Source organism: Protopterus annectens, chromosome 9.part0 (genome assembly GCF_019279795.1).
Source record: "Protopterus annectens isolate FY-2018-M chromosome 9.part0, PAN1.0, whole genome shotgun sequence".
Lineage (NCBI taxonomy): Eukaryota > Metazoa > Chordata > Ceratodontiformes > Protopteridae > Protopterus > Protopterus annectens.
This window is the reverse complement of record NC_056743.1, coordinates 1894157574-1894229662: the sequence shown is the minus strand read 5'-3', so window position 1 is coordinate 1894229662 and position 72089 is coordinate 1894157574.

Sequence of the window (72089 nt, the reverse complement as noted above, 5' to 3'; positions counted from 1 at the left end):
GAGACAGGCACGCCAAACTAATGGGCACAGTACTGTTTCCATATAAGGGGTGGCGACGCAACCAGACTCTGGGCTAGGCTTAGAACTGCCTTGGGGCAGATAGCCTAGTATGAACCTATGAACCTATGAACTTATCTGACCATGTTGCATTATGTTCATATGTGAACTACTTACAACGGCCTCATCCAACATCAGTAGTGTATTCCACAACATGGGTGTACATTGGCAAACACTACCGATGTGCCCAAGGCCATTTCTAATGCTTATTGGATAGTGTGTTTGTCCATCAACACATCGTAAGTGCAGTTTGACATGACATATGTCTTGTTTTGTATACTGTGCCTCTGTCTACCTGTGACACAACATTGATACCCAGGGTATACCTACCATCTCCCATCCACTCGTTAGGATCCCTGTTGAGTAGAATCAATGAGTGACTCTATGGATAACCTGTACTGGTAGTTTACTCATGCATGGGGGTGGCTTCTGTGTTATGGATAATGCAGTACAGCTTGTCCTATGTATGTCAGTGCTGGGGTTCAGGTCCCTCATGTGCATATCTACCTGCCATTCACATTGTACAAGGTACGGCATGTGCATTGCTGCCAGCTTGGACATGGCTTTCTACATCAGGCACAGCTTGTGTTTGGGTGGCCAGCATGGCAGTGTGTGGAGCTGAATTCTGTTTAATCAGGCGACACATTACATGTGTTCCAGCTCTCGATACTCCTGGTGAGGTACTGTTGTGGACTTTACAGTTGCTGAATGTATCTGCTGAGGTACACCCCACAGGCGCTGTTGTGGTCATTTGTAATGCTGCTGAAAGATAACTGCAAAACCACAATGACCTCCCATTAGCTAGATGTCATAACCCTCATGATTAGGTTGGTATACGGATTGTTTCTGTTAACCCTACAGCCACATTTTTGTCCAATGCAGGATATCTATCACCTTGTGTCCCCCATTAGGCATTACATGTTAGGTATGTCATGGGTCGACACCTATGTGGGAATTGGTGGTCACTTACTGGATATCCACAGAGGCTGACTATACTGTTTTCACCATTTAACATGCTGACATGGCTATGGCACCAGTTGTCTGTTTCTATGTGGCCCTTTTATTGGATGCTTGTGTCAGCTGGTGTATCGGATATGTCAGGCGGCTTGTTGTCCTCTACAAACATGTTCCAGCACAGTCCTTACTTGTTGGCCTGTACCTATGGGGCATATATACCAGATGGTTAAAGTCCCAGGACCAAGCTTTGTGGGATGCCTGTTATATGTGGTTTGTAGTCTGACATGGCTGCTGCATGTCTGACCATGTCAGTTCTGTCGTTGGTCTGGTTTGCAACCCCTCTCATGACATTGGGGTGTATATATCAGCTGGTGAGCAAATCTATACGGAACACATAGGGTATTGTACAGAAGGCTTTGCAAGGTCCAGCTACACTGTGTGGACCACATTGCCCTCATCACTGACTTCAAGTACTGTTTCAACTGAGTCACACATGTTTAGGGGTGGGGTCTGCACTTTGTAAACCCACACTGGGTAGGGTCGGGTGTCAATAGATCCACAATATCATTATGTCTGTGGTACATGCTGGTCCTTTCCATAGCTGTGCAGACCAAACCTCTCATGATTCTGTGGTGGTTGTTTTACTATCCATTCAGGAGACACCTTTGTTGAGAACACCCACTGTTGTTGTACACTGCTCTTTGGGTACGTACTGTGGTAAGGGTGACATAATGTCAGGGAGGCGGCAGTCTGCTGGGGAAGGTATTTGGCATTATGGGGGTTTGCACTGCACATGTCAGGATGTATGTTGGCCATACCTGTGTGTGTCTGGTATGTTGTTTGTAATATCTGTGTGATCCGGAGCATATCCAGGAATCAATAACATGCTTACTACCATCATTTGCAACAGCCTTGGGGTTATCTGTAGTGTCCTGTACAATCTGTATCATAATGGGTTCATACTAGGCTACCCCCCTAGGGCATCTGTAAGCCTGCATGTCCATTTTGTTTGATGGATTCTGGGGAATTGTCTACACCTGTGTCAGTGATAGTATGATACCAGGGGTATAGTGACAAACAGCTCAGAAGCTGACTTCACACTTCTTCGGACTGAGATGGTATCCATTAAGCCCACTGGGCCAGTGGAAACCACAACACACAATGGTGACTCCTGCACAGACACTTTCTACGGACATCTCCAAGTAAGCATGGACCATGCAATCACAAATGAGAATGAGACCCTCACCACCAAGGGAAAGTGGCCTGTCTGGTGGACCCCAGCCATAAACGAACTGTATAACAGATGAAGGATACTAATGCAAGACAGAGCTACATCTCCAGAATGTAAGGCAGCTGTGATCAGCAGTAGTAGAAAGCTACATTCTCACATAAAGACACCCAAGTTCAACTTGGGGACATAAATCACCACAGACGATGAAGGTAACCACACTGCTTTCTTCAGTTATGTCTGACGCCTGGGTGGGAACCCTCATATATGCTCAGATTTGGTACACAACAACTTATATTCCAGGGACCTGACAGATATTAGTGACACCCTGGCAGACCAGTTCAGTGCAATGTACCCTCCCTCACCCCCAAAACATGATAGTTATCACAGCTGTATGTAACCTCACTGTCATCCTGGATGTCCATGTGAGAGCCGCAGTCAGCAAAGACGAGTACACAGCATCAATGGGACCTGATGGTATCCCCAGTTGCATGCTATGTGAACTACAGATGGAGCTAAACCTGTATATGCAGATGCTATTTAACCTTAGCCTTGCTACAGGATCTGTACCTGAACACTGGCGTCCGGCAACAGTGGTCCCACTCCACAAAGGAGATGCCTCCACAGACCCTGGCAGCTACCACCACACAAGCTTAAACAGCCTTGTCTGCAAAGCTTTGTGAAGGGTCATTATGGAGCTTCCACACAGAGACATTGGTGTCCTACAGACCCTTGATCCCACCCAATTCAGCTTTGTACAGGGCAGATCCTGCGTTTTGCACCAAGTTGACTACTTTGAAACTGTCAGTAGAGCCGTTGATGAGGGCTACACAGTACACATAACCTACCTGCGCTTGGCTAAGGCCTTTGACACAATACCCCACTCAGGCATCATAGACAAGCTCAACAGCTGAAATATAACACCATATGTCACAGCATAGATTGCAAAATGGCTCAGAAACAGAACCCATAATGTCAACATTGCAGGTGCCTTGTCAGGTTCAAAGCCAGTCACAAGTGGTGTCCCACAAGGTTGTGTCCTGGGACCTCTCTTATTTGGTATTTACTTTTCAGATGTGAAAGCAAACATAGGAGGGTTGTGGCTGACAAAGTTTACAGATGACTGCAACCTGGGCACCATAGTGAATACATCAGCCAGCACACACATCCTACAGACTGCCGTCACACAGACAGATAGCTGGTGCTGGACTCATGGCCTGAAACTGACTGCAACTGATGTGTAGCCATCCCCTTTGGGAGGAACACAGTACCCACAGATCTGTACATAGACAGCAACCCAATGAGTACAGGAAACAAATCAGACAGCTGGGGACACATGTAGATAGTGACATCTCATTTGACACCCATGTTGCCAAAGTTGTTTGACAGACTTTCTATCTTGGCCACCTTATCATGGAGGGTATTCCATCCAGACCATAGGAGGTCATTGTACCACTATACTTCTCCCTTATCAGGCCCATGCTTGAATACAACGCCCCATTTGGTATGTACCTCAACCAGCACTTGCGCAGCTGGAGAGACCCCACAAGTACCTTACCATGAAGATCAGGGATCTACAACACATGTCATATACTTCAAGAATAACTAAAACAAGCTTTTTCAGTGTCATACCACATACGTACAGGTGACCTATGCCTGACATACAAGACCATGTCCAATCAGGATTTGGTAGACATGCTCCACTGCAAGCAATCCACATCCACCAGAAACATGGGAGCTAAAGATTTGAACCTCAGCACATACATGTATAGGACATGCTGAAGGGACAGAGTCATAACTCAGAGGCATCTCAAACTCTAGCAGAGTATCCCAGTTCATGTTAGACAGAGTACCTCACTGACTCTCTTCAAGAGACATCTGGACAGCTGCATGTGGACAGGGGCACAGACTAGACAGAGGCATAGTCACATTATTCAATTATGTAAGGTGGTCATAATGTGTCACTACTAAGTCAGAGGCACAATATTTCGTATCTATGCAGTACACATATTACCACTATGAGGGGTGGCAATAGCAATATTCATCAAGGACACCCTCACCTCATGGTTGGTGGCAACACACGATGCATTGGACACCATCTGGGTGCAATTAACCATAGGCAAGACTGCTCTGCAGTTTGTAGCATGTTACAGGCCATCCTCTGAAACTCAGGTACCTCACAGAGCTTTCATGAAAACAGTGGCGGGGATACATGTACCTGCAAACACCATCACACTGGGTGATCCCAACTATCCAAATATAGACTGGGATCAGTACTACAGCCTCAACACTCTAGCGCACAGGTTCCTAGAGTTCATACACTCACATGCCATGGAAGAACTAGTCACCATCCCCACAAGAGGAGACAACATAGTAGATCTCATCATCACAAACATGGGCTCACAATGTTCAACACCAGAGGTATACCCATCATTGGTGAGATCAGATCATAACCTACTCTCAGTGGAAGTCCACATCCCACCCCCACCGCAGATAGAAAAGACCACAGTGCAGAACTTCTCAGAAGCCGACTACACACTTCTAATGACTGGTGTGGTCTCTTTCAAAGCCCCCAAGCCAGCAGACACCATTACCCAAGCCACTGTATCACTTACAACTGCCTTCTACCAGCACCTTCAGGACTGCATGGATGAGGCAATCCCAAACAAAACACAGACTCGTTGTACCAGAGGCAAGCGTCCAGTGTGGTGGACCTCAGCCATAAACAAACACTACAACACAAGGAAGGAGGTACTACAAGATAGAGCGATATCCGTGGAAGGGTAGACACCCCTGCTCAATATAGGTGAAACACTGAGTTCCCCCATGAAATCATCCAAGGCGAATATTGGGAGTAAACCCACTAAGGACTCACGGGACAACCATGAGGCCTTTTATACATACGTTACACACCTGGGAGGAAACTCCCAGATATGCTCAGAATAGGCTCAGAATGCTGTAAATATCACTGAACCTACAGACATTGCCAACATACTGGCTGACAGGTTCAGTGCAGATTTCTCCCCCCACCCCTCCACCACAACTGGAGAGATATGTATGAAAGAGGATTGTAGCCCCCAAACATCTCAAATGCTCAGGTGGGAACTGCTCTATCCAAGGGAAAGAACGCAGCATCCATGGGACCAGATGGTGTCCCTGGTTTTGTGCTCCATGAACTCACTCAAGAATTAAACCCGCAGTCAGGGCAGCTGTTTGATCTTAGCCTCAACTCAGGATATGTTCCCAAGGAGTGGCATATGTCAATGGTGGACCCACTTCACATGGAGGTGCCTCCACCAACCACGGAAACTACCATCCCATCAGCTTGACAAGCAGGGTCTGCTAAGCTATGGAGAAGATCATAATGGAAGTCATAGATGAGGACATAGGGACTTGCAGACATTAGATCCAACCCAGTTAGGCTTTGTCGAGGGCAGATCATGCCTTTTAAACTTGGTTGACTGTTTCATAACAGACACCAAGGCCATTGACAAGGGCAAGGCACTCCACACAGCCTACCTTGACCTGGCAAAGGCTTTCAACACAATACCCCACTCGGGTATCATTGTAAACATCACCAGCTTAAATGTGAACCCATACATCACAAGATGGGTTGCAAACTGGCTACGTGACAGAACAGACAGGTTCAGACTTGCTGGTGCCATGTCACACTCCACAACTGTCACAAGTGGTGTCCCACAGGGCTCAGTCCTGGGCCCACTATTGCTCAGCATCTACTTTTCAGAAGTACAAGCAAACACAGCAGGATTATGGCTGACAAAGTTTGAACATGACTGCAAACTGGGAACCATAGTTGGACACCCATCTGACACAGACATCCTTCAGAAGGGTGTCATAGACACGGATAACTGGTGCCAGAGCCATGGCCTTACATTAAACACTAAACAATGCATAGCCATACCCTTTGGGAAGAACAAGGTTACCACTAGTTCCCATGTAGGTGGCAATCCTCTAAGCACACAGGAGGTTATCAGGGACCTGGGCACCCAGGTTGACAGTAACCTTTTGTTTGACACTCACGTTGCCAGGGTAGTTAGGTAGAACTTCTACATTGCCCACCTCATCATGCAGGGATTCACATCTAGATCCAGGGAGGTCATTGTTCCCCTGTACTCTTCACTCATCGGACCATTGATTGAGTGCAATGCCCCATTCAGCATGTATATGACCCGACACCTATGGCAATTGGATGGGCCCACAAATTCCTCGACAGGAGGAGAAAGGGTCTCAAACATATTTCTTATGCTGCCCGACTAAAGGAATTCCAGCTTGATTCCGTGACTTACCGTCTGCTCAGAGGTGACCTGTGCCTGACATCCAAGGCCATGTCCAAACCTGAGTAAATGTACACGCTTCACCTCAAGACCTCTACATCCATCAGAACTACAGTGGCAGGAGATTTAAACCTCAACACAGATATTAATAGGATGTGCTGGAGGGACAGATTCTTCAACCAGAGAGTCCCTATGCTGTGGAACAACATCCTGGTACATGTGAGGCTGAGTACCTCACTGGCTTTGTTCAAGTGAGATCTTAATCAATGGACGGGAGATTGCAGGTATGCCCCAGGGATAACCTCAGTATCACTGCTTGTCAGAGGCACAGCAATATAATGGGCAAATTATCCGTCAGAGTGAAGGGACGGCAGACTCCACGGAACTCTGGTCTAGGCTTATAAATGCCCTAGGGCAGTTAGCCTAGTATGAACCTGTGAACCTGTGAACATAGGCCTGGGGCAGTTCCTGCTATTAGGACAGTGGTCTGCAGCAAGCTATATAGTAGTAGTCAGTTTTAGCCATTGGTGTTTGACCATGGCTAATGCATGTTGCTTCTTGTTGTGGTAACAACAGGGGTGTGTGGTTATCCATGCCATTTATTGGTAGTCACCCTCATTTTGTATCTTGTTCCATGTTTTTGCACATGTACATCACTGTATGAGGTGTGACCCTGGTAGTGTCAGGGTGCTGATGTGCGCTTTGACCCTGTTTTCTATTACAGCACTGATATGTGCATTCCCTATACTGTGTGCATTTACACTGCACACATCTTGCTGTTTATACCTTTGGCATTGGGTAGCATTACATCTAGGTTCCTATCCCTTGTGATAGCTATGAGGTGGGTTTGTGTTTTTGTGGTTTATGATTGGTGAGGGTGGATGTTAGTCATGGTCCTCAGGTGTGCATATGATACATGGTGTTACATTACTAAACACATGGCATTCATGCCTCGGGTGGTGCTGCAGGGCTGCCTCTGTCGGATGCACATACTACACTCCTGTGCGTTTGGAAGCAGGTTGTGTCATGTTAGGCATCCCTGTTACTGTATGAGTGAGTCAGAGCGGTATCAGTCCCAGTGTTCCTACTGACCAAGCATATGTGCTATCGTTGCCTCTTTGCCAAGGCCAGGGCATACTGGGCACGCCTCCTTCTGCCTACTGGGACAAGGTCAGGTTGTTCCTCCTCCAAGTCACCCCTGCCTGTGGTGGCCTTGGCAATGGTGGGGATGTTTGGCCCAGCCCTGTGCTGGTCCTGCTGCAGCTGTTTCCGCAGGATCATATTATGTAGCATAGCACATATCATGATCATTTGGGTACATGTAGTTGGTGTGTACTGCAAAGCTCCACCAGATGTGTCCAGACACCGAACCGTGACTTGAGCAGCCCAAACACACGCTCTATGATATTACGTGTTTGTGCGTGTGCCTCATTATGGCGTTCCTGTTCGGGTCTGTGTGCATTTCTGATGGGTGTCATCAGCCACGGCTCAAGTGCATAACCAGCATCCCCCACTAGGTGTCCGTGTGGGAAGTCCCCATTGGCAAATGATTGGTACAGCTGCGTCAGATGCCAGATGTGGGAATCGTGGTAGCTCCCAGGGCAGCCAGCACACACATTCATTATTATGCCCTGGGCATCACACATGACCTGGCAGTTGATGGAGGGGTATCCCTTGCGGTTAATGTAGACTCTACCCCGCTCACCGGCTGGTGCCTTGATGCATATGTGCGTGCAGTCTATTGCACCCAGCACCTCAGGGTATCCCGCTATTTGCTGGAAGAGACGCATATTGCTGGCCACAACCTCACGGTCATTAGGGACATATATATGATCACTGACATGTGGTGACATGGCATCCAGGAACTGGTGCAGTACCCTTGAGGCTGATTCCTGTGATATCCCCATCATATCGCCAGTTGGTCTCTGGAAGGTACCTGTTGCTAGTATTCTTAGGCCAACACATACCTTGGTTTCCACTGGGATGGGTTCCCCTCTGTTGGTTCTGTGTGTGAGGCGTGGCCTGCACAGCTCAACAATCTGCTGCAGGAGCTCTCTGTCCACTCTATAGCGCTCTACTATCTCCAGCTCATGTAACCCATGGTAGGAGACCCTGGGCCTGTATACTCTTCTCCTTCTCCTCACTCTGGGTTGTCTGTCAGCATCTGCATTATCACCACCCTCAGCAATTCGCCTATGTCTGATTATAACAGCTATGGCAGCCCCTAGCATTTCTGCTATGAGTTCAGCTTTTTTTCAGTTTTCAATTCTGATAGCTTAGTTTCTGGCAGTATCTCTTGTGAGAAACAGCCTGCACTGCTCTCTGTTGTGTTTTAAGTGCTGGGTTGGGTTTCTAGTCTGCCTGTGTAATTGCCTGCTTCCAATTGTTTCCACCAATTAACTCCAGCAGTATTCCCTGGCAGTTTCCCTGTACTTTGGTTGTTTCCTGCTTCCTCTCTGTTTCCTGAGGGGGAGCAATGTGCACACCAGCTTAAACACGCTCACAGTCACTTAAACGCACGCACACATCCCTACACAGTGTTACACGCGCGCACACATCCTTACACGGTGTTAGCTAGGCTGATTCATGCTAAAACGCACGCACACTGCCTTACACGCGTGCACGCCCGCGCAAACCGTTGTAAACAGTTTGCAACACGCTCCCACATGTAGAACCTGCCTCACGCGCACGCCAGCATGCACGTATATCAAGAAACTTTGAGTGTAGGGATAGCGTATGCCCTCAATTTCTTCACTTTCCTAGTGTTCTGTTGGGACACACCTCCCTCCCTGATGTCTGTCTGTCATCTCTTACCTTACATTGCCCTCCAATCTGGTACATTTCTTTCTATCCTTCCCCCCCATGATGTCACCTACCTCTTACTCTGTTCCTCCCCCTTCTCTAACTCTTACACTACTCAGAAAGTGCTCATTACCTATGTGGCAGTGTGATTCAGTATTGTAACCCTCATTTACATAGGATTGCCTAGTAATGCTTAGTTACATATCTTACACGGAGCTTCCCCCCCTTGACAACCACTAAACGGAGGCCATATTGTTTTTGCTCTGCAAGTCCCTCCATTGAAATTTCATGTAATACATAAATCCCACAATTGTGGGCTTATAAGCTTCGGTTTTCAGTTTTAGGTAGCGCACCCGCTTTGCTGGTGTGCGCTACAGTTAAACACATAAATCCGTGGGAAAAAAAAGTTATATAACTTTTTTGCAACACTTTCATGCCAATGGCCACATATTTGGCCATTGGCATGCTTACTGTAACAAATGCACCCTTTATTTGGAGCTGACATAGCTCCGTTTTTAATTTTGCAGAAATGTACTCAGTTGTCAGCTGAGTACATTTCTGCAGCTAACACGTCCGTTACACGGACTGGTTTGGGCTTCGTGGATCGCTCACATACCTCATTTGCATATCTTGGAGCTGCAAATGAGGTATTTAGCATTTCCACGCCCACTCCATGTAAGAGACGTGTTAGCTGTCTCTAACACGGAGATTTGGGCTGTTGCTGAATCAGGAGGCTTACACGGAGGCTTACACTACTCTTAAACTCCGTGTAAGCCTTCCTGAATCTGGCCCAATGTCTTTTGATAATTAAATAACTGTAGACCTGGAACCAATATTTCTAGTCTGTTCATTTATACAGATGCCTCTTATAAGTAGACACTTCAGCTGGACTTCATCTGAAGGTATGTTGCTAACTTCTGGCTTCATTTACCCTTTCATATGATTTACTGAACAAGTGTACCTACTTTGCAGGTACATTCCTATTTTTCATGCTTATTTTACATCTTTCACACATATTTTCAAATCATCACCCTATCACATACGATTTTAAAGCGGTATAGGACACACAAATGATTAAAAAGACCTACATGTTATGTCTCACTTTTATAAAAGCAAAAGTAAATGAATTATGAGACAACTTTATGAAGTAGCAATCATTAAAATTCTACAAATTTTACAGTGTGCCTTTGGTAAAATGCTTATATTTTTGCATCATGTTGTCACTCTCAATATTTACTTTTTAAAATCTGAGTAGTATCCCATAATCCTAGCTGAAATAGAAAGCGCTATGTGCTATTCGGAATTTAGATTGCATTCTAATCAGGTGCTAAGGGTTTTAACTGGATGCACCCCCTATTCAAGACCTTTTCTATCTGTTTTCGATGCCTGCACAATAAGAGCTGCGTGCAGAAGGGCTGAACAAAAAGCTATAATAAAAACATCACAGGATGTTTACAACCTATTTTCTTCACTTTAGTGATTTATGCCCTCTGTTCACTGCTGTCAAGTAATAAGATGTAGTCACCTCAACAATGGTCACTTTCAACTTGAAGCAGCTTTCAATGTTTTATCGCCCCCTTGTGGTTGCAAGTAGGAATTATATTTAGTATTATGTTTCCTTCATAATTTTTATAAATGCTTTACAAAAGGAATATTATACATGTTCTGGGTCACCTGTTTTGAAAATGTGCAATTGTATTTGAATTTTGGAAAGTATGATACATATAAGTTACTGAAAGTTACCAAGTTAAATTTTATATTAAGGGAAAGAAAACTTCACCGAATACATTTATTCTACCTAGCACATCAAGACAGAGGCTTAGCTGGTGTTCACACACTTAATTACATCAATGGCAATAATTTCTGTAAATATCTCAACTCTGTGGGCATAATTCTCAGGCCACATTTTAAAGTATGAACAGAACTGATGTGAATATTATGTATCTAGCACGAACAAAATTGATGTGAATATTTTGTATCTAGCTTGAGTAATTAGTTAGATAATGGAATATTTTCTGTTTTAAAAATTAAACACATTCATTGTTTTTATTGTAGCAAATGGAAATCCAGCTTAAGAGTTAGACATTAATGAATGCTGACATTGTTAGGAACAGTTTGAGCTGAACATTCATTCTGCCTTCAAGAAATAAACATGTTTGTACAGCAAATGTATGACTTGCCTCAGGGCTCGTGATGCAGTCATTACTGCTTTGTGAGAAATGCAAAACCTTCCAGACCTTTAGTGAAGGAAATGGTTACTGAAGCACAGAAAGATACTGGTCTATAACATTCAGTATTATCAGGTGTTTTAGATCATTTAGTATAGGACTGAATCCTGATAACCAAATGTCAATAAATCAATCAATAAATAAGATTTATCATCAGTGAATGAAGTTGCTGTAATGTGTAGGTTTGACTAATACAATTAGAGAAATGTGAGTCGACACTTATATAAGACCACCATTTCAGAAATGTGAGTCCACACTTATACAAGACCACCATTTCAGAAATGTGAGTCCACACGTATACAAGACCACCATTTCAGAAATGTGAGTCCACACGTATACAAGACCACCATTTCAGGCATGTACCTCAGCTTTGCTTAATAATGAAGTCTGAAATGTCACAACAGAAAGAAATCTTAACCTGTTAATGCATATTTCTAAATGTAATAATGGATTGCCATCTCTCACTTTTAAAATGAAAATGAGTTTTTTCACCTGTTTGTTCTTATTATGGGAGTTAAAAATATTTTTGTTTCACTTTGTGGTGTTTTAAATTAAATTGTAATTAAAGAAAAGGAAAAAGTAAATTTTTTTCACTGAAACTGTGAATGGCAGCCTGAGCATGATACTTTCTTTTCATCTGTCAAATATTTGCGTAAATTCAAAGTTGTTTTGTGGGTTTGCATTGTAGTGAAGTGTTTCTTTGCCTTCAAAACAGAGAATTACTCAAGTCTTCTCATGTACTTTCATTATATTCTTACCAGATTTTGCAAACAGTATATTCAATGGCAGTTTACAGATACTTGCCTTCAGTTTTCTAGTGTTGAACATTTATCACCTTTTTTATTCATTGTGCTGCATATACAGTGACCACCCAACCACATCCTGTCTCCACTGTAGCAACCTGAGTTGGAGCTTTAGAGGTAGGAAACTAGCATGAGCCTCTGAAGCGGCAGCAGGCTGAAAATATCTTTATGAAATGGAATATACTTTAGAACGATCTAACCAAGTGACAGTGGGAGACAAGAGTGCACACCCACTGTGGTGTATATGTAATACTGTATCTGCATCCAGTGACTAATTTCAGGCACACAAGTTCAGAAACTTTCACTCTACAAACTCTGTCTTGTCATGGAATACCCTTTTCTAGCCACTAAGAAGGAAATACCATGATTAAAATTATGGGAGAAAAAAATATAGATTTATAAAGTGAGTGCACTAAAGTTTTAGAAATGTTGATACAGCACATCTTACAAACTATTTTAGAGTACTTAATAATCATCTCAAGCAATGCAATACGGATCCAGTTACTGAAAGTATTAACCCTGCTAACCCTGCTGATAAAGTTATACGGATATTCTGTAAGCTCAGAGTACGTACTGCTTTTTCATTTTCCTGTAAAACCAACACATTTATTTCTACTAAAATGTATTAACCCAATAAAAGTGCTTGTGACATGGGTATGCAGAGATTTTCTCTCTTAAAACCAGTTTTATGTGGTTATGATTCATCTGAATATGATTCTAATGTTTTTTTTAAATCCTAAATTTAGTTCAACAATTGTGGACTGGCAGTGTCATTGGTAAATGTATATGGCGTGCAATACATAGGTTGCTGCAATGTTCCTTATCTTAGTATTTTTCCATAACTCAGTAGGTAGAAGTTGAGAGATATGCTTATACCTGAAAAAAAGTCCTTATTTACTAAAGATAAGAAGGTTATTACCATCTAGACTTGCGTGAGGAAAGCAGACTGTAAAATCATATATAGTTTTTAGAGGTGAGAATAACACCAAAATAATAAGTCACCAGCAGATACTAAATCTCTTAATGTGGCCACTGTTGACTTGAGACGATGAGCAGTACATGTGAATAAAGTGACTAGGTGAGATAAGTGGCACACAGTGACAGAACAGTGACTTTGGATGTCATTGCAGTGGATACTTCTGCCTGCCCTGTGGGCCAGTGGACTCTGTAGCTGAGTAAGACATGTACACTTTGTTGTGGTTTGCACTGTCTGGGCTGCCTGTAGTGTGTGTGTAACACAGACTACCTTTACTTGTGCTCTGTTGTCCAAACTCATGTTATACTGAGGTGTACATCCCTGTCTGTTGTTTTCCATGGCTTCCGTCTTATTGCATCCTTTATGTTTTATAGTCGTTCGCTTGAACACGCTACTGGGTTTGATTTCCTCTGGTTGACTGTTCATGTTGCAGATCACTTCAGTGAATTTGTTCTTCTGCCGTTGCTTCCTGCCCTGCATATTTAGTGTTCCATGTCCTGATGCTGTACAGCAGGTGCATAATCCCCAGCAGAGCATAACAGGTGTAGAACTTGTTACTTTTATTTTATATAGCTTCAGCAGAGAACTTGTTACTTTTATTTTATATAGCTCCAGCAGAGAACTTGTTACTTTTATTTTATATAGCTCCAGCAGAGAACTTGTTACTTTTATTTTATATAGCTCCAGCAGAGAACTTGTTACTTTTATTTTATATAGCTCCAGCAGAGAACTTGTTACTTTTATTTTATATAGCTCCAGCAGAGAACTTGTTACTTTTATTTTATATAGCTCCTCAGCTCCTGTGGGGTGTTTACTAGTGTTCTGGTTCTTGGATGGACAATGACAATGTGGATCAGCCTGACTTCCCACTTAACAAATAATAAATATTATGATCATTAGTGACAATTAGCATTCACATAGTTAAATGAGAGTAATTTTCTGTCCGAGTCTTGGAAAGGAACATAGTTAGAGCTATGAAGTCCAACAGCCAATCAGATCATTTAATTTAAAGTAATTTAATGTCTAGGAGACAAAGAGGAAGAAGGGACCTAATTTATTATATCAACCAATAAACTGTCAGACACCATACTCACTGTTTGAAACATATGCCACAACAGAGTTTGTAGGCCTGTTTGCATTTCATACTGCAATGTAGGAAGCTTTATACTACCTCTCTCCACACACACATAGTTCAAAGCATGATAATCATGCATTCCCAACACTACCCAATATACATTTGTCTAACATGCTGGTCTGGCACTACAAGGCTTGTAGAAATGATTCCATGACAATAACTGTATCTTAGCATAAACACACAAATAAATGTGCACCCAAGACTCTGAGAATTATCACAAAATGTCTCAGGACAATGGTGTTTACTGGCCGTACATCTGTTCATCAATTTTGCTTACTCTAACAGATTTATTAAGACAATGATACCAAATACACAGCTTAGTTACTAACCAGATGCATAACAAAAGGATTTACCTCTAAATGTTCACATACTCTTATGAACTGGTTAGAGCTTCCCTGAAAGAATCTATGGCAAATATAAAAACTGTCAACATACTCAAACAGGGTGCAGGAACAGATGAGACCAGCAGGGGTCAGGGTATGCTAGTGAAGCAGTACTGTCCCTGCACAGAGACCTTCTTCAGGATATTACATCTAGGTGTTGAACATTTAATGTGCAAGGCTGCAGGGAGGGAACCAGTCACACAGGAGGCTTACAAATGCTGGAGGACATCATCTGCTGAGAATCTCAGAGTTATTCAAATATTTGAAGTCAAAAAAAAATGCACAAGCAAGAGATGTTAGAACTCAGGAAGAATCTGAATATGAAGTAGAGGAAAGTGGAATCTTTCAGAATACATAATATTTAAATATAAGGTAACCTGGGAAGAGACTAAAAAGAATAGGGTGGAAAAGCTATGTGTACACATGGTTTTAATTCAGACCTGTTGCAGAGCTTTTACCTGGCATTGGCATGATGAGAATTCTATCCCACATATGGCTGCTTCTGTCCCAGCTGGATATTCAGTTACAAACTGTACTAGAGGGAAGGGACAGCCGTGGGGCCATGATATGCTGTAACAACAGGCTTAGACTGAACAAAGTGGGCACTAGTGAGAACACTTCCTTTGAACACATCCTAGTTGCAGAAGCAAATTACAGGTTAATCATCAAACATCCACAAGGCTGGATGAGGAATTCCTAAAAGAGTTCACGGGCATCATCATTGCCCCAGTTTTGGGCCATCAGCACATTGTGGTGCTGTGTCAGTGGTGATGATAAAGTGCGTGGATGCCCTCATTGCCCCAGTTTTGGGCCATCAGCGCCTTGGTTGCTGTGTCAGTGATGATGGTACAGTGCATGGACATCCTCATTCACCTCAGTTTTGGGCCATCAGCACATTGTTGTGCTGTGTCAGGTGTGGTGATACCATGCACAAACTTCCGCATTGCTTCAGTTTTGGGCAATCTGCACCTTGCAGGGGTGTGTCAGTGGTGATGATACAGTACACAGACTTCCTCATTGCCTCAGTTTCAGGCAATCAGCACCTTATGGTGCTGTGTCAGTGGTGATGATACAGTACACAGACTTCCTCATTGCCTTAGTTTTAGGCCATCATCACCTTCTGGTGCTGTGTCAGTGGTTATGATATAGTGCACAGACTTCCTTATTGCCTCAGGTTTGGTCCATCAGCATCATGTGGTGCTATGTCAGTGGTGATGATACAGTACAAGAATTTCCTCATTGCCACAGTTTTGGGCCATTAGCACCCTGTGGTGCTGTGTCACTGGTAATGATACAGTACACGGACTTCCTTATTGCCTCAGTTCTGAGCCGTCAGCCCCTTGCGATCCTGTATCAGTGATGATGTTACAGTGTCTCTTGTGCAAGACTTCAGCCGTATTATGAATGGATTTGGGTTTGATCAGGTGGTTTTACCTCTGCAACACACAAGCTACTGGGCATACACTTTCTACTGGACTTGGTTTCCTCAGGCCTAGTGGTAGAGCCAGTCTCACGGTCAGACTGTTTCACTGTTCATTTAGAGTTAGGTCAGCCTAGCTTGAGACTCCCTAAAGCATGAATCAAGAGATGTGTGCAGTTTAAGAAAGAAAACTGCAATTATGTTCTCTGGCACTCTAGCTTTGTTTAAGATGGTGCTGACTCTTTGAGTGTCCTGGCAGAAATGTGAAATAGTGCCATCTGCCATGTCTTGTACCCCTTGACCCCAAGATGGGTTTGCATTGTCTCTACAAAGAGAGGTGAACCTTGGTTTAATTCTTCTTGGCATAGTGTGAGTAGAGCTGGGCACAGGTTGGAGCATCTGTAGTGAAAGGTTGGCTTTTGGAGTGACAAGATTGTGCTGGATGAGCACTATGTTAATTATTAAGGTGATACTTCCCAAAAAAGATCAACAGTGTCTCTTTGGGGACATGTACATAGTGGCTAATTGATCGACTGTGCCTTTTCTGATGTTTGAGAGGCTCTTCAGCCTAGCTTTCCTGGATACCAGAACAGAATTACCCACAGCAGAATGTGAGGCGGTTGTTAATTTTTATGTTGATGAAATTGCTTCCAATTAACTCTGTACTTTGGTTCCCATTGTATTATCTTCTATTGGACAGTGTTGGGTTTATGGGCCTGTACTTTCTAATTTATTTTATTGTATAAACTATACATGAGAATTCAATTTTTATTTATCTACCAAATGATTATTCATCTACGTCTCTTATGTTTTGTTTTCATCTTACCAGTTGATTAGTTTGTTTACTGATACTTCATTCTGTTTTATTATTTGTACAGCTTTTGTCTTTTAATTGCCTGTTATATAACAAAGTTTAACGCTCACTTTTCTAGGACCCTCATCCTGGCTTTCCTCCATTTCATCATTCTGAAGAATACAAGTAGCATTTTCATATTTGTTTGAGGAACCATAGCTTGAAATGGAACAGAGGAAGGTGCCAGAAACTGAGGAGTGGGGCTAACCACATGTTTGGTGTCTGGTCCTTGTTTGCTTACCAGGCATCACCCTGGCATAAAGCTGATCACTGTACCTCATGATATGGTGCTGTTTGAACTTTTCAAACAGTTTTCAGGCAGATGTTCCCCACTGGTTCCTCTTAGGTTACTGTATTCCAACACCAGTTCTATTTCTGAAAAGAACGGCTCACCCCTGAGTTATTTTGAGACATTAACCCGACATGTATCATGGAGATGTGGTTCCTGGTCAAACATCTCATTATGTCCATGTTTGAGAGCTGCTGTGCTCTCCGTGTATTTAGGTATTTTAGGATTTGGCACCACAGAAGTGACGATGCCAAGAATGGAGGCAGTGTATTTTGGACTGACATTACATATAACCTTTGTACAGAGTGGAACCACTAACTCTTTCACTGACTCTTTTACTTTTTTTGGATGTTCTAGGTGCAGGAGGAAGCTGTGGGTTTCTCTTCATATATAATCCACTAACTGGTTTGAGTACTTTTCCAGGAGTTTGTGGAATTCTTTGCCAGCTCAATGTTGCAGTCTCTAAACTAATTAGCGAATGATAGCGTCAACATTTAGTTAAGAAGAAGCCCTTGCTTTTTACATGGACTCCTTTGTTTGATGAAATATTCATCTTTGCTGAGGTAGTTACCTCTACAGTTTATTATTCAGGACCTGTCTCAAATATGGCATTCTAACTCAAAGTATTGACTTCTGACTTAGTGACGTAGCCAGTATCATGGTCTGATGACCACCTGGTTAGTTTTGCAGTTAACTCCCCCCATTTACAGGGAGGAACGCTGAAACTTGTAGATTACAGGAATGTCGATATTGCAACAGATGGTCAGTTTATTTCTTTATTTCACTGGTTTCTTTCCAGTTTCAGAATTAGTAGTTTCTGTAAATTTCATGGTGCCTGTAAGTGAGTTCTGAGATTGTCTTTTAACATGCTTGTCCCAGGTTTTCCTGTTCACTTTGTTTACCTGAAAATTGGTATGAATCTGATCTTTGTAGACTCAGAAGAGAACATCAAACTGGCCTTATGGATGATAAGTGTCAGTTTCATGAATATTACAAGTCTATCAAAGAGAGTGTTCTCCTGAAAAGGCAGGGTTTTTGTTAGAAGAGATCTCTGCTGCAGTCACTTGACTGGCCATACTCTTTGGGTTGGTGGTCATCAAGAGGCTATGTAGTCTAATTCATAGATTCATAGATTAGTACTAAGCTAACTGCCCTTGTGAGACATTTTAAGCCTAGCCAATTATCCCTTGTGGGACTCAAACCCTGCACCTTGTGTTTATAAGACAAACATCTTAACCATTAGGCCACTCTCCCAACCCTCTCTAATTGATTATCAAACTAACCAAAGACCCTTTTCACCTGAGGAATACGAGCTAACTGCAAAACCTTTTTTTCCTTTTAAGCTTGCATCTCTGAGGTTAGTTTTTCCCTTTGTTAAATCTGAGGACAAAGGTAGTGCTCACAATGCCCTTGTACTTTAGCAGAGACCTGACTTTCAGGATCTTGATTACACTAAGCACCTGACTCTCCTTTTAAGGATCTGTTTTGTCACCTGTGATTTGACCCTTGCATAACGTAACTGGCTTTGATTAGTCTTGATGGGACCAAATGCCTTTCAAATTATCCCTACATTCCTTAGGTGTAGGGCCTTTTTCTGCCTCTTATGAAAGAAGCATTTGGGTCCCTAGTCTTAGCTAACTGGAATCTGATAATCTTGTTAAGTATTTCCCTCATCTCTAACCTTTAATTTATTGTTTGCAGAGAAGGTAGTATATAAACCATTGGACTCCATTTTGATGGAGCATGTGGTTGATGCCTCATTTTAATATGCTTTGTATCAGAATTGCACTGCGCTTCCTTTAACTAATGCAGTGAAGGTCTTCTGGTGGGAAGTGATCAGTGTTACTCCTCAGTGGTCTTCCTTCAGCAAGTGATCTGTGTTATTCCTCAGTGGTCTTTCTTCAGCAAGTGATCCGTGTTACTCCTCAGTGGTCTTTCTTCAGCAAGTGATCCGTGTTACTCCTCAGTGGTCTTTCTTCAGCAAGTGATCCATGTTACTCCTCAGTGGTCTTTCTTCAGCAAGTGATCCGTGTTACTCCTCAGTGGTCTTTCTTCAGCATATCACATAGCTGACAGTGATATCATAATGGCCCATCTTAGCAGATGCTGCCAAATTTCTGCCATTGACTGGTTTGCTTTCTACCTCACAGAATGAAATCAGAGAGGTGTGTCATTATTAATATTTCCTCCACCTTGCCTCTAATTTCTGGAGTTACACAGGCTTCATAGTGGGCCCATTGCTGCTTCCAAGTATATAATTTTTATTATGTGATCTTGTTATAATAAGTTTATACTATGACTGCAATGCAGATGATACCAAACTATATACCTTTCCTTTCTTCAGAAGAAATGTCTTTCTTTTAGAGCCTTGAAGATTATCTTGAGTCCAGCATCTGCACTAGCTTCTGTAGACCACAAGTTCCTAAAGCCAATGGTGAGAAAATGTTTTTGTAAAATAGCTCCTGCCAACTTCAACAATTTAACAAAAATATCAGAAGTGAACTATACAACGTATAGCCCCCTGTGCCAGCTCAGTACCTTCACCTGCATGTCCTGTACTATGAAAAGCCCCCATGCCAGCCCAGTACCTTTACCTGCAAATCCTGTACTATGTAAAGTCCCTGTGCCAGCCCAATACCTTCACCTGCAAGTCCTGTACTATGTAAAGCCCTCGTGCCAACCCAGCACCTTCACCTGCAAGTCCTGTATATAAAGGAGTGATGTATGCAGCCCTTTTAAAATCTCACGAAGTTCCTGTTAGGAACAAAACCACTAAATCCTGAAAATTCTGAATAAAGCATCATGAGATTTGTCTGAGAAACAACAGCATTTGTTCTAGGAGGTATAAGTCAGATTCTTTTTCAAGTGACACAGAACAGTCACAATGAGTGCACAACATTTGCAGTAGCAGAACAGAAGGTGTGTGTGAGTGTGTGTGTGTGTGTGTGTGTGTGTGTGTGTGTGTGTGTGTGTGTGTGTGTGTGTGTGTGTGTGTGTGTGTGCGTGTGTGTATGTGTTGGTGTGTAAAATGCCCCATTAAGAGGCACTGCCTAGTTGATTGACTTTGCTCAGTGTCTAACCCTGAACCTTTACTATTAGAAGGCGAGAGCCTTAATCCTCCACACCAACTACCAGCCCTCTTTTATTTATTTATATATGTATTTTTTTTTTTTAATTACTGAAGATTACCATCTACCAGTATCAGTTGTAGAGTTTCATAATTTTTGTGGTTCATAGTCTGTGTCAGCTGTGCAACAGGTAGCAGACTTGCCTTTAGTGCAGAAGTCTGTGAGTTCTCTTCCCACACCAAGTAGATTGATTGTTGACACTCCAGTGTAGCATAACAAATTTAAAGATTGAACAATCACTTGTATTTAAAGTCTCTCTTTCTACCTTTTTTCTGTTTGAAACTGTATGTATTTTCTTTTCTGTCTGTCGAAAAGATTCTTTAATCACATATTCATTCCATGGATTATTATTATGTCTTTTTTCATACTCACACAAAACCTTTTCCATCCCGTATTCAGTTTAAATAAAAAAAAAATCACAACATGCCTCTTTGTTAATCAAAATGAAAGCTCTTTCCTCTTTTGTTTTTACACCCAAGGGTATAATTACATTATCCCATACCTAATTTCTGTTTGGCTCTTGGTTTATTTTACTTTATTTTCTTCCAGTAAAGCTTCTTCTTGAAATGTCCTCTTCTTTCTTTTTCTTTGCATCCTCCATGTAGTCCTTACTTTCTGTACATAGGTTTTCTTTAAATCAGCACTGCCCTCTTTCAGTATCATTTCTACATCCTCCTCCTGGTTTATTTCCGCAATGTCCCTCCATCATACTGTTTCTCTCATTTAATAAATCATTGCACAACCCTCATGATTGGAGTTCGAAAGGAGACAGCAGTCCGAATGGAGAGATAGAGGGGTCCGAATGGAGAGATAAAGGGGTCCGAATGGAGAGATAGAGGGGTCCAAATGGAGAGATAGAGGGGTCCGAATGGAGAGATAGAGGGGTCCGAATGGAGAGATGAAAAGTCAGCAAGCAAAGGAGAGTAGTACTGCTGAAAGTGAATTCATCCTCAAGTCTTGGTGAGAACCTTCACAAGGTGGACCCTGTTTTTACAAAATGTTATCAAGGCGACCACTGATATATAGACTGTATATATCATATATCATATATCATGAACAGAAGTAGGTCAAAAATTAAAAGAGATAGCCAGGTACACAAGACCCATGATAAAAAAGTGTCCAATCCTGGTAGGTGCACTGGTAGCAGGACTGGGAAAAATGACTGTGTAGAATCCTCAAAATACAGAAACAATCCTACAATGGGGCCAGGCAAGGCCAAGGGGCCCTCCTGTTGTAGAAGGAAGTAGCAGTCTACAAAAAACACAAAAACTGATAGGCCAAAGAAGAGCCATAAAGATGATAGAGTGGACTACTGAGGATAAGAAAGACATTATGTATTGTTACTATTATGCAAAAAGCCCAGAATTTCCAGAAACAAGATATACAAAATGATTAAGAGAGAAATTAGAGGAAAGAAAAATACTTTCACAATAAAAACTCAGAAGCTTCAAATGAAAATTTGTGTTCATTAATACAACAGATTTGTGAAAAAGAATCTATAATCATATTTAGATATGCTACCAATCCATGTAACCCCATAGGAATTGCAGAAGGAGTCATTATTGGTAACATTGCAGGTGCTACAAAGAGAACATTTGGCTGACATCAAAGACTGAAACAATACTAATTTCATGAACTTTAATTGTACTTTGACTTAGGAATGGGATCCATTCCCATCATGGTATTAGAAACCCAAAAGATTTGGAGAAATTAAAGCTTGAATAATCACTTGGAGGGTTGTAACTATACATTCCTCTCTAATGGACTATTTTGTTTCACCAAATAACTGTTTTTGAAATAGCATCTCTGAATCCAAAGCAACATTTGCCATGGCATTCATTCAGCTGGTATTTGCTTCATGTCATTACGATGAGTTCTCCATCTTGTGCACCGTCCTCCCAGCCACCACTGCATTAGGAACAGGACATGTACACATTCTTGTACCTAGCACTTCTGCAAGTGCTCATCACAAGTAGGGCAAGTTCCCTGATGGCTTGGTCAAATTTTCCCTGGCAGTATAAATACCATCCTGAGTGTCCTGTAACAAGAGAGCACAAACCTAGTGTAACTAACATGGTTAATATGGGATAAATTAAAATATGTGCTGATGCAAAACCTGTTATTCTGTTAACTTTTAAATGACTTAGAGTGATATGCTCTTATATTCTCCAGTTTTGCAGTACATCTCAGATTTTGCATTTATTTATGCCCTGTTTCTGAGCAAGTCACTTAACCAGACAATATTTTGGGGCAACTGGAAATATGGGCTAGACTCCTCAATGGTCCCCTGAACTGCAAGTCTGCTAACAGCCTTTGAACCAGAGTACATATGGTGTAAAAGAATAAAATGATTTGCATGTAATCCTTTGCTTTCTTGTTTTGTTGAATGTTGACAGTATGTTTCTAGGTTCATAGGTTCGTAGGTAGGTTCTAGGCTATTGGCCCTAGGGCCTATACAAGCCTAGCCAAAAAGGTACCCCGGCTTTCGCCATCCAAGAAAATTATTTTCCTGTGCCCCTGTCGAGCAGAGCTACAGAGGTGATCCCCGGGGTGAATTATTTCCCATCCAATCATCAAGATTTTTCTTGAAGAGTGCTAATGAGAAGCTTTGTTTGATATGGATAGGTAGTTTGTTCCAGAGTATGGGAAGTCTCTGGGACAGGAATCTATCCCTCCGGCATGTTCTGTTTCTTGTGGTGACAAGGTTTAGGTCCCTAGAGCATGTAGCTCGGAGGGATTGGGATTTCTTTACGTGGAGCATGTCCAACAGCTCTGGGTTTGACATAGCTTTGTATGTTAGGCAGAGGTCGCCTTTGAGTAGGTGATATGCTACGGAGTAAAGGTGGAGTTTTCTGAGATGGTCTGCATAGGTCATCTGTTTGAGGCCAGTAATCCTCTTTGTGAGGTATTTCTGCAGCCTTCCCAGTTGTTGTAAATGTCTTGTGAAGTACATACCAAAAGGGGCGTTGTACTCTATAATGAGTCTAATGAGTGATGAGTAGAGGGGAACAATGACCTCTTTTTTCCTGGATGAGAAACCTTTTGTGATTAGGTAAGTACTAAGCAATTGGTCTGCAGACATTTTCAAGCCCAGACAAAAACCCCATTTGAAATTTCCCTTCAGCCTCAAGGAGGACAAAAGAAGATAGGATGGTGGAGAATCCATGACTCCCTGTTCAACCATCCAGGTCCACCTTGAAGGTGGGAGTGGTGTCACTCTGCTTGTCTTGTAGTAGAAGGTTGCTGTGGAGGTGTGGGACACACTGGAAAATGAATCTATCACACCAATGTGTTACATTTATCTGATGATGAGGGTTTAGTTCCCTTAAACAGGTCATTGATGTTCTTGATGTTGTTATTGATTTGTTCTACAATGGAATATGTGATCAAATAGGATTGGATCTTTCATGACACAAAACGCTAGACATACATCTCCACAGAGGAGTCTGTAAGTGACTAAGTACAAAAAAGGGCTGCCACTCTCATCTGATAACTACGATTTTTTTAGGCCACTGACATTTTCAGTTATGAATCTCTTGACTTCTTTCAAGTTGTGCAATAAATTTAGATAAATACATGCCAAAAGGATATTTTAATAATGGGTCTGATAAGATATGAGTAAAGGGAATTAAGACTTCTTTACTTCTAATGGAGATGTCTCTGGAAATCTGATGGGCCAGATTAAGGTTTGTTCTGAACTGCTGTGGAGATATGATGGTCAAATGATAAGGGATTATCAACAAGACTACCCAGATCCCTTAGAACAATGTTTGATTGGAGGGTTGTATCTCCTATATGGTAGGTGAAACTGTTTTGTTTACCAAAATGAACTATTCTATAGTTTTTTTGCATTTAATTTGAGACTATTGTCCTTGCACGAGTTGTTAGCATGCTCTAAGCCTGTGAGTAAATTGTACAACTTAAAGTCTGAATTTAATGGTAATTCAGCTATGAATATATTTTCAGTTTGGCTTGTTATTGATTTATTTATTTATTTTTGCAGGAACAAGGTGTGAAATGTCGTGTGTTTGGGCTGTAACAGCTTGTCTAGCACTTGAGTAAGACTATGAGCGGCTTCCTGTATTACCTGGTTTGATTCCCACAGCCTTTATTTGTCTTCAATGTGACTCTGCCAAGTTACTTCACCCGATAGCTGAGCTGCTCCTGGAAAGGGACAGTTGTGTCCAGTTGGTGTCCAAAGCTGTTAGAAAATGCATTACACATTTGAATTACACATTTGTCTTTTGAATTCCTTCAACCTTCGCATAGATACTAATTAGTACTTCATAATATGCTGCTTGAATATGAATCCCATCACATCTCTTGCAGTTTAATGGGTTTCCTGATACATTTTTTTTTATTAAAAGTGAGTTTCAAAGGAAGTGAAGTTTACTGTTTCTCATGCTAAGTCTATTTTCAATGTGAGAATGCTTTGTTTTGTTTAGAAAATAGCTGTCAGTTTTTTTTCTGTAAAATTTGAAACAAGAGATTTAAATGAACTCCAAATCTATCCTGTAATTGTGAAAGTAAAGAAAAATAGTAAATAGTAGATACACTGACAGGTTTGAACAGTGTTTGTGGTACCTGGGGAGAGACAGCAAATGAATGAGATACTGGTATACCGTGTGAAGGTGTGATTCATTACCATGTAAGGGCCTTATTGGCTCTGTTGATTTGGGAGGTGTATACTGTAACAATACAGCGTTATTAACTATTCACATAGGTCAGACCTGCATTGAATGATGGCAGATGGGATAGCTATTCTTAACTACACCGAATACATAGGGAAGTCAAATATTCACTGTAGGTGTAATATAAGCCTATAGGCCCCCCTCAAAAAAGCAGTATGATGTATGCAGTTATATTTCTGATTTTTGAAGACGTATTGTTTGTTGGAAAAAAGTGGCTGTGACATTTATATGGTTTTCAATTGTTTTTTTCTTTATTCATTGCACTAAAGAGCGAATTAATTCATCAATAGGACTGGATTGTGTAATATAGTTTAAACATGTTGAATTTTAGTTATATGTTTTTGAAGAATCTTCTTTACAACCTCCAACAACTAAAGATTTAACATTTGTCAGGTCATACCGACAGTGATGATCAGGACCATCCACGATGTAGTTATCGCTGCATGTTACTGTGATACAGTCAATATCGGATTGTAAAAGATTGCAATATTCAGTGAAAAGCTGTTAGTCTAGCAGCTAGCAGCTAGCAAAGAGGAGTAAACCTCCAACTTGTTAAAGCACTGCTTCCTATAGCAAGGGTGCAGGGTTTAAGTCTTTCCACCTTCATTTTCCTTCCATGTGAAATTGAGAAAGTGACTTAACCAGACAGTGCTTTGGAGCTATTGGTACAGATATCTGCAATCATTGTATTGGAGCTATTGGTACAGATATCTGCAATCATTGTATTGGAGCTATTGGTACAGATATCTTCAATCATTGTATTGGAGCTATTGGTACAGATATCTGCAATCATTGTATTGGAGCTATTGGTACAGATATCTGCAATCATTGTATTGGAGCTATTGGTACAGATATCTGCAATCATTGTATTGGAGCTATTGGTACAGATATCTGCAATCATTGTATTGGAGCTATTGGTACAGATATCTGCAATCATTGTATTGGAGCTATTGGTACAGATATCTGCAATCATTGTAAAAGCAGAGAAGAAAATCATGTACACACTGACAGGTTTGAATAGTGATTATTATAACTGGAGAGAGAAACCAAGTAATGGGATATTAGAATGGTTGCATGAATATATATGTGTGTATGTGGGGGGGGGATACCTAATTGGATGTATGGGGTTCACTGGCTGAGAGGGCGGTAGACTCACTGAGTTGGTGGTAGCTCATTAGTTGTAAAAGGTCTCATAGAACATTTTGAAAAGAGTAGAACTTTTCTTATGTCTTTGTCAAATTTCCCCTGGTATTATAAATACCACCCTGGGTGTCCCCAGAAAAGTGAGCACTAGCCTAGTGGAACTAACCTGGTTAACATGGGAGAAATCAGTAAAATACATTCTGATGCAAACTTGTTGTGTCGGAAGGTGAATGGGGGGGGGGGGTCCTGCGCTAACATATGTGGCCAAAGCCGTTGTTAACTCCCCAGGAAAGTGATGATCTGCACTCGCTGTAGTTATCAATTCACAGACATGCAAATCACCACATAAACTTTTGTTCTATCACAAATGTTTTTACCATAGAAAGCTTGGTACACTCATAATGCACTGTGCACAAATTATACACAAAAACACAATCCCTGGGATTCATGAAGCTCGGCGCAAGGCCGGTGTTAGGCTTGCGCTGACCGTGCAACATGAAGATGGTGCAGTAGCACCAAATGCATAGTAATGAAGACGTGCTGCTGACACAGCCACGTGCACAGGAAAGGAGCGCGAGTGCATAGGGCATGCTGAAGTGCCGCACGGAGGCGTGGAAATGGCAGCTGTCAATCTGCAACCTAAAATACTTGCATATAACAAGTTGCAAGATAGTAACCATGTCAGTGTCCCTGGATACTGAAACGTATGCAAAGCATGCAAGAAAGTACCTGCGAACACAAAGTGACGAAGCAAACACAAATGCACGGTAGGGAATAACGGGTCCCTATCCCACGAACAAATGACATGGAAGACCTCGTGGCCGTAGTCCAATGCAGTGTACATAGCCATACCAAGTGGAAGTGAAACGCATCATATGTTAGTGATCTGCCAGTAGGTACGTCCAGCCCAATGGTGTGGGTCACCAGCTGACCCATAATGTGAGGGAGGGTACACAGCTGGGCAGATGTGTCCATAACAAAATACACGAGAAATGTAGATATCTAGCGACCGTATGTCCGAATTATATCCCACAAGGCATGTAATAGTCACATACAAAAGGTATGTCCGTATTTCACATACCAAATGTGATAGGAAATAGAATAAGCATGTAAACAAAACAGAAGGAGCATACAAACAGCCACAACAATAAGGACACATATAGGCTGAAAGGAACAGTATTATCCATACCGTCAACTAGGATTACCACCTGTCCCACTTTGCGAGCGACAGTCCCTCTTTGGGCAGTTGTATCCTGACAAAAACCTGTAACAATGGCAAATGTCCTGAGATTATAGGACAAAATTATTCCCTATACTTTATGTAATAGCTGCATTAAACAGGTTTTCTGTATCTAAATTACATAAATGTTATAAGAAACAGAATAAGCAACTGAACTGCTACAAGAATAAGGTTTATATAGGCAAGAAGTCTAAGTTCTATCCTGTGTACTGACCGTGGGTATGTGTCGGCCTGTAAAATGTGATGTGTGTACCAAAAATTTCCCACCTTGGCCAATTGAAAAGGTGGCAACCCTACCGTCGACTGTGGGGAGGCGTTGTCCACTACAGTCGGATATGTGTACGGAATATATCCCATCCTGGACATAGGAAAATGTGGCATCCTACCAATGAGTACAACAGGCCGCCAACATCTGGAAGTCAGCGGTACAAGCCGAACTTGTCAGGATGTTTCACAGTCAAACGGGTAGTACCCGGGTATACCAAACATATAATGAAAGTGAAGTATGGGTGTGTACCTATGTGCGTGAGGTATAGCATGTGGAAGCAAACATGGCAGGGTAGTCCACTCAACCATACAGGTACCAGACACATGTAGGGTATTCAATGTGTTACTCTGGCCATGTCATGGGCCAACAATCAAAGCAATGATGTATGGGGTGTGAGGAATCTGTGTGTGTGGGGTGGATGGGTAATGGTACAATCCTCCAAGGCGATACTGTGTCGTATGCAGAATAGGTGAACCGGAGGTGTATGAGGGAGCAGCGGGTGAAGCTGAAAGAAACATAAACACATGTATAAACAGCTGAAATACAAGCAGACAAGCCATACTGTAGAACACAATCCCACAAACAGATGAATATTGAAATGTGCGATACAAATGTATAGATATGTCACCGGCACATACCCACAGATTGGTCCTGATGGAACTGGCCATAACAAATACAACACACCTGGATGGAGCTGGCCATAACAAATGCAACACACCTGGATGCATAATGGACTACCCAGCATCCCCTCCACATCACACAACCTGCTCCCGTACCTGAACGTCCACCAAATCCAGCTGTACATGGCCTACTGGTTTGGTGCAGCCACAGCTACACATAGTGACCACTACGCATATGTAGTAGGTAGTGTCACCCTAGGCGGTTGCAGGATTGCACATGACCTCAGCACATTTTCGTAACTCCAAAACGATGTTTGGCATTCCTCTTGTTGTGGATCGGTACAATTTTTGAATATCCCTCATGGGATACGTAACCTGTGTAAACATTAGAACGGAAGACACAAAGTCCAGTCCTGTAGATATCTGGACAGAAGTTGGAATGTGCATTAGAGGTGCACGATACTGTCCAGCCCTAAGTGGTCATGCATAACCTACTACCCAGGATCAAACACTTGCCCATGACACACGTGTCCCGACACGAATAAGCAGAAATATATTGCACACATTCGCATAGTGTCAAATGGTATAAGGGTGATGAAGGCACTGACGTAAACAGGATAACCCTGATCTACTGTATGAGGGACACTTAATGTGTGTGTAGGTGTGACCGACCATACCTGTCAACCTCTGAGAGCAAGATATCTGGACAAAGCCATGAATAAAAGTATACCTGTCAATCTCTGTGAGCAAGATATCTGGACAAAGCCGTGAATAAAAGTGGGACAAAGGCCCAAAAGTATGGACAATTTGTAAAGATTGCTCTTAGAAATTTAGAAAGTTGATAGAATAAGAGTTTGTACATTGGCATTAATTTCCTGAAGAGTATGAAGTCTGAAACTCAACTGTCTGTCATTATGTTCTGACTTCAGTCTTTAATGACTAGCTACTGATTTGTCAGAAAACAACAGTGTATTACAGAGGTACATACATATTTACAGCAACAAACCTTCACATTTGTTTACTGTACCACTGCATACCTGTAGTTAATTCAAGTCCAAAATAATAATACCCGTATGAATGCATACAGGAAATAGTCAAATGTGAATGGGAACACCCCTCACTGTGGATTATGTATTGTAACCACCCCCACCCATATTATGTATTGCCAACATAAAAAGCTGCTGACAGGTGCCAAAAGACTTGTGTCTGTAAACACAGGTAAACCTCTATAAAATGGACAAATTCTGTCCATGTGCTTCGTCTGACATTTGAACTCGGTCAGGGCAGTTCCGTTCACCAAGCAGACAAGCCTAAACCCAGATCACCACATGAACACCCTGACAATTGAAGACTTGTATGTGCCAGGAATATAAGCCTTGGAGTTTTGCATATCCTTGGAGTGATTAAATATGCAGCTTGGGACCAGAGCAGTAGGGAATAGGGAATGTGTAATATGTAGTACCACGTTTTTCCCAGCAGGAGAATAGATGCCTGTGTTGTAAGTGAAGCGGTGAGGCGTATGTTAATGTAGCTATGTACTATGGGTATGCATATAAATGAGTCAGAACACCAATAGTATAGTGGCTATAACATCCGGCCAATGTGAATGCAGTCCCGGGTCAACTACGTCTACAGCACATATGAGTTAATGAATGCGTGTGTGCTGTAAAGACATTTAAATATGTAAAGATAAACACGTGTTTCGCATATGTCCGTTAACCAGATTACAGATATTGTACTGGTACCATTACAATTAAGAAAGCCCACATAAGCACAAAGACTTAGTAAACATATGTAACCCACAATAAGGATATGCAAGTGCGCCTGCACGTGTGTAATCCGCTCACAGCATAGCAAATGAATGCTGTTTTCTACACGTTTATATAGATATATAGATATATATATATATATATACATATATATATATATATATATATATATATATATATATATATATATATATATATATATATATATATATATATATATATATATATATATATATATATATATATATATATATATATATATATATATATATATATATATATATATATATATATATATATCTGTATATGGATATATATATATTTGTGTATAGATATATATCCACAGACTTAAGCTAAATAAATATATTAAATAAAGAATGTACATATATATATATATATATATATATATATATATATATATATATATATATATATATATATATATATACACACACACACACAATTACATTAATCGATATATACATAACAAACATATAAACATTTGTCCTTGTAGATATAACACATGTACATAAATAGGTTATGTCATAGCTATTATGGATAGACATACAGACATGCAAGAAAGGTAAATACACTGCTGCTTTCCAAACCATTGCTCGGAAAGTACCAGTGTGTCAAATATGCAAGTTCTACTCTTTAAACATGGATATAGGTGTCCTTTGCAGGACTCCAAAAATTGGCCCACTACAGGCACCGTCCCATAATGATTGAAGCAAAGGAAATCACATCCGCAGCTACAATATAGCTGTACATGCAACAGTAGCTTGTGCAAGGGTAATAACACATGGGTTGACAGAATGTATGACATATGTCCCGATACATGGAGAGTGGATAGTGCTTAGAAGTGTCTTCATACTTTATTATCACTCACATTAAATATGTCTTATGACTACTGTGGAGGGGTGTCAGGTATGGGAATCATGGGTATGCAATAATGGGCCTAGGTTCACAGGTGTTGGTTGGCACAGATTTATTAGTTCCGCCCCATTGGAGTGATTAATATTCCCATGTGGGTATAGCAAACGCCTATACCTTCCAAAAATGAAGAACCCATCTACTGGATATTGTGTAAACCATTGGGGGAAGACGTAGGGACTTATATCAGTGTCATGTAAGCGATTATAATGGACGTACATGTGTACGAATAAGATGGTAACCATACCTCTCAACCTTTCAGAATAAGACATCTGGAAAAAGGCATATTTAAATAAGTACAAATAGGGACTATGTTAAATATTCCTCTGACAAAGTTAGAATGTTGATAGAATAATGGATAATTCATTAGTATGAATGTTTTGAGGGTTATTAGTTATAAACTACTAATGTCTGTCATTCTTACCAATCACAATTTGTCATGCCATATGGGCCAAGCCACTACAGTGGAAGAGTAGGTTAAGGGGACTATCAGAGTAGAAGATAGGTGACATCATGAGTGTGTATGTATAAAACACTGTAATCCTATCGGAGCAATGTGTCACATGTTTGCTCTCAGTTAGTCATCAGTGGAAGACGTGTGTTATGATTTATCCTAGGTACAGTCAGGAATCTGACGGTGTACGCCATGGATATCACTGAAGTTTCTTGCAAACCTGCTGACAGTGTGTTCGCACCTGTGCGCGCCTGTAAGCCTGAATAAGCATGTGTGCACGCGTGTCAGCCTGTGAGCCACGTTGAAGAACGAGTAAGCTAGTGTAAGAATGTTGAAGCCCATGTAATGTCATGTAAGCCAGTGTACGCATTTGTAAGCATGTATAAATCTGTACTACATACATCACACACGTACTGCACACTCTGAAATGCATGCTGCCAATACTACACACATCAGTCAAATGGCACACGGATGGATAATAAATCTTCAGAATCAACAGTGCTGTAAACTATACTACATTGATGGTCATAGCTGCAATTCATCATGCCTGCTTACATACACCTAGAAGGATATCACACTTTGTGTTAACAACATTTTAACATTAATACAGTGCTATAAAGCCACCCTGAGCATCAGCACCATGTTAATCTGTTCCTGCATCAATGTTACACATTACTGGTGGTGGCACAGGTGTCATCATATGCACAGGGTATGGTGTTTCTTTTCCAGAGCCTGTCATTGAGCCATCCAATCAACATGTAAGTATGTGTGTGTGTGTGTGTGTGTGTGTGAGGGACAACAGTGTTTCCATGGCCCAATGTTGATGCAATGTGTGTGTGTGTGTATGTGTTAGCCCTAGCTGTTTGTTTCATGTGTGTGTGTCTGCATGCACAGTTTCAGCATGTATCAGCCATATACAGGAGGTTGTGGGACAGTCACAGACCGTACCTGCCAGGCTGTACAGATCGCCATTACTGGCCATGGACACCCCTCCATGCATTCAACAATATTACAGTCCTGCACCTGTCAATGTATACACATACATTCTTGGGATCTGTATCACAACCTGTGGATAAATGGGTGTCAGTAATGTTAACCTTATTTGAATAGTATTGTCAGTTAATACATAGTTGTATGAGCCATACTCATCCTCCAAAGTAATAACCACTGCTGACTGCTGCTGAGATGTGCACACGACTGTTTAAAGGTGCTGTACTATCATTGTTTTCAATGTCCCTTGTAATACCCAGCAACAAAATAACTGGTCACTACACAACTATAACCCAGGATCACTACAGCACACAGTATGTGCACTATCACAGAGCCATAGCAGATTTACATACATCAAAGGTGATCACGTACAGATAATGCAGCACATTCAATAGTGCTAATATCCACATACATATCAATATCTATCTACATTACATATATATAAATAGATATACACACACACACACACACACACACACACACACACACACACACACACACACACACACACGGCAGGATTGGGATTAGAACACAGACCTAAATACCTTATCACACTACAGCATTACGCATTTACAGACCGTGCTACCGAGATTACTGAACACAGTGCTCCCAGAGGCATACTTCTAGGTGGGTGACATCATCTGCAAAGGCAAAGATGCCGATAGGGAATGTATGTGGTGTGAGGCGTCTAAAAGAATTACCGTGTCCCCAGGCAGCTGGAAACACACACATACTTGGCAGAGCTGGGAGTCAAACATACACCTAATTACCTTATCACACTACAGCAATATGCATTTACAGAAATCGCTACCGAGATTACTGAACACAGCGCTCCCAGAGGTATACTTCTAGGTGGGTGACATCATCGGCAAAGACGCCGATAGAGAATGTATGTGGTGTGAGGCATCTAAAAGCATTACCGTGTCCCAAGGCAGCTGGAAACACACACACACAGGCACACACACTTGGCAGGGCTGGGAGTTGAACATACCCCTAACTATCTTATCACACCACAGCAATACGCATTTACAGAACGCACTACTGAGATTACTCAACAGAGCACTCCCAAAGGCATACTTCTAGGTGGGTGATATCATCCACAAAGGCAAAGACGCCAATAGGGAATGTATGTGGTGTGAGGCATCTAAAAGCATTACCGTTTCCCCAAGCAGCTGGAAACACACACACACAAGCACGGCTGGGAGTCAAACATACACCTAACTATCTTATCACATCACAGCAATACACATTTACAGAACGTGCTACCGAGATTACTGAGCATAGCACTCCCAGAGGCATACTTCTAGGTGGGTGACATCATCCGCAAAGGCAAAGATGCCGATAGGGATTGTATGTGGTGTGAGGTGTCTAAAAGCATTACCGTGTCCCCAGGCAGCTGGAAACACACACACACACACTTGGCAGGGCTGGGAGTCGAACATACACCTAACTACCTTATCAACGACAGCATTACGCATTTACAGAATGCGCTACTATGATTACTGAACACAGCACTCCCAGAGGCATACTTCTAGGTGGGTGACATCATCCGCAAAGGCAAAGACGTCGATAGGGAATGTATGTGGTGTGAGGTGTCTAAAAGCATTACTGTGTCCCCAGGATGCTGGAAACACACACACACACACACACAAACACTTGGCAGGGCTGGGAGTCGAACATACACCTAACTACCTTATCACACTACAGCATTACGCATTTATAGAATGCGCTACCGAGATTACTGAACACAGCACTCCCAGAGGCATACTTCTAGGTGGGTGACATCTTCCGCAAAGGCAAGGATGCCGATAGGGAATGTATAGAGAGTGAGCAGTCTAAAAGCATATTACTGTCCCAAGGTAGACGTAGACAAACACACAGCAGTGGTGTGATTGGGGCAGCTAAATATCTACGGAGCACTACAACAACACTTCATAGATACGGGACGCGCCACAGATAGTACACCCTGCAAGACAGTCAGCCAGTGAGTTCAATGTAGGCATCCATCGTGACGTTGAAAATTGACATCTGTTGCCTGGATGTCCACCATTGCTATACAGGATGTCAATGGCCATGCCCATACACAGAGGCACATCACTGAAACAAGGTGTCACTGGCCATGCCCACACGCTTAGTATCACACGTCCATTTGGAATGTACTGTGTGTCCATCAACACAACGGCATACTGGGCATGCTCACACACTAGCAGTTGCAAAGGGCCTTCTTGCATACACATGGATTCTAAACATGTAAGGGCGCAGTTTGGAATGTACTGTGTGGCCATCTAAACAATGGCATACTGGGCATGCTCACACACTTAGCAGTTGCAAAGGGCTGTCCTGCATGCACACGGATTCTAAACACATAAGGGCTCAGTTTGGAGTGTACTGTGTGTCCAACTACACAACGGCATACTGGGCATGCTCACACACTTAGCAGTTGGAAAGGGCCATCTTGCATGCACACGGATACTAAACACGGAAGGGCACAGTATGGTATTACTGTCCCCACGTACATGAAGGCCACTCACATGTATTGAACAGTACACACTCAGGAGCCATCACGGATGTCTCAGGTGCAGATCACAGAGGTACAAACTGCAGTCTACAATGTAGCACTCAGACATCACCATGTCGTTGGACCAGCAATACATCAACACAACACCGTCTGACTCATGACCAGTGGACTGTACATAGGTGTACAGCAACTGTGCAGACTACACATGTAATGACAGGGTTCCATCATGTGTTATGCATTGCAGTGATAACACTGTACATAACCAGGTCACAGAGGTACACACTGCAGTCTACAATGTAGCCCTCAGACATCACCATGTCGTTGGACCAGCAATACATCAACACAACACTGTGTGACACATGACCAGTGGACTGTACATAGGTGTACAGCAACCGTGCAGACTACACATGTACTGACAGGGTTCCATCATGTGTTATGCATTGCAATGATACCACTGTACATAACCAGGTTGGCTCTACACATAACAGGGGCTCTGGGTCTTACACAGCTGTGACAGATGACTGTTGCTGTACACCAATGAACACACATGTTTGGATATGTCATACATGTAATTGCAGTGGATATGTGCATGGACCACACACACAACACATATGTACATAGCATAGCTTTTGCTGTCCTCCGTGCAGACAAATGGCTACAGCAATCATACGCACACAAATGGAAGGTGGGTCCATGGCTGTTGAATGCCAGCAGTACATGAGGTAGCAATGCTGACCGAGGACACATTCCCTCTGTACTAGTTACCCATGACAACCATCATATCATGCAACAGTCCATGTATTATGTATGTCAACACACATGACCACCGATTGCAATGCATACAAACATGGCTACATGACAGGCATGTAGGACCAACACACATGTACAAACTGTAGTGTGCATGCAGCTGCCATGCATGTGCAGTAGCTGATGTAAGTAACTCATCTGTGCCTAACTACAACATGCAGTTGCAATGCAGCCCCATCATTGACACCTGTATATGGTGACATACTGACAGTACGGTAGGATGTACATCAGTTATGGATGGATGTGTGTACGTAAAGTGGTGATCCACCTGTGTGGATGGATGTTCGCTGGGTACGGCTCACAGGTGTGTCACACGCCATCATACCATTACATGTGCAAACAGTACGCTATGTTACTGTTACCTGACGGTGAAGACATAAAACCTACACAGCGGTCAGGTGTTACTGAATGTACGTCACTCGACACCTGTAACACTTACATCCTCCCATGTGCATATAGCAGCACAATTACCGGACATAGCGTTGGTACACATAATGCGGCCAATACTGCTGCATGTCTGTCAGACGTATCATCATATAGCAGGTGTATCATTCACAGTACTGCCATGTGTGTTTGCATGTGTGACCATATATGCTACATATGGTGGAGAATACATCCCAATTGTGACACACCCTGGTACACTGTTGTAGACATCTGTACATACTGCAGTGTGGAAAGCATGACGTAGGCAGGTGTGGTGTGTGTATCACACACATCAGCTATCTGTATGTGTATGACAGTTGTGGTCTCCACAGTGTGTGTGTGTGTGTGTGTGTGTGTGTGTGTGTGTGTGTGTGTGTGTGTGTGTGTATGTATGGATGTCTGGTGCATGGAGTGAGGGAGTATGCTACCATACAGAGCACACAGGATCCCAACCCCTCTTGGTGATGCAGTCTACTACCCTATTGATGCCATTGGTCTCAGCCATACTGGCTACCTGTACATGTCCCTTCTCTGTGTCTCGTCATGTGGGTGCACAGTACTGTGAGGGTGATGACCACATAGGCAAGTGTCCTCACCTCAACACTATGGGGAGTGCGTTATAGTGTTGTCGACCCGGTGAATGTGGGCATGTTCCTGTACTGTGATAGGGTATTACTGCTACACAGTGAGGCCTCATGCTATCAAGTGGCCTCTAATGTTATCATTGTCCAGACCGCTGTGTACAACCCCTGCACCATGTCAACATATCTGTGATGTGACCTGGTATGGATGTCATGTCTCTAGCCACTGTAGCCTATTAAACTGCACACAGGCTGATGGATCAGTATATGTGTGGACATCTGTGGTATGTTAGACTTTCCAGCTGTCCAGTTGAGGCTACATATAACATGCTGAGATTGCCATACGTGCCTGTGAGTACTCCACAGTTACACATGGGAGACTGCAAACACTGCTACCTGTAGGCACATGCAAGTAGACCATAAGGAGGGAACCAGGGCATCATTACCAACATGCTGTTACTGTTGTTACTGAGACACATACTGTGAACATATAACAATGCATGCTACACCTGTACTACATGGTTGTGCACATATAACAATGCATGCTACACCTGTACTACATGGTATGTCTGGTGCATGTCAACAGTACACAACTAATGTAATATACACGTCTCTCACCATTCTTACACAACTAATGTAATATACACTTCCCGCACTAGTTGTACACAACTAATGTAATATACACATCTCACTATTCTGTTCACCCTGTGCATCAGACCATTTGAGCATGTCCCTGCACTGATGGTGTGGATGACAGGGATGCGGCACAGGCTACATCATATGCACAGGGTGATAATGTGTGCCAGGGGCATAGGCTGCACCAATGGGTGACATCATGTGTGTGGGTAAGAGCTGGTGATATGATTGGACATGTCTGTTCAGTATGCATGTGGGTGTTGTGGTGCCCTACAGATGTGTTTGCTGTGTGCGTGTATGTGTGCACACAGTTCTGCCTTTTGTGAGGCCTACACAGGGGTATTATTGACAGCTCCAGATTGTACAGACCAGGTTGTACAGCTCACTGTGTCCGGCCACGGCCACGTGACCTGTGCCTGCCAGGGGTTGCATGGGCACTACCAGGCAGAGGTTCAGATAGGCTACTGTCTGATGACACATGTCCACTGGAACTGTGTCCCCACTGGAAATGTCCAGGGCCACATCCATGTGGCCTGCTGTATCCTGATGTGGACAGCGCAGCAGAAGCTGCACTGCTACTGCTACCGGCACTATGGGAGCAGGCATATGAGGTGGCACGCTCACATTGACCTGCACTAGGTGGTGTAGCTGGCCTATGTCCACGTGGCCTACGCCTCACTCCTAACAGATGTTCCAGCACAGACAGCTCACACTCGCAGATTGCCATGCCATGGTCATGGATTCCAACCATGTCACCCAATCGCCTGTCCAGAACATCAGCAATCTGCTGTTGAGCATTTGCCAATGCCTGGATGTTGTCATTTACAGTACGGATAGCAGCCCTCTGCAGCCTCTGCCCTTTTCTGTTCTGCCATTCAGCACGTGTCTGTGCCACCATTACAGTCTGGAACATGCGTCTGGTGATACCAGCTGCTGCGCTCTGTCCTGCAGGTGCATGTCTGCCAGAGGTCCCCTACGAGCAGCACCGGCCACATGCCTGTGTGGCACATCTGCAGACATTACACTGACACCATGGTGCGGAGACACACCTTCTGTAGCCACCACACATTCATGTTCTACGCTAACAGATGCTGACTGTCCTTCCTCTATGGCCACTGGTCATGTGGTATGTGTTGGCGGCAGAATTGTGTGCTGGGAAGAGGGGGACATAGCTGGGATGGCAACCATTGGCACAGATTCAGCCCCTGACAACCCTGCCTGTACCTCATGCATATGTTCATCACTGCTAGTATCTGTGGGGACACTAACATTAGATGGACCGCAGGAGGGTAACGCACCTACATCACCTGTGAATACAAAGAAAGACTCTAAATTACAATAGACAGACACACACACAGACACAGACACGCAGACACACACACACAGACACACACACACACACACACACACACACACACACACACACACACACACACACACACACACACACACACACACACCATGCATGTGATTTGACAGATGGCATGCAGCATGCCTGTGATACAGCAGACGGCATGCAGCTCAGACATTAATAGTGTTAGTAAGCATACCCCCTGGGGTGCACAATACAGCAAGTAGGTGTCATATCAGTAGCCATGCAGTTCACACAATCATGGTAGTATGCATGCATCCCCATGATACACCATGTGGACCAGAACAGGATAACAGTACACATGGCTGACGTGACCTTGACATGTAATTTGCTGATGTGTGCATTAACATGCATACATGTCTGACACAATGGGTCCTGACATGTACAGCGTCATAATGGCCATCACATTGTGGTGTTGTCTGTATGCCCTACAGATAGAATGCATGTTTAGCAAATGTGCATGTGCATGGAAGGGTAGTGTGAGCCGTCTACATTGCTCTACAGTGTGAAGTACAGACACTGTGCCATTGCATGGCATCATGAGGCGGCTATATTGCTATACAGTGCATAATATGTACACATTGCATAGCCATAACTGCATGCATACCCATGACAGAACTTTGGATTGTGACCCACGATGCTGAGGTGTATACACACCAAACCATGCTGTGTCATGTGACAGGTGACTGGAGGACCTACAGATGACACCACTGCACAACAACTACAGAGTCATAGCTGCCTGGCAACCATGTCCACACATAGCGGACTTGTCAATTAACCATGTCCAACATGACATTGCTGTACCACACACACGAAGTGCACAGCTAATGGTGATGTCCTATAGCAGCAAGGGAAATGTACAGTATCTGTGGCCTGATGTGGTGTCAATGTCTGTGGAAGCTGTAGAGGTGAATACTGTCATGCTATGACACAGGCGTGATGTTCAACACATCTTATATGGTAGACGTCAGTGACACCTCCACTGGCTGTGCACAGGCTTTTAGGATGTCCAGTGTACCACATCAACTGTATAATCAGTCATCTAAGGCTATAATTGGACCATGTGTGGACAATGTGAAACAGGGTGCATACACATTACATCTACTGTGTGGCTATGTATCTCTGGCCATCCCCCATGGCCATGTGTGCACATGTGTTGGACAAATGTGTGTGATGGCCATCTATCACACATGTCTGTGTTGTCCCATATGACATACACCCATAGATATCAGATATGTCAACATCCACAGGGCTATGCAGACAACAGGTTGTATGTGGGGTATGGGTTATGGGATAGTGTGACATTATTGCAGCCAATACACTGTCTGGGACATGTCAGATGGCACATCACTATGTGTGCACCCATTGCAGGGGCATATAACACAATGGTGACTCCTGTGGGCTGCCCATATCACAGCTTACTATGTGGTACTGTTTGCCTACCACACTTTTGTTCCAATGTATAGTACATATGCCTCCATTGTAGAACACCTCCACAGTTGTATACACAGCTGACCACACATGTAGCGATGACAAATACTCTGGTTTCATGTCGGTGTATCATTTTGTTTGTATATATTGCACATGGGTGGCCTGTGTGAATGATGGGTGATGCGACCTGTATATCTTGAATGGAATGAACATCAAGTGTACAAGTATTAACTGGCCACATGGTGAATAGATCTATGCTTTTACATGCCTGATACTGATGACAGTCTCACCTGCAATGGACTCATGTCTGTGCAGCACACCAGAGGTACCTGGATAGGGGTGACACAGCAGTATGAACATTATCCATGACTGTATGACAGCCACAGGGTGCACTGTGCACGTTAACACATTAGCCTGTACAATAGCATATAGTATGCACATGTGTGCATACACAGGGTAGCATACTGTAGTATGCAGCATGTGTGTCCACATACCATGCATATGTTGTTACATTACATAATATACAGTGACACATGCACGTAAATGGGATCTAGTAGCCATATGTGCAGTACTGACTTACCAGGAAACTCCAGGCTCATTGGTTGGGAGACACCCAACTCCACGATGGCAGCTAGTGTTTGTGGATGCTGTTCTGAGGGTGTCCCCAGACTGGCCAGTAACTCCTCAGTGTGTGTGAGTGGGGGCTGGGTTGGTGGCCCACCACCTGTTCCACCTTGTTCCCTGGTGATTGCAGTGGCATGCTGTTTTGCATGTCGTATCAGGTCCGTGCAGTGTCTGCGCACCTGCTGGTAGGTGCAGTTATGGACACCCACATCGTTCACCCTCCTGCGAAGATCCTGCCACAGGTCGTCCCGCTGCTGGGCATGCTGTGGCACATGGCTGACCAACACCTCATAGTTCTCATGGAGGTACGGGATGAAGACAACATCCTCCTGGCGGCTGTACGCTGGAAGGCGTGTACTAGGCATTATCTGTAAGACATAATGATGATGACAGGTCACAGTTTCAGAGATGTACAGAGATATCGCTGCACTTAAATTTCTATGACATCTAGTACATCTGCACAGCTATCTTTGCAAATCATCATGACACTGACACGACTGACATGTTTGTGCCACACACATGTAACACCCGTTATGTATTGGATATCATCACCATATATGGGTGTCACCTCATTACAGTGTTCATACTCCATGTAAATGCTGTCTTGATGTGGGCATGTCTGTTTGCCTGCACTGGTGTTCTTACCTATCTGCACATGCCTGGATGTGTTCACGGTAATGCTGTTGAACTTGATGCTGTGTATATGTCACATATCAACACAGACACAGCCTTAATGGACTTGAGCAGTGACAATGCACACATACACATGGAAACCTGTACATGCATGCGTTTTGACATATACATCTACACAGCACTGAACAGCTGTTCAATATCCTGCCATGGATCGCCTGTGTTGCACATGTGATGGACATGGGACAATGGCTAGTTGGACGTCATTCGCAGGGATGGTTATCAACCATAGCATGTACGGGCAAGGTTTCCTAGCTGTAACCGACAGCCATTATGTCACCGTGAGGTGCATCAGTGCCACAAAACAGATCCAGACAGTTGATACTACATCTACCATGCGGCCATCACACCATGTATGACTGGGATGACATGTGCAGCTTTGATGGACAGGGTTGCATGGTATCGCAGGAGTATGTCACATGTATGGCACAGGAATCTGTCCATGATGTATGTCTTTCAGATCAGGATATGGACATGTAGCATGTCCATCATCATGGTGTAGCACATGTCTTTATGCAAGGTAGACAGCATGCTGCATAGTGGAGGTGAGGACTGTGAAGGCTGGTATCGCCCATCCACGCATGGCCATTACCCCTTAAAGGTGATATGTGATCCAATATTGGTCACCCCAATGCTGTGTATGCCTGTCCAATGATCTCTGTGCTCATGGATGGCACCCTGTTATGACATGGGTACCTTGTATGACTACCTAAGGGGCCTAGAGACGTCACCAAGTCAGGGAGGTGTACTGCACAGCACCATCCCTTACACAGTGTCCATAATGTTGACCACAGCCTAGGTGGTAGTTAATGGGTACAGGGATGTTCACCTAGCAGTGACAATGCTGATATCATCCATCAGAATGTGCACATATGTCACACACCTCACCCACACAGCCCATTCTGTATGTTGTTCACAACACTGACACAGCTATTGCTCATAGGTCATGGCCATTCACATCCTTACATACACAGATGCCTAACATTTGTCTGTGTGGTATGGGCTACAATGAGGGTGGAGTACAACACATTAACCCTGTTTTACTGTAGCTGGCACTGGTGTGATATGCACATGTCACTCTGGCCCTTTTGTAGTTGTGAGTCTGTCAACAGGCCACTGGTAGAACACTCCAGAGACATACAAAGGTATTTGTAATCAAACATCCGTACTGTCTTGTACATCTGTACTGCTAACATCTACATTGATAATGGTTAATGGACATGCAGACCATACTCTGCAGGGTTATAGTGTGGTGCCACCCATTATGACTGTTGTCACCACTTGCGGGTTGATATTATCCAACACCCTATCTGTACTGTATGTTCATGCTAAGCACTTGTTCAGAAGTTGTGAGCATGTCATGAGCTATTGATTAATATAGCACCCATTCCACACCATTTCCTGCAGGTACACTGGCTGTCCTCAAATTTCCAGCTTGCTTATGGTACAACAGCTGTTGTACACACGTAACTCACATATCCTGTAAGACATGGTTGTATATACAGGCATGTCCAACTGTCACATACCAGTGACTATTGCCTGTCTATATGATGGATATGTCGTACATGTGGCAATAGAGCAATTGTCACATGTGCACATTCAATGCTCACCTCCCAACATATGACATTACACCTGTGGGGAATGCACTTATGAGGCCCTGCTGGGGGTAATGCTGTCACCAACCCTGACTGCACCTGACAGTCATGTGAGGATGTGTAACATTCACAACACACCCCACTCATCACATAGTCTCACATGATCTCCACCACAGGCCACACATATGAGGAAAACTTGTGCAGTACCTCTCCATACTCTGTGTTGGCACCAGAGGCAGCCCCCATCACGGAACACAACATCACCAACTTATAGCCCACAGACTCATGTGTGCCCATCACATACAGCCAATAGGGTGTTATAACATACACAACACACCAGTCATAGGTGACTCTGTAGGCGGTCACACTGCAGTTCCACACAGCAGGCTACACAAGGCGATAGTCGCTTACATCTTGCTGTCGGGTAACTGGTTCTGCAATATAACCTATGCACCCATGCCACACCTCACCAGGTATGATGTGACTGTCATTCTCCATGTTAGTGTGACTGCCCTGAGATGCCACTTCACAGACTACATGTGCAGGGACATGAAATAGCTCACCAGTCTTGTAGCTCTGAAGGTGTGGGCCAAGCCCTGGGGAGCATTATGCATTCATCCAGACCCGATACCACTGTACAACAATTGACTGTGTCACTTCAACAGTTGCCTATGCTTCTGCTGTCATTCCACAGGCATCTGGTATCTGTCCGCTTTGACTGACCTGGTCAAACACAATGCTTTGGCACAGATGACCTGCACCTGTCAGCCCTGGGAGTACAGATCACATGTAAGGCTCTTGCTGCTTCTAAACTGCATGTCTTGCACAGTTTCCAATAACAGTCACTGGCAAAACGGGAACTGACAAGCAAGACATGGGGTCATGTGACACAATGCTTGCATCTTCCTCTGTGATGCACGCAGGCAAGGCACACCTTATAACGCACCACTTCAATATCTCTGCAGTGACTGGGACCTGCCTCTAGGCTCTGCAGAGCACACCTGTAATGACAGGTTATAGACAGACCATACCTTTCAGGCACATACCTGGACCAGCACACCCACGGCTGAGGTGTTCCCATATCCCACTATGTTGTACACACATCCTGGCTAGTTACTTAGCACAAAGCATCAGAGGTGCTCCACGTGCAACTAACTGTGTCCGGAACCATTATGCACATTGTAACAAGCTACAGATTCAACAACATAACCCACGGTTGCCAGACCTCATTTGTTGGTGTACTGGACAGTAGGGCTCAGACAGCTACTACTGATGTGTGACTGACACTACCCCACACTTAACTAGGATAGCCACTCATGTACCGACACATCCGTGAGTCATAGCCTCCACTTGGCTGGATCAACCCATACACACCACCTCCAAGACCAACATTATCCTTGACATGAACACTACCAACATGTGTCTGGTGTTCCACACCTGGGGTTATCCCCTCATTGGTGAATTCCAAACATATGCTAATCACCCTTGTTAGCCACATCACAGAACCACACCTTTCATGGCATACACAGCACATGAGTACTACAACACCTACTACAGACGTCTTATGACAGCGGTAGTTAATGTCATGACACTCGTGCAGACGGACAATGCACATACAAATGCTGAAACATACCCCAGTGCACTTCATTAGCACGTACACGACTGCATGGATCATGCTATTCCACACAGAGCCATGATGGTACACACCAGATAACAGACGCCACTCTTTTGGTCAAGTTCCATGGACATAATTTACAACAGGTGGAGGCTGTTACACAGTGGTGTACAATCCCATGGGTGGGGTGGCTCACTGGTCAGCCTCGGTAGGGCCACGGGATCCCTCATCACATACTCCAAGACTAGCTACGTAAACATTACTGTGACACATTCCGGGGTGTACCACAAGGCATTATGGTGGTTTGTCAGTAGTCAATGGCAATACCCACATCTGCTCTCACATACAACAGTCACTCAGGAACATTACAGAACCAGGTGATGTTGGCAACATGCTGGTGGATGGATTCAATGCTAACATTACACCCTCTCACTCACTACAGGGCTGCAATCCATGCAGGAACATTGCAGTGTCCCTGCGGTCACACCTACACAGTACTAACCTGCACTCTATATGTTCTGGGACACTGGCCCCATGTCATCTTCCAAAGTCCCAGGCTGTGATGTCCACAAACCTCTGAACGACATGTCTCCCCACTAGGCCACCATATTCAGTAATAGCCTTGTGTCAGACATTGTGGCCCCTGAATGGCACACAGCAACAGTTGTCACACTCCACACAGGTGGCACCACAATGCACGAGTGGGACTATAGTCCTACACACCTGACTGGACTGTTCTGCACGGCTATGAGGCAGATCATCATGGACGTCATTCACAGAGACATTGTTGGGCTCCGGTCCTTTGATGCCACCCGGGTTGGACTTGTTAGGGCTGGAGCATGGCCCCTACACCTGGTGGACTCCTTTCATGCAGTTACCAGGATAGTTGATGACGGTACGGAGGTCCACACATCCTACATTGTCCTCTCATTGCCTTTCAGCACCGTTCTCCATTCTGGTATTGACAACATACACATCCACCTGCACATCGTACCCTATGTCTCAGGATGTTATGCAATGTGGCTCATCGACAGGACACACACAATGAGGGTAGCATGCCATAGTACCTACTGCATTTCAGTTACACTTGGCATACCACAGTCCTCAGTCATAGGGCCCCTCATGTTCAGTATATGCTTCCCTGAGGTACAGGCTAGCACAGAGGGACTTTCCCTGCCTAGCTTTACAACCCCCTGCATACAAAGTGCCATGATTGATCCACCAGCTAATACTGACTCCATCCATATGGGTGTCACTGTGACAGATACCTGATATGAATATCATGGCCTCAAGCTGCATGACACAAGGTTCACGAACATCACCTTTGCATTACACCATTCACCCACTGACTATCACATATCCCCTACATACATGTCACATTGTACATGTTCTTAGTACACACGTATGTCACACCCACTCCTGTGGTTACCATATTGCCACTGTGGCATGGATATCCTTCTACATGGCCACACATATCTGTACTGGGTGTGTAGCTGGTACATAGGCACCCATTGTACCTCTGAATTCTAGAGTTCTACACACATTCAAGGGTACACCACCCCGTTTAGGGTGTACCTAACACAACAGCTACAGCTTTACATACCACAACATTAACACGCCATGACGTTTATTGAGCTCTGACAGTTAAAGTATGCAGCTGAACTACGGACACCACGTCTGTGAACATTTGCATACTACATACTCAGGGGTGACCTCTGCTGAACAGACAGGGCCCATGTCCACAACAATATTAATGGATATACTCCACATACGTGACATAAGCAAAAGCCACTGTGAGCAACATGCTCATGGATATGTGCACACACGCAATGATGAGTGGGATGTGCTTGAGGGTTACATTCCCAAACCGGACACTCACTATGCTTTGGAACATGAGTCCTATGTACATCACTCAGGGAGACTCAGTAGCACTGTTCATGTGATACCTCACTTGATGGTTGGGAGGCACATGTATGCCAGGGATCACTGCAGTGGCTGTACTGTGCAGAGGTGCAGGTAACACATGGCTCTGCTGTTCACAGGACACTACCCTAGAGAGGTGCCACTGGTGTAAACACTGTAGTTGTGCTTACACATAGACTTGCCAGACTGCATAGTACCCCACTATGAACCTGTGAAGCTATTACATGTCCTTTGTGCATGGTTACTTGGTAGCCCTTCCATTTAGATTAGCTATCATGCTATTACAATGCCCCATGCCTACAATCCATATGTATCCTGTTATCGTAAATGCCAGTAGATGATACCTTTGGTATGCATCATATGCCTGTTATGATATGTAGAATATCTGACATATCTACCTACAATACTATACATTACACTTATTTTATATAGTATCCCTTAATGCAAAGCATACTTGCACAGCGGGACCACCTTAGACATGTCATTGTCGTTATATGCCCATACACATGCATACTGTGACAGTATATCAACATATACTATCCCCTGCTATGGCACGTACTTGTTGGACATACCCTACCACTGATGGCGGGTTGTATGGAATTGTTCTGTTTAAAGCCCTCATGTAGCATCCCTTGTGGTGTCTGTGATGTGTACCTTGTGGCCCACTGCTGGACGCACATTTTCTACAAGTTTTAGTATGCTCAGCAAGACATCACTACATAAATACCTTTTCCCACTTTATGCATTGCGGACACTTTTAATTAATGCAAACCAGGCTATACATACACTAAATAATTAATACAAAACATGCTATACATAAACTTACATACCGAGTGTTCTACATACCTTGTTATCATTCCAGACGTTCGTCTCTATCTCTCTTACACTGTTTAAACAGGTATATGGTATGAGCATACGGTTTTAATGTCTGGCAAGTCATCCTTATATATGTCGATACCTGTAACGTGGTTTCCTGCCACCAATTGGTGTTCGTGAGTGACTAATTACTTGCACATCAGCTGTGCAGCTACTCCATTCGCCAATTACGCGTCCACAGTGGGGTATAATTGAATTCTCCACTTGGGCCTTGCCCATTTGCCCTACCTTCAGGGAGACGGCCTGTATTGTGTTTTGTTGTGTGTAATTGCAACTGCTATGTGTAGAGACAAGTATACTTTGGATTCATGTCCCCTGTGGATTGTGTGTGACAGCTAGAGTATGTGGTTCAACATGTGGGTGTACCTGTCATCCCAACCATCTTATAACAGACTATTGCAAACAAAACCTGCAACATCACCGTTTGTTCCATTATACAACGGCTACAATTTTGCATGGCACCTTTAACTGTGTCTCTCACAAGTTATGTTGACAGTTCTGCAGATGTAATTGACTGACTGGATGTTTGTGCTGTAATTACGGTCTGTATTGCTATAGTTTCTAGTATGGGGGATGTCAGTGGGTGTACGTAGCATATACAGGTTTGTGGAGCTTGCATTTCTACATATTCCATATATATGTGTGTGGACTCCATCCCTAATTAAAGAGCTATCAGTTAGTAGACTTATGTTACGGGATTTTACATTGGGCCATTGTTAATTGGTTTCTATATAGTATGCAGGTGAGGTTGATACTTCCATACCTCCAGAACTGCAGCGATATGTAAAGGGATATGTCTAAATGACAGCTATCCCGTGTATTTCTGTCCCAGATATTTGCAGTCATTGCAGTTGTGTTGGTAACAGAACCTCTTTGCCATGGGTTGCCACCTTTTCATATGGCCATTGTTGGACACTTGCGGGACACACAGCAGAGTTTACAGGCCAACACTTAGCCATGGTCAGTACCCAGGATAGCACATACTTTTATCCTCAATACATACCTATTGTGGGACTTTGGCTACTTATCATATTGCATGTAACATTTACTTTTCTTACATACAGGCATAACTATTTAATGCAACTATTACATAATATATGGGACATAATAATGTCCTACAATCTCGGACATTTGCCCTTTGTAATGTTTTACATCAGGACACACCTGCCCAGGGAGGGGCTGTCCCTCCTAATGTGGGACAGGTGGTAACCGTATGCCTATGGCTAGCTATACCCACACCTACCGTAATGATCTACCTCTGAGTTGGCACTAACAGACACACAATGCAGACACACACACACACATTACAGTCACATGGAGACACACACGGCACCCTCACCACACACATACACAGACTACGGCACTCACAAACACAGTTGAACACAGTACCTATGTGGACCACAACACCGGCAGCGGTACCTAAATGTCCCTTCATATTGTCATACTATTACTCGCGGTTGTACTGTTCCGGTACTGTGTTCTTTCGGTCTTTCAGCCTCGTGGTTATGCGTGTCGGTATGTTACACATTCCATAGTTGGCGGTATCCTATTTATTTGTACCTCCAATGTGTTATGAATGTCGTTGACCTATCTATATATATTTGCAGATATCATTGAATCCGTATATATCAACATATATCACTCTATCGCCCTTTCTATCTGTATTATATATATGTATATATGTGTGTGTGTGTATATATATATATATATATATATATATATATATATATCTGACAGGGAAAGTGACAGGCAAGCTACACCTTTCTTTGTGTACTTGTCAGTGTATACTGTTTCCTGGACTCCCCACGTTTATGTCTGTACCTGTCACATTACACACCTGCCGTAGGTTAGGGTTACCAGCTGTCCCACTTTGTGAGGGACAGTCCCTCTTTGGGCAGTTGTGTCCTGCAAAATATTTGTAAACATGGCAAATGTCCTGAGATTTTAGGACATACTTATTTCCTATAGTTTATGTAATAGTTGCATAAAACAGTTATTCTGTATCTGAACCACCTATATGTTATAGAAACAGAATAAGTAAGTAAACATTACAAGAATAAGCTTTTATCTAGGCAAAACAGTGAAGTTCTGATTTTCGTACTGGCTGGGTGTATGTGTCGGCCTGCAGACATCTGACGTATGTCCCACATTGGTCATTTGAAGAGGTGGCAACCCTACCATAGGTACATCTTGGCTAGCAATAGTGTTAGGTGATTGTATACATGATTGCGTGTTCTACTCCTGGCAGTGGTCGTTTTACCCTTCAGAGCAGGTGCTATTAGTACAGGGGTGAATAATGCTGGTTTCATCTGTTCTGGACATCATTGACCATGATCTGCTTGATATTCAGAGAAGCTTAGCCCTGTTTCACGCATATCCGTATAGTCATATTTAAACGTCGCTTACAAGCAGTGGGCAATGCATATTCCCGCTAATGTGTGCTAAACATGATCTGATGATCTGCATCCGACATGCATTACTCATGCCTTCGGGATTATGTTACATCCCTTGCAGGACATGGGACCGGGAACATGCACGATGGTCACTGCATTTAACACTTGGACATCTGGGATTTGTACACATGTTATGTTGTTTTGTATGTGGAGTATACTACGGCTGTTACTCCATACTGCACTCACATGGGTAACTCAGTTAGTTTACATATTGATGAGTCCAGTTAATGGTATGTCCATGTGATGTTTACTGGATGTGGGTATGTATATCACAGTGAGCCACACACGATACTGTGCTACACCTTCAAATGACTGTAGGTGGAGCATGCTGGGGTGATGAATACCTGTCATGGGTACACCCCATGCCTTGACACAACATCCATGATTACATTATGTGGAGCCCCTCATTAATGCAGCAGGAACTCCATGCTGAGTGTGTGCAGAACAGTACTTACACACATGTGCTCCCGTGATTGCCTCTGCTCCACTAAGCGACAGTTGGTTAATCGATGTTGTGGCGACAGCGGACACTGTTTGCCCTGTTTGGTGTATGGTCTCTGACAATCGGCTGTGTACCTACCGATGTACCTGAGAACCTATACACACAGCAACACCATATGCTGATAGGTGCATGTACTGTTCAGGTGTTGACATTCCGTGTTCCAATACCTGTTGTGTGTACAATGTTTGAGGGCTGCCTATGTAGGATTCAAACAGTGGGTCACCTATACATTACAATTTACAGGTGGTCATGTTTGTGTGCCATCCATTTTACTGTGTGTGCAGGTGGAGAGGTGTGTCAGTCCTTAGGGGCCTACACTGTCAGAGTATGTGCTATACGTTCCCTCTTTGCCAAGGTGTAGGCATATTGGGCACACCTCCATCTGCCTACTGGGGCTGGTACAGTGTGTTCGTGGTCTGAATCCCTCTGTGCCTGTGATGGCCTTGGCAATTGCGGTGGGCTATGAGGGCCTTCACCATTTTGTCCCTGCTGCAGCTGCTTCCACAGGATCATATTATGTAGCACGGCACATACTATGACGATGTGGGCACACATGCCTGGAGAGTACTGCAAGGATCCACCAGATGTGTCCAAGCACCGGAACCGTGATTTCAGCATCACAAACACATGCTCTATGATGATTCTGGTTTGTGCGTGTGCCTCATTATGGCATTCTTGCATGGGTGTGTGTGCATTTCTGATGGGAGGTATCATCCATGGCTCCAGTGCATAGCCAGCATCCCCCACAAGGTGGCCATGTGGAATGTCCCCCCTGACAAATACCTGATACAGCTGTGAGGCATGCCAGATATGGGAGTCATGGTAGCTTCCAGGGCTGCTAGCACACACATCCATGATAATGCCCTGGGCATTGCACATGACCTGGCAGTTGATGGAGTGGAATCCCTTGTGGTTTATGTACCACCTACCATGCTCAGTGGGTGGTGACTTGATTTGTATGTGCGTGCAGTCTATCGCACCCAGTACCTCCGGGTAGTGTGCCACACGGTGGAAGTGACGCATATTGCTGGCCAACACCTCCTGAGTTCTGGGGAAGTATATATGCTCATTGGCATGTGGTAACATGACATCCAGGAACTGGTGTAGTACCCTGGATGCTGATGCCTGTGAGATACCCATTATATCTCCAGTTGGCCTTTGAAAGGTACCTGTGGCTAGTATTCGCAAGCTTACACATACCTTCATATCCACTGGGATGGGTTCCCCTCTGTTGTTTCTAGTTCTCAGGCGTGGCCGGCTCAGCTCCACTATTTGCTGTAAGATGTCCCTGTCCACCCTGTAATGCTCTACTATCTCCAGATCATGTAGCCCCTGGTAGGTTACCCTTGGTCTGAGCACTCTTCTCCTCCTCTGGGGCCTGCGGTGGTTGTCGGCATCATCCGTTGAAGAAATGCTCTGAATTATGGTAGCTTAAACACAATGGAGAAACATTATAAAAATAATATAATTTGAAGTCTAAATCTCAAAATGCACTCACTCGAAGTACACCTTAAAATGGAGAATATCGACATTTGCACTGTTACAGAGACCTGGTTCAAGGCAGCAGAAAGCACCCCTGCACTACCAGGCTCCAAATCATTCCACACCTTTCAGCCCCAGAACTTGGACCAAAGCTCCAAAGGCGGTGGTGTTTCCATATTCATAAAGGATGCGCACACCTCCAGACTGGTAGCCCAACATAACGCATCTGAGATACTTCAGGTGCAGCTAACATTGGGTAAAACAGCGATTCAGGTCGTAGCCTGCTATAGGTCCCAACCATGTCCCAAGATTCACACTCCACATTCCTAAGTACCCTGGAGAATATTAGGGTCCAACCTAACACTCTCATACTGGACGACTTCAACTACCCCTCCATTAACTGGGAAAACTACTCATGTCCCAGTACACTTGCCCAATGCTTTCTGGAATTCATTTATTCCAATGCCCTGGACCAGCTCGTTCTTACCCCACTAGAGGTAGCAACATCCTTGACCTGGTCATTCCTAACATGGGTGATTGTTGCTCTACACCAATAGCCAACTCCTCTTTGGTTAGATCTGATCACAAGCTAATCACCTTGGAAATTCACATCCCTCCCACCCCCCCAACAAAGGTTACCACCATGAAAAACTTCTCCAAAGCTAACTTTGGGCTCCTAAAACAGAGGTGGCTAACTTCACAGCACCCATGCAAATGGAGAATAGTTGCATGACCACCAAATCATACACCAATGCATTGTACGAACATATACATAAATGCATGGATCTCGCCATACCCAATAGAACTAAGATGCTCTCTTCAAAAATAAGGAAGCCAATCTGGTGGTCCCCTGCCATAAACAAACTCTACAGCAAAAGGAGGAAATTGATCCGGAATAAGGTGAAGTCCCAAGACTGGAAAAACTCCCTTATCAGCCTCAACAAAAGGTTGAGATCCCTTATCAAATCCTCTAAATCTAGCTATGAAAACAGAATTGCAGCAAATAGTAAAGACAATCACAGGGCCTTCTATAGTTATGTAAAGAATCTCCATGGCAATACCCAGATTTGCTCTGAACTACCGCACAATGGTACCTCCTATACTGAGCCAACAGATATTGTAAATATACAGGTGGACAGATTCAGTGCTAACTTTACCCCACCCCAAGGACCAATCACAATACCAGTAGATTGCCAGGCACCCAGTATTACTGCTGCACAAGTTAAAACAGCACTGTTCAAGGCCAAGGATACAGTTTATATGGTACCTGGCAGTATCCCTGGCTGTGTTCTACATGAACTACAGAGTGAACTGGCACCTCACCTGTGTGCCCTGTTCAATCACAGCCTCACCTCAGGCTTTGTCCCTTCCGAATGTCACACTGCTACAGTCATCCCTCTCCACAAAGGAGGAGCGACTACAGACCCTGTGAACTATCACCCCATTAGCCTGACGAGTCTGATATGCAAATCTATGGAATGCATCATCATGAACCTAATAAACAAAGATACAAGGAATCTCTAAACTCTAGATCCTACGCAGCTTGGTTTTGTGAAGGGTAGATCATGCCTGCTCAACTTGGTTGACTTCTTTGAGTCAGTCACCAGAGCTGTGAATGAAGGTAAGATGCTTCATACAGCCTACCTTTATCTGGCCAAGGCCTTTGATGCCATTTCCCACTCAGGAATCATAGAAAAACTTAGTAAGCTACACATCAACCCCTATATCACTAGGTAGGTTGCAAACTGGCTCACAGATAGAATCCACAGTGTGAAAGTATCTGACTCCAATTCTGACTGCCGACCAGTCACGAGTGAAGTCCCACAGGGTTTGGTCCTGGGTCTTCTCCTGTTTGGCATCTACTTCTCTGAAGTCCATGTCAACATGAAGAGACTCTGGCTGACAAAGTTTGCAGATGATTGCAAGCTGGGCGCTATTATTAACTCCCCATGTGATGTTGACATCCTACAGAAAAGCCTCAATGAGACCAATGACTGGTGTCAGAACCATGGCCTTAAGCTTAATGCCAAAACATGTGTCTTCATCCCCTTTGGGCAAAACCCAGTTCCCTTGATTTTCCACATTGATGGGTAAACCACTGAACACAGAAGGCATTATAAGAGATCTGGGAACACAGGTTGACAGCAACCTTTCTTTTGACCACCACGTTGCCACTGTGGTCAGAAAGTCCTTCTATGTGGCATATCTCATTACTAAGGGTTTGCATCCAGGAAGAAAGAGGTCATTGTCTCCCTCAACTCCCCCCTCATTTGGCCAATCATTACGTACAATGCCCTATTTGGCATGTACCTCACTAGACACCTGCAACAACTGGAGAGACTGCAAAAGTACCTCACAAAGAGGATCCTAGGCCTTAAACACTTGTCCTATATGGACAGACTCAAAAAACTCCAACTATTCTCTGTCTCATATCGCCTACTTAGAGGCAATCTCTGCTTGACTTACAAAGCCATGTCTGACCCAGCTCTGTTAGAAATGCTACATCTAAAGAAATCCCAATCCCTCTGCACCCCACACTCCAGAGACCTCAACCTTATTACCACAATCAACAGAACATGCTGGAGGGACAGGTTCATAACCCAGAGACTGCCCATACTATGGAATAGACTCCACATACATGTCAAACAGAGCACCTCACTGGCCTCTTCAAAAGAAATCTTGATGAGTGGATGGAAAATAGAAAATTCACCCCGGCAATCACTCCAGTGGCTCTGCTCGACAGAGGCACTGGGAACTAAGGTTGGGTGGCACGATACGAGGGTACTCCTATGGGCTAGGCTTGTAAATGCCCCAGGGCCATTAGCCTAGTACACACCTATGAACCTATGAAGCTATGAAGCACAATTCTAGGAAGCAGTGCTCAGCTGAATGTAAGCAGCATCAAAAATAAGTAAAGGAAGAAATGCATCGATAGTCAGAAGAGATTACCTAAATGCAAGCAAATAATGTGATGCAGGAGCAATAAAGGCTGGCAAAATAAAGGAGAGAATAAGATTCATATTATTATACAAATGCAGGTAGTTTAACAGCACCTGAAGCACGTTATCAAGTTTTGTGACTTTGTCATACTCAGCACATGCTTCATGAAAGATCATATTTCACCCTTGATCACTACTTACTGAGTACAAAACCAGATAAGAAGAATCACAAACCAACTGTTGTTTATCTATTTTTAAATCTACTTGTTAGACAATTGTGAAATGCTGTCTGTAACTGTGCAGAAATTCACACACCAGTTATTTTTTTACAACCCCCACCCCCACAGACAGGCTGGGTCTATATCACTTAGTTGAATGACTATTCAGTGAATATCCATTCATCGAAGTCCTATTAATTGAAGCCGATCTTCATCGAACAGCAAATTTTAAGTAGGCAAACAAGCTGTCGGCCAACTGAGCGACCACAAAAAATAAATAAAATTTAAAACCTGCTATGGTGGCCCCACACCCCCTCTAACTAAATATACCAACTCTGAGATCACACTACAGTGGGGAAAAGGGCAAATGCCAGACGACGGCCAACTGCTAGTTTGCCCTAGTTAAAAATTGCCATTCGATGAAGAGCAGCTTTGATAAATAGGTGTTCAGCAAGCCATTTGACAAAATAATATAGACCCAGACAGGCCGACTCCATTGCTTCCTCTACCTGCACCTAATTGTCTGATTAATTCTGTGACAGAGGGAGCCAGAAATCACTGATGATGTCAGACCTTATGACCTATTTGTTTCTGCCCAGGAGTTCTTAATCATCTCATCCACCCCACAGTGAGAGTCAGATGGTTGGGAGTGGAATGACCTTCTGGCACTGCAAGGTGTGCTACTACCCCTCCTCTGTGGCAGCTCTACTAGACTGTACTATAACTGTTCTCCAGTTGGAGGCAAGCTTCTTGATTATGAAATCCTGTGGTTAACTGTGCAACTAGAAACAGCAGTGTAGGTCCACTAGGATAAAGCTCTATGGGGTAATGGCCTAGTGATCTTGTGAAGTGTCATCCATGTGGCAATTCAGAGATGACCCTCACTCCAGATGAGAGAGCTATTGCTAGACTTCCCACTTTCATTCTCTCCCATAATCTGCTACTGGTGCTTGAGCTGGTCTGCACTTTGGTCAGAGCTTTACTCCTCTACTCCATGGATCTGATTGACACATCAGGAATATTCATAAAGTGACTGCCTTTCTAGCTTTAATGACACCACTCTTAATCACTGTAACCTGAGTTTTTGCTCTATATATAATATTGTCTGTTGCTTGAGTCATAGCTTAGAAATGTTCTTGTACCAGCCCAGCAATCACCTTAGCAAATTGTACTGATGATGATGGTGATGATGATGATGGTGATGATGATGATGATGATGATGACGGTGATGATGGTGATGATGATAATGATGATGATGATGGTGATGATGGTGATGGTGATGGCGATGATGATAATGGTGATGATGATGATGATGATGATGACGGTGATCATGGTGATGATGATGATGGTGATGATGGTGATGATGGTGATGACGACGATGATGATGATGATGATAATGGTGATGATGATGATGATGATGGTGATGATGATGATGATGAATGTGATGATGGTGATGATGATGATGATAATGGTGATGATGGTGATGATGATGATGATGGTGATGATGGTGATGGTGATGATGATGATGATGATGATGACGATGATGACGGTGATGATGGTGATGATGGTGATGGTGATGATGGTGATGATGATAGTGATGATGATGATGATGATGGTAATGGTGATGGTGATGATGACGATGATGATGGTGATGATGATGATGGTGATGGTGATGATGATGGTAATGATGATGATGATGGTGATGATGGTGATGATGATGGTGATGGTGATAATGGTGATGATGATGATGATGGTAATGATGATGATGATGGTGATGGTGATAATGGTGATGATGATGATGACGATGATGATGATGATGACAATGATGATGATGATGATGATGGTGATGATGGTGATGATGATGGTGATGATGATGATGATGGTGATGATGGTGATGATGATGATGATGATGATGGTGATGACGATGGTGATGGTGATGATGAAATGTTAACTAGATGGAAGTACATTCAGTGCACATGAACTACCACATAGGCATTAGTCTACTAAACACCAAAGGTGTAATAAGAGACCTGGGGTCACAGGTTGACAGCAACCTCTCCTTTGATAACCACATTGCCACTGTAGTCAGAAAGTCCTTTTATGTGCCACATCTCATTACAAACAGTTTCTCATCTAGGAAGAAAGAGGTCATAATCCCTCTCTACTTGTCCCTCATTAGACCTATTATAGAATACAACACCCCATTTGGTATGCACCTCCCTAGACACCTACAACAACTGGAAAGGCCACACAAATTCCTCACTAAAGAATCTTAGGCCTTAGACACATGCCCTATATGGACAGACTCAAAAAACTCCAGCTATACTCTGTCTCTTATCACCTATGTAGAGGTGATCTCTGCTTGACCTACAAAGCCATGTCTGACCCAGAGCTGCTAAATATGCTATACCTAAAGAAATCCCAATCCCTCCACACCACATGCTCCAGGAAGCTTAACCTCATTACCAAAATAAACATAATGTGCTGGAGGGACATTTTCCTAACCCAGAGACTTCCCATACTCTGGAACAAACTTCCCATTCATATCAAGCAGAGAACTTCATCACTGGCCCTCTTTAAGAGAAGTCTTGATGAGTAGGTGGGCAATAGGAAGTTCACCCGAGGGATCACTTTAGTAGCCTTGCTTGACAGGGGCACTGGGAACTAACTTTGGGTGGCATGATGCCATGGAATCTTCTTGGGCTAGGCTTATATAGGCTCCAGGGCCATTAGTCTAGTACACATCTATAAACCTATGAACCTATAAGATGATAACTTAAAAAGCACACAATCTGTATCAGATGCCATATAAAAAGGATGTAAGAACTTTGCCTGCATATTCTTGAAGAAGAAGGTAGAGGTCGGATGACAAAAAAATTTAAAGATCATCAGAAGACTATATGTAGCTGATGTTTAAAATAATGTATCAGGAGTAAAGGACACAGTCTGGTGATGCAAGGTAGACAGCTCATGGGAAGGACCATTAAGTAACAAAAAGTGTTGAATAGTAAGACTAGAACACTAAAAAAGGCAGTGCAGTTACAAACAGTAATACAATTCTAGAATGTATGTGTTAAACACAATGCCATGCTTACAAACAGTAATACAGATCTAGAATGCATGTGTTAAACACAATGCAATGCTTACAAATAGTAATGCAGTTCTAGAATGTATGTGTTAAAAACAATTTAAGGCTTACAAAACATAATACAATTCTAGAATGTATGTGTTAAACACAATGTCATGCTTATAAACAGTAATACAGTTCTAGAATGTGTGTTAAAAACAATGTCATGCTTACAAACAGTAATACAGTTCTAGAATGCATGTGTTAAACACAATGTAATGCTTACAAATAGTAATGCAGTTCTAGAATGTAAGTGTTAAACACAATTTAATGCTTACAAAACATAATACAATTCTAAAATGTATGTGCTAAACACAATGCTATGCTTACAAACAGTAATACAGTTCCAGAATGCATGTGTTAAACACAATGTAATGCTTACAAATAGTAATGCAGTTCTAGAATGTATGTGTTAAACACAATTTAATGCTTACAAAACATAATACAATTCTAGAATGCATGTGTTAAACACAATGCCATGCTTATAAACAGTAATACGGTTCTAGAATGTGTGTTAAAAACAATGTCATGCTTGCAAACAGTAAAGAGTTCAAGAATGCATGTGTTAAACCCAATACCATGCTTTCAAACAGTAATACAGTTCAAGAATGCATGTGTTAAACACAATGTTGTGTTTACAAACAGTAATTCAGTTCTAGAATGCATGTGTTAAACACAATGCCATGCTTGCAAACAGCAAAACAGTTCTAGAATGCATGTGTTAAACACAATGTCATGCCTACAATTAGTAATACAGTTCTAGAATGCATGTTAAACACAATGCCATGCTTACAAACAGTAATACAGTTCAAGAATGCACTTGTTAAACACAATCCCTGGGATTCATGAAGCTCGGCGCAAGGCCAGCGGTAGGCTTGCACCGACAGTGCGGCGTGAAGATGGCACAGTAGCACCAAATGCATATTAATGAAGGTGCGCTGCCGCCACAGCCACGTACATTGGAAAGGAGCGAAAGTGCATAGGGCATGTCAAAGTGCCGCACGGAGGCGTGGAAATGCCAGCTGTCAACATGCAACCTAAAATGCTTGCATACAACAACTTGCAAGATAGTAATCACATCTGTCAGTGTCCGTGGATACTGAAACGTATGCAAAGCATGCAAGATAGTTCCTGCGAACACAAAATGAAGAAGCAAATACAAATGCACAGTAGGGAATAACGGGTCCCTATCCCACAAACAAATGACATGGTAAACCGTCTGCCCATAGTCCAATGCAGTGTAGATAGCTATACCAAGTGGAAGTGAAACACATCATATGTTAGCGCGCCGCTAATAGGTACGTCCAGCCCAATGGTTAGGGTCACCAGCTGACCCATAATGTGAGGGAAGGTACACAGCTGGGCAGATGTGTCCATAACAAAATACACGATAAATGTACATGTCTAGTGACCGTATGACCGAATCATATCCTACAAGGCATGTAATAGTCACATTCAAAAGGTATGTCCGTATTTCACATACCAAATGTGACAGGAAATAGAATAAGCATGTAAACAAAACAGAAGGAGCATATAAACTGCTACAACAATAAGGCAACATGTGGGCTGAAAGGAACAGTATTATCCGTACCATTGACTGTGGGTATGTGTTGTCCAGTACATTTGGATATGTGTCCGGAATATATCCCATCCTGGACATAGGAAAAGGTGGCATCCTACCAATGATTAGAACAGTCTGCCAAAATCTGCACATCAGTGGTACAAGCCAAACTTGTCAGGGTGTGTCACAGTTGAACAGGTATTACCCAGGTATACCAACCATGTAATGAAAGTTAAGTATGGGTGTGTACCTATGTGCATGGAAAGCAAACATGGCAGGGTAGTCCACACAACCATACAGGTACCTGCCATATGTAGGGTATGCAATGTGTTACTCTGGCCATGTCATGGGCCAACAACCAAAGCAGTGATGTATGGGGTGTCAGGAATATGTGTGTGGGGGGGGGAGTGGGTAATGGTACAATCCACCAAGGCAATACTGTGTTGTATGCAGAATAGGTGAACCGGAGGTGTATGAGGGAGCAGTGGGTGAAGCAGAAAAAAACACAAAAACATGTATAAACATCTGCAATACAACCAGACAGGCCATACTGTAGAACACAATCCCACAAACATATGACTATTAAAATGTGCGATACAAATGTATAGACATGTCACCGGCACATACTCACAGATTGGTCCTGATGGAACTGGTCATACCAAATGCAACACACCTGGATGCATAATGGACTGCCCAGCAATCCCTCCACAACACACAACACGCTCCCATACCTGAACGTCCACCAAATCCAGCCATACTTGGCCTACTGGTTTCGTGCAGCCACATCTACACATAGTGACCACTATGCATATGTAGTAGGTAGTGTCACCCTAGGCAGTTTCAGGATTGCAAACTATGTATCCCTTGCATGTAAAACCCCCAGCACATTTTCATAATGCCAGAAGAATGGTATTTGTCTTGTTTCGGTCTTGTTCAATTTTTGGGATATCTCTCATGGGATAAGTAACCTGTGTAAACATTAGAATGGAAGACACAAAGTCCAGTCCTGTAGATATCTGGACACAAGTTTGAATGTGCAGTAGTGGTGCACGACACTGTACAGCCCTAGATGGTCATGCATAACCTACTACCCAGGATCAAACACCTGCCCGTGACCCGACACGAATAAGCGAGAGAATATATTGCACACATTCGCATAGTGGCACATGGTATAAGGGTGATGAAGGCACTGACATAAACAGGATACCCCTGATCCACTGTGTGAGGGACAATTAATGTGTGTGTAGGTGTGACCTGACCAACAATGATACAATGCCAAATGTCCTGTGATCGTAGGAAATAACTATGTACCATACTGCATGTAACAGTTGCCTAAAGCGGTCACGTCAGGATAGAATAAACGTAATTCATACAAGAAACAGGAAAACAACAAAAGTGCCAAAGGTATAAGGCTTACAGCTAGGAAACAAATAAATGTTCTAATCCTGCACTGACCGTGGCTATATGTTGGCTCAAAAAATCTGGTGTCCGCAGTAGGGTTACCATCTGTCTTGCTTTGCTAGGGACAGTCCCTCTTTGGACAGTTGTGTCCTGACAAAATACATTACAAATGGCAAATGTCCTGAGATTGTAGGACATAATTATGTCCCATATGTTATGCAATAGTTGCAGAAAATAATTATTGCAGTTTCTACAATACCTAAATGTTACAAGAAACAGAATAAGCAACTAAACCTCTCTAACTATAGGCTTTTATGTAGGCAAATAAGTAAAGTTCTATCCATTGTACTGACCATGGGTATGTGTTGGCTTGTAAAATCTGGTGTGTGCTCCAAAAAAGTCCCATCTTGGCCATTTGAAAAGGTGCCAACCCTAGTCCCCAGAATACATCCCAACCTGTACATATGACAATGTCAACGATACCAATGGTCAGAACATTCGCACAATAACTGGCCAGCCCCTTTAACACTCAGAAAGCCAGTGACCTTTGGGGGAAAGGTGTTGAATGAGAATGACTACTTACAACAATGAATAGTAATAGACACATTTAACTGCAGAAAATTAGTAGTATTACGAATCTGTCGACACGTTCCAAGTTAATAGTACTAACATGGTAGAAGTGTCCGTGATTGTCCCTGAGTTGTCATAGCCTTGTCCCTGTCACTGTAGAAACGAGTCCCCGAGTATCAGAGAGGTCCATACACAGAAGTATACCAACCAAATGTCACATCTGTAGAAACGAGTCCCCGAGTATCAGAGAGGTCCGTACACAGAAGTACACCAACCAAATGTCACATCTGTTGACAGGACTATTGCATACCTGTAGAGAATTTATAACAGATGTCCAGAATAGTATTCATTGTATCTATAAATGAATGAAATAGTCAAATGGGAAGGGAAACATGTGGAACCCCCCCACCAACCTGCATTATGTAGTGGAACCACTCCCCGCTCAAAATTATGTAGCGCTGACCCAATAATGTGGTCAAAGGTGCCCAAACACCTGCATCTGTAAACACAGGTAGAATGTTAAACTCTGGACTAACTCTGTCCATGTCCTACATCTGATCTTTGAACAGCACCAAGGCAGTTCTAATCACCAGTCGGCTGAGCCTAAACCCGGACTAGCACATGAACACCCTGACAATCAAACACACGTATGTGTGAGGACTATAAGCGTAGGAGTTATGAATATCCTTGGAGTGAGCAGACTTGCAGAACGGGTCCAGGGCAATAGGAAACAGGGGATGTCCTAATTGTAGTACTGCGGTTTTCCCAGCAGGAGAATGGATGCCTGCTGAGTAAGGGAAGCGGTGAGATGTATGTCAGAGTAGCTATGAACCATGGGTATACATATAAATGAGCCAGAACACCAATAGTGTAGTACTTACAGCATCCGCCCAACATAAAGGCATTCCCAGTTCAAGTACGACTATAGCACATATTAATTGTGTAATGAATGCCTCTGTGCTGTAAAGCCAACATTTATACATGCAAAGGTGACCGCGTTCACATGGGTCCGTTAACCGGATTCCATCAAAGTGGTACTGTCATATGGAATAAAGCACATGTAATCCCAAACATGTGCCTGTAAACATATGTAACCCAGAATAAGTAGATGCAAGTGGGCCTGCGCGGATGCCTACATTGAACACACTGGTTGACTGTCTTAATAGACACATTTAACTGCAGAAAATTAGTAGTATTACGAATCTGTCGACACGTTCCAAGTTAATAGTACTAACATGGTAGAAGTGTCCGTGATTGTCCCTGAGTTGTCATAGCCTTGTCCCTGTCACTGTAGAAATGAGTCCCCGAGCAGCTATTAGCATAGCAAATGTATGTTGCCTTGTACATCTGTAACTTTTATATATATAGATAGATAGATGTGTGTATAGATAAATATCCACAGACATAACAGAAATATGCAATTATATATCTACATATTTACCTATATATAAACATATATATAAATATATATATATATATATATATACATATATATATATATATATATACACACACACACACACACACACACACACACACACATATATATATATATATATATATATATATATACATATATATATATATATATATATATATATATACATATATATATATATATATATATATATATATATATATATCTATGCAAGGAACGCCAAAAGACAAAAGCAAACATAAGGGTTGTGAAGGGAATCCAGAGCAAGTAAGGAATTATGAAGTGCTCGCAGCGTATGTCACATAAAGCTGCACAAGTGTGAGTACAGCACCGCTCTTCACACCGGAGGCAGGGTTATACCAGTGGCCGTAGCATGGTTGAAGTGCTATGTCAACATTGTAAACAGACGGAATGTAGTACATGTTGCGACCACCTACACTTGTAACCCGCAAATTGTTCGTAATCCATAACACCAGGAAAGGCACGTATGTGCAAATATAAATGGATGGTGTAATCCATAACACCAGGAAAGGCACGTATGTGCAAATATAAATGGATGGTGTATGTGCAAATTGTGTGTAGGGCCCCAACGCTCATGAGAGGGCAATGTGTAAAGGTGTGCCATGGCTGCGATATCAGGTGTATAATGGCTGTTATGCGTAAAAACGTAACACGGGTGTGCAGGAGAAACTATGGATATGCGATTATGGACACAGGAGTGATAGAGTATGTTGCACCGGGTGCAATGGAGTGGCCCGTGGAGGTTAGCTAGTACGTAGGTGTGATTCCCAGATAGAGCGTCGTTTGTGTGGAGACATGCATGAATGGGCGTATCGTTATCGGACTTTGCGCATCAGGTCTGGCAGCCCGGCATGTAAAACCTATACGCCACCCATGAGCGGAACGGAGTTCTGCTGTGACAACCCCAAACCAGGAAAAGCAGAAAGACACAACTGCATGAAGACAACAATTTGTTGACGTACAGTCACAGTAACACAAACACACATCCTATCAACAGTAATAATATGAATGTGCACAGAAACAAACACAGTAGCAGGAAAAATAGGCTGTGCATATGAGTAATAGGTCGAATGACACTGTATCACATCCCAGTTAGCAGCGGCACCCCAGACATGACAAACGTGCGACATCTGTCCGCTGCATAATGTGCAATATACTGAGCACAAGTTCACCGGAGTGAAATGTTGGTGTCAGAATGACTAAGGCAATAGTTAGCTGTTGAAGCAGAGATAAAACCAACACGCATGTGTAAGTGTCCATGTCCAGGAAATGTATAGGTTAACGAACACACAGATGTATATATAGATATATATACACACACAAGGATATACTACGGATATATATATATATATATATATATATATATATATATATATATATATATATATATATATATATACACAAACAACAGATAGTGATATATACACATACACACAAAACAAAATATATATGTCAGTGTAGATATACACATGTACATAAATAGGTTACTTCAAAGCAATTAGGGGTAAAACATTTACAGCCCGGGCATATGTGACTGGGAGGTCCAATAAATAAATGTTGTACCCCCCACATTGCCCAGCTAGGCCGGACAGACATACAGACAGGCAATACAGATCAATACACTGCCGCTGTCCAAAACACCGATAGGAAAGGACCAGTGGGAGAGTTCTGCAAGGTCTACACTTTAAACATTGATAACGGTGTCCCTTGCAGGACCCCAAAAATTCAGGGTATGTGTGAATCTGCTGACATTAATACAAACAGGATGTAGGTGTACATGGAACAGTAGGTTGTGCAAGTGTGATAATACATGGGTTGACAAAACATATGACATGTGTCCCGAGATGAGGAGAGTGTGTAGGGGTGTGCTCATACCCCAACTGTGCTCGCAGTAAGTATTTATCATGACTGCTGTAGAGGGGTGCCAGGTAGGTGGACCATGGGTATGCATTAATGGGCTTAAGTGTGCAGGTGCTGGTTGGCAGAGATGTAGTAGGCCCGCCCAGTGGAAGTCATTAATATTCCTATGTGGGCATAGCATACACCTACACCTCCCAAACTTGAAGAGCACATCTACCGGATAGTTTGTAAACCATCGGGGGAATACATAGAGACCTACACAGTGCCGTGTACCCGATTAGCATGGACGTCCATAGTTATGTATCAGAATGTAACAAAGTCTAACTAAACACTGCCAGAACTAGTGATATTAGGTGAACAGGTGACGGAATACAGGTAATGACAGATGACAACATGTATGAGTCATAAGCGGCATGTACCTCGACAAACGTGAATGAATACATATGCTCTGCGACTGTGAATGTGTCTGGTTAATAGAACCAATCGTCTAAATGTGTCCCACATGGTGTTATGCATTGTTCCTGATACAGTGTTCATTCACACCCATTGGTATGTCAGTTCTGCTACTGACAGAAAGTGCATAAATGCTGACCACATCAGGTAGATGATAGCATAATAGAAGAGGTTCAACACCCATATGCCTGCGAGGGACACACCCGTCTGGGCAGGTGTGTCCTGCAAAATGACAGTTATGGCACATGGCCTGTGAGTTCGGGAATATAGGCTATATAGTGTGTGTAGTGGTGTCAGACATCAATTTGTTTTATCAGTAACAGCTACATGTAATAGGAAACAGTATTATCAATTATAATGCTACATGAATGACCTTAATGTATGCAAACCGTGGAAGTCATCCGTTTACTACTGGCTCTGGGTATGTGTTGCCTTGACACATGTGATAGCTCTACATATAGGGTCTATAGGGCCACCACCAGTCTGAATGGCCAAAGTGGAACCTGCTCTGTAGAACTGTCAGATGTACCAGGGCAGAACATACCTACAGCCATGCATAGTACAGAAATATTCATATCGGTACAAATCAAAGCGTAGTCTAGCAGCAGTATAGTTGCTTATGCTACTACATATGACATATCGACATGTCAGGTATACAAGACCTGTAACAAGCAACCAGTACAGACACCTACAACATGAGAAGGTCCCCTAATTAGGACAGTTGCAATGGCTAGAGTATTGTCCATACCACTCAACTGTCCCTGAATGTCAGGTACGTCCCTGAGTTTGACTGAAAGTCTAACTCTGTCCTTCTTAATTCCTCCTAAAATTAGTGGCTGTTGAAGGAAAGGTGGTGAATTACACTTACTGACTAATGACAATAAGTAAGAGTTATAAACAACTGTTACTTCAGAATATGTGTATTAAGTCTTATGCTCTGATTCTGTCAATGTGTCAAGTTAATAGCACTACTTTTGTAAAAGTGTCCCTGATTTTCTTGACCTGTCCCTGATTCTGCAGAAATGTGTTCCCAATTGGTGGAGAGTTCTGGTATTGTCACATGAGATGGGTGATAAGGGACTGTCCCATGCAAAGTGGGAAAGGTGTCACTCCTACAGTCTCCCGTCGTGCAATCTGAAAGGTGGTCAACGTGCAGTAGGTATGCGGTAGCATGACTCGGCAGACAGCTGTGTTAACAAACTCAAGTCACATGTCAGTATTGCAGAGTATTGGTTCCCATGTATCAGGCAGATGGGAGCAGATCATATGAGGAACACGCTTACAATATGATTACATCACTGGACAGGCCACCGAGTCCGTACAGTCGAATGCCTGCCATCGCAAAATGGTTACATATACCCGATACTGTAGTCATGTAGTCCGATGTAATATGCATCACAAGGGATCGCACACACCCAGCGTGATTGACAAATGTAAGCGGAAATGTCGGAGAGCGAGCGGCTGTAAGCGTGTTTGTCTATCAGTATGCCAGTAGTGCACTGTCAAACAAATGTGGAGTCTAAATGTGTATAAGGTGCTGTGACCAGAGGTCAGCAGTGCTTAACACTGTGCAAACCCATACACAACAGCTTCCACCTGCTGGACTGTGCCTTACCCAGTCTGTATCCAAAGGCGTCGGCCTGTCCGCAAACAAAGAACCACCCTATACACATGATGGTAGAAGTACCCTGCGCACATAGCTCATGTGGATTAACAACAGACCATGGCATATGTACAGACAATAGACCACACACAGACATCCAACAGTATAGCAATGCACTGGCAGATATGTCCGGACCACTTGTGTATGCATGCCTGGCCATCCTGTGTTTCAGTGTGTGAGCATGCCTAGTATGACTGTTACGCATGTTGTCAACTGACAATACCATCATACTGTCATGTGTGTGAGCATGCAAAGTATGGTCAACTGTATTGCATGTGTCACATGTCCAGATAGTTAGTACTGCGTTGCTGACCCCTCCGTTCTACACAGACAGGTGTCATGCTGTGTCTGCAGGGTAGCTAATGGTCATGTGGCATTGACAGTTGCTACATGTCTGCATAGCGTGGGAGGACATGCAACCACAACCACAGTCCTACACAGCACCGTGGGTGGTGCACATGACTCTCACATGTGTAGGTGTGATGGGGGACACAGCCAACATTTGTACACATCTGCCGCTACTGTACTGGTATGCCGGGTACTCCATGTCAGTGTGTGGACCTACCTAAATTGCTGGTTGGAGGGATACCAGGGTACGTCAGTTCCCAGCTTTAATTACCAGCACAGTGGTGTTGGACATCCTAGCTTACACAACCTACATCAAACTGCCTGGCCTGCTGTCATCTGTGTGTGTCATAGGGGGTTGGGGTCAGTCATTGGGCATATCCATAGGCCATCGTATATCATTTGTCTGTATTGGTCCACATCTGTCCAGCTGCATGGAATGTGTGTGGGCTGTACGGACACACATGATGGTCAGCCCATAATCTGCAGTGGGTTAGGACACCCTGTGTACTACAGGCTACCATTGTGACCCCCGTATGTGCTACAGAGGTCATAGTGCCACAGTGGATGTGTACTGTCTGCTGCCCTGACATTTGGCCACCACAGTCACTTGTATGCTCACATACATAGCATAGCAATGGGTAACTACACATTCTAATACAACTGCCACTTGTTAGGTCAATAGACATACCCTGGGTGTGTTCCGAACTTGGGGACGGTGCTGGAGTGCTGCCTATGTCAGATGCACACAGTGCACCTCCTATACATGGCCGAGCACAGGTACTGTCATGTTTGGCATCCATTGTACTGTGTGCGGGTCAGAGAGGGGAAATCCGTGGGTACCTACTGTGTCAGTGCATATGCCTTGTGTTGCCTCTTTGCCAAAGGCAGGTCATACTGTGCACGGGCTTTCGCCGACTGTGCCCTACTCAGGTAATTCCTTCACCAAGTCACACTGTGCCTGTACAGGCCTTGGCAGTAGTGTTGGGCTGTGTGGCCTTGCCCCATGCTGTTCCTGCTGCAACTGTTACTGCAGGATAACATTGTGTAGCATAGCAAATACCATAACAACTTGTATGCATGTAGCTTGTGAATACTGCAGAGCTCCAACGGATGTGTCCGGATACCAGAACTGTGAACCGAGAATCCCAAACACATGCACAAGTATATGTCTTGCCTGTGCATCCGCCTCAGTATGGTGTGAGTGTTCAGGTGTGTGTGCATTGCTGATGGGTGTCATCAGCCACTACACCAGTGTTTACCTAGCATCCCCCACTAGGAGACTGTAGGGGATGTCCATATAGGCATTGGTGTGCTACATCTGTGTCAGAAGCCATATATCGGACACATCATAGCTTCCAGGGCAGACAGCACACACATTCAATCTCATGCCCTGGCCATTGCATATGGCCTAGCTGTTGGAGGGTATGTCATTGCAGTGACTGTAGGCCCTACCCCACTCCTCAGGTGGTGCTGCATGTGCAGGCTATAGCACCCAAGTAGCCCAGGGTAGTCATCCATGTGGTTGAACATATGCATATTGCTGTTCCACTAATCACGTGTGTTGAGGACATGTACGTGCTCACTGGCATGTGTTGACATGGCATCTGTGAACTGGTACAATACTCTGGATGCTGATGCCTGTGAGATACCCATGATATCCCCAGTTGTGCCGTGTGAGGTACCTGTGGCTAGTACACCTAGGCCAACACATCCCATGATATCCACTGTGATGCATTTCCCTCAGCCTGTTTGATGTGTCAGGTGTGGCAGGCACATGTCAACAAGCTGTTGTAGGAGGTCTCTGTCCACCCCATAATGCTCCAACATCCCCAGCCCATGTAGCCCCTGGTAAGTCACCCCCAGTCTATAAAGTCTTATGTCACCCCAGTAAGGGTTGTTCAACAGCATACACATCCTCACTGCCCTAGCCTCCTGCACATGTTGGTATATGTTGCCTGCTGCAGCCCGTGTCATTTGGTTGGACTGTATCATGAAATGTCCCTGCAGGTATACACCGGTGGTGTAGAGTGCGGACGAAACCTGTGTGTATGCTGCTTGCTCGCATTAACGTACTGTTCATGTGTGGGCTGACCATGTCATCTGCTGATTGTGCTGATCAACACCTGTTTGTGCAGCCTGTACACCCTGACTACCCCACCACTGCTGTCATCCCTCCCAATGTCACTAGGCAGGTATAGACACACCCCTAGCTTTGGTGTGCTAAGGTAGGAGCACTCCCGAGGCACAGTTCTGCAATGTACGTACAGTATGCCTGACCCCCCTCCCATGCTGTCAACTATATTTGAGACCTGTACCCAGCTGACTACACACATACACTCCAGGGACCAGCAGCACACCCTGGTGATAAATGTGATACACCGTAGTCAACCTCAACTGCATAGTATTGTCTTCTAATGAATAGTTATATGACCCATACCGAACCTCCAAATTATTAACCACTGCTCAGTGTCGCTCAGATCCATACACAACTGGCAACAGGTGCCTTACCATCACCATATTCGATGTCCCATCGTCTTCCCAGCAGCAAAATAACTGGTGTCTACATGAGTACAACCCGTGGCCCTGCACTCTACAGACGATGTGCATTATCAGCATGCCATAGCAGATATACATAGATCCAAAACACTTCTGTGCACCAAAAAAGAAATTTAATAAGCAAAGCTTTTGGGTTAACCACCCTTCATCAGTATGATGTACTGATGAAGGGTGGTTAACCCGAAAGCTTTGCTTATTAAATTTCTTTTTTGGTGCACAGAAGTGTTTTGGAGTATTTGGAGATATACACAGATCCCAGGTTATCACGTACAGATCATCCGGCGCAAACATTCAATAGTGCTGATGTCCACATCTATGTCCACCTCTACATCTACATATATCATATATATTATTTGTATACATATATACATGGACATATATTTATATATATATATATATATATATATATATATATATATATATATATATATATATACACACACACACACGCACACACATATACATGTACACACATATGCAGATATGGCATTTATATCACAACAGCAGACCACATGACAGCAATGCATTAGACAGGAATGAAAAGGAAACTACATGTGCCACCTGCATCATGTAGTGTTGTTACTATTAAGGCACGTGTGTTATGTTGCGTCACACGTGTCAGACCGTATCAAGGGTAAGAGTAGAGCTGCTGACAGTTACTCACCAGACCTATTGGTGAATGTATGTGTTGACAACCCAGTGTCTTGGCAGAATATGCGGGCTGTGGACACTATATAGGTCAGCAACAAAACAAACGAAACACATCCCGCAGTTAGCCACCCACAGATAACAACACATACAGTATAACTGCCAAACACACACACCTGCCATGCCTTGGAATCGAGCACCTACCTGTCTAGTCTACCACATTACAGCATTATGCAGAAACAGAACTCGCTACTGAGTTCCGGCATCACCGCACTCCCACAGGCATACATCTAGGTGGATGACATCATCTGCAAAGGCAAAGACACCGATAGGGAATGTATGTGGAGTGAGCCATCTAAAAGCATTACTCTGTCCCCAGGCAGCTGGAAACACACACACTTGGTAGGGCTGGGAGTAGAACACACAACTAACTACCTTATCACACTACAGCACTACACAGTTACAGAACGTGCTGCCAAGATTATTGGAATAGAGCACTCCCAGACGCATACTTCTAGGTGGATGACATCATCCACAAAGGCAAAGACGCCGATAGGGAATGTATGTGGAGTGAGCCATCTAAAAACATTACTCTGTCCCCAGGCAGCTGGAAACACACACACACACACACACACACACACACACACAGTTGGCAGGGCTGGGAGTTGAACATACACCTAACTACCTTATCACACTACATCATTAAGCAATTACAGAACGCGCTACCAAGATTACTGGGACACAGCACTCCCAGAGGCACACTTCTAGGTGGATGACATCATCCGCAAAGGCAAAGACACTGATAGGGAATGTATGTGGAGTGAGCCGTCTAAAAGCATTACTCTGTCCCCAGACAGCTGGAAACACACACACACTTGGCAGGGCTGGGAGTTGAACATACATCTAACTACCTTATCACACTACAGCATTACGCAGTTACAGAACACGCTATCGGGATTACTGGAACACAGCACTCCCAGAGGCATACTTCTAGATGGATGACATCATCCACAAAGGCAAAGACGCTGATAGGGAATGTATGTGGAGTGAGCCGTCTAAAAGCATTACTCTGTCCCCAGGCAGCTGGAAACACACA